At 41.7% G+C, this 72,089-nt stretch overlaps 1 pseudogene; it reads left to right on the top strand.

Moving 5' to 3' along the window:
• The first annotated feature begins 15,949 nt into the window (after positions 1-15,949).
• LOC143651471 (RNA polymerase II elongation factor ELL2-like) lies at positions 15,950-51,162 on the top strand (annotated as a pseudogene).
• The last annotated feature ends 20,927 nt before the right edge of the window (positions 51,163-72,089 follow it).

Below are 72,089 nucleotides of genomic sequence, written 5' to 3'. Positions count from 1 at the left end.
TGGATCTAACCACAGTGGGCCCACCTGATATGTGCAATAGCTTAGATTTTAACCTATAAGTCATCTATACCTCATTATAATAATAAGTCATGACCATCATCATATGAAGGCCGCCATTTTCATACATATGTTCGGTGCCTAAGCATGTAATCAATCTGCACATGCTCAATAATTAGATCAACTCTAATTATATCATCTGGGGCCACTGCACTCACTATCCCAAAGCCTGCCCATTTTTTAATACTATAAAACTATCAGAATCACTGCAGTTCGGGGAGACAGATTTTAGGGCTGCTAGGCCATCTGATCTCCTGTTTCCCACCTAGCAATAAACTTTTTCTCTCTTTGAAACCCCAGTGTCTCAGGAATTGGTCATTGAGCTCATCGGGCCAAAATTCATCACTTTTGTTCGGTAACAACTGCTGTAAAAACTTGAATAGACTTCTGGTTTCAAAACAGAGATTTGAATTCATGCATTTCAAGCTCATTAAAATGGCCAAGGAAATGTTAGCATAAGAAAAGCATCCATAGCAGCATTAAAAAGCAAGAAGGGAAAAACATCAAAGAACAAAAACATTTGAGGAACTTCTGGACAACATGAGACAGATGAGATTTTTTAAAAGAAATGCAGATCTATGATGTCCAGTACGGGATTCACAGCTAAAGTGTGTGTATTTTGCCTCAAGGAAGTGTCTCAAAGACCCCAGGCCAAAGACCCCAGAAAGGAAAGAACAAGCGTACCCACATGCTGAGGGCAATGACAGGTCAGATCATAGACAGGTGGCAGGGCCTGAAGGAGACCGTGATGAGCTATGTCAGAGTCACTGACACAAAGAGCAGCCCTGGCGATGCCACCTGCTCCTAAGATTTGGTTTGGATGGCTAAAGGGTTAAAGAAGAAAAGACAGGGCACCAACAAGTCTCACATTCTCCCACTGCATTCTAATCTATCTTACTTCTTATTAGAGCTCAGATAGCTCTAATCCTACCAGCAGAGGCTTGATGAAAGAGGCAACAGACAGAGTTGGGAGAACTTTGAGAACTTCCAGGAGCCCTGGAAGAGCTGCTGCTTGCCTCGGGCCCCACCCCTCCCTACTCTACTCCGTCTGCTCAGGGCACCAAGTAACGGAGGGCTGGGGGTGGTCAGAGAGAAAGGCGACTTGGCGCCCACACTACTGTGTAAGTGGAAGGATGGAAGTCACTGTGCTCCTTACCTCCTTTCTTACTGTTCTGGTTTGCTAGCTGCCAGAATGCAACACACCAGAGACGGATTGGCTTTTAATAAAAGGGGATTTATTTTGTTGGTTCTTCAGAGGAAAGGCAGCTAACTTTCTACTGAGGCTCTTTTCTTACGTGGAAGGCACAGGATGGTCTCTGCTGGTCTTCTCTCCAGGCCCCTGGGTTCCAACAACTTTCCCCGGGGTGACTTCTCCAAAGGCCTGGGCTGAGCTGCAAGTGCTGAGATGAGGAATGCCGAGCTGCTAGGCTGTGCTACGTTGCAATCTCTCATTTAAGCACCAGCCAATTAAGTCAAACGTCACTCATTGCAGCAGACACGCCTCCTAGCTGACTGCAGATGTAATTGGCAACAGATGAGGTTCACGAACCGTTGGCTTATGTCCACAGCAACAAGATTAGGTATGCTCACCTGGCCAAGTTGACAACTGAATCTAACTAACACACTTACCTTCCCCTCTAATCCCTATTTAGAAAGGCCTTTTGGCACAATGATGTCTCCAAAGATACACAATGGGTAGAGGGTCAATATAAGCAGAACAAATTTTGCTTGTCTCGTAGATTCTCCATCCCAATGATTCTGAAAGACCAGCATCTCTTCCCAGAGGATTTGAAGGGCTCTCTGCCCCACCAAGAAGGATCCACAATAAAAACAAAAGGAAAAGAGGGGCCCATGCCCCCAGGTACAACGACATTTTCTACAGGAGTCCTTCACAATTCCCTCCTAGAGTACAGTGCTGGCCAGACTTAGGCTGCCGTAAGTTCCCAAGGCTGTGGACAGAAGAAAGGGAGGGACCAGGCAGCAAGCGGCACAGCTCAAACTCATGAAGAACTCCCTGGCATTCTGGGGCAAGAGACGACTCAGCAAAGCTGTGATACCTGGTAGTTTTCATCCCTCATCTCACGACCCCAGGAATAGCTAAATCAAAACCAAACAAAAACTGGCAGAAACGAAAAATTTCCCAGTTTCTCTTTAGCAAGAAAGAAAGTATAACTAATGGGGTGTCAGTGGCTGGGAGAGTTCAAGTGGAATCAGGAGGTTACTCTGGAGGTCACTATTCTGCAAGCTTCAGTTGGGCATTGCTACCTATCATAACTTGCCAGGTCCAAGCCAAAGCCATTCCAACCAATCCTAAAGAGTACCAAGGGCAGTGTATAGGATTCTGAGGGTTCCATGCACTAGGGTAACTTTCCAGAGACCTGCAGCCTCCATTCAGATGGTCACTGGACCTGATGGGTCCTGAAACCTAGAGGGTCCAGCCTCTCCAGAGCATTGGCTGATTCCATCTCCCTACCCCATATTGTTGACAGTCCCTTCCAACATGAAAAAGTTGGACTGGCCATAACCCAAATACCCCTAAAGAGAGGGATAGAAAGATCAGGGGTGATGGTGGATTTATACAGAGAAGGTAGGGTTTAACAAATGAATATGATTGCTGAATCATTAAATTGTTATCTCCTGTAGTCTTTAGTATCTTAGAGCAGCTAGAAGTAAAAACCTAAAATTATGGAATTGTAACCTGTGCCAAGCTCTGAAGTCTGTTCTACAACTAATTGTTCTGCTATGCTTTGAAATTTATTGCTCTTATGTATATATGTTATTTTTCATAAAAATTTTAAAAGTCAATTGTGATGATAAAAGAATATTTATTTCTTCTAGCCTCCTATGTTCTGGAGTGGCTGGAAGGAAAGGTCTGGGAGGAGGGAATGGTAGCCCATGACAAGCTCTGGAATCTGTCTTGTGACTACTTGTTGAAGAGTGCTTTGAAAACTATTGCTTTTTTTTTTCTTTGCTTTGTATATATGTTATATTATACAATTTAAAAAGTTAAAACCAACCAACAACAAAAAAGTGTTGATGGGGATATAGAGAAATTGGAACCCTCATACATACTGATGGGAATGTAAAATGATGCAGTAGCTGTGTAAATCACTCTGGTAGTTTCTCAGAAGGTCAAACCTAGAGTTACCATATAACTCAATGTCATGGTCAGGTTCACGTGTCAACTTGGTGAGGTGGTGGTGCCCGGTCGTCCGGTTGGGCAAGCGCTGGACTGTCTGTTGCTATGAGGACATGTAATGGGCTTAAATCATGATTACATTGGCTGCATCCACAGCTGATTGTATTTGTATTCAGCTAAAGGAAGTGTCTTCTGCAATGAGTGACACTTAATCTAATCACTGGAAGGCTTTTAAGGAGGATTAAAAGAGACACTCTTTCTGCTTGAGCTAGCGAGCCTCTCCTATGGAGTTCATCCAGACCTTTCACTGGAGTCACCAGCTTCACAGCCTGCCCTATGGATTTTGGACACTTCCATTCCCACAGTTGTTCAGCCAGCTACTCCTGAGAGGTCATTGAGGACCTTCATTGGAGTTACTGGTTTGCAGCCTGCCCTACAGACCTTGGACTCTACATTCCCATGGTTACGTGAGATACTTTTATTAATTTTATATCTACAGACATATCCAGCAGATTCTGTTCCTCTAGAGAACCCTAGCTAATACACCCAGCAATCCCAATCCAATACCCAGGAGAAATGGAAATCTATGTCCACACAAACACATATTCACAGCAGCCAAATTGTGGAAGCAGCCCAAATGCCCGTCAACTGGTGAATAGATAACAAACGTGTAATACCCATACAATGGAACATTTTTCAACAATAAAAGAAAGTAAGTACTGATACATGCTACAACATGGAGGAACCTTGAAAACATCATAATGAAATGATCTAAGTTAAGTCTAAGTAAAAGAAACCAGTCACAAAAGACCACTTATTATATGACTCCATAAAGGTCCAGAACAGTGAAAGAAAGTGGACTAGTGGTTACAAAGGGCTGGAGGGGTTGGGGGGGAAATGGGTATGGAGTTTTAAGGGAGTGTTGAAAATACTTTAAAATTGATTGTGGGAAGATTGCATAACTCTGCAAATACACTAAAAATCATTGAATTCTGTACTTTAAATGGGTGAATTTTATGGTCTGTGAATTATCTCTCAATAAAGCTGTTATTAAAAAATTCTCGTGACCAAATAACATCTTAAGTTTTCAGCTCCCATCAAGTCCACAAAACACTAATCATAAGGGAAAAAAGGTAAAATTACTCTGGTGAATTTTTTTTTTTTTTTTAATTTCAAGCAGAAGGTAAAAGTGCAGGTAGAAAATCCAGACAACCTACAAAAGAAAAAAATTAGGCTGGTAGCCAGCTTCACTTTCTTAGCTCTAAATATCAGTAAAAGGGGCCATAAAAGTCAGGTTTCCAGGGTTTGGGACTATTGTGCACACGTGAGCATAGCAGAGAAACATCCCTGTGCAGGCAGACACTTAGTGCATCCATCCACACACTCCTGCTGAAAATGATAATTGCAAAATTTCTTCTGGCTACCAAATAAAACACTTAAAAAGTAATGATGCTAAGGCACAGGGAAATGTGGTATGAGAAAAGTCATAGAGCACTGAGCAATGGATTTGGACTTGGAAAGAAAAGCCAGGGCTGCATGAAGCCAAGCAGTGGAAAAAGAAGGAGTTTTTTTGTTTGTTTGTTTGTTTGATCGTTTATTAGAGAAGTTGTAGGTTTTAGAAAAATCATTCATAAAATACAGGGCTCCCATTTACCATCCTATTATTAACACCTTGCAATAGTGTAGTACATTTGTTACAGTTCATAAAAGAACATTTTTATTGTTGTACAGTAAATTCCAGTTCATCGTTGACATTCGGGTTCACTGTTTGGGTTGTGCAGGTCTGTAGTTTTTTGTGTTTTTTTGCATGGGAAGGCACCAGGAATCGAACCCGGGTCTCTGGCATGTGAGAACTCTGACTGCTGAGCCACTGTGGCCCGACCCCTATGTTATTTTTGACATTTTCATTCTAGTAACATATACACAACCAAAATTTCCCCTTTAAACCACATTCAAATACATAATTCAATGCTGTTAAATACATTCATAATGTGGTGGTACCATCACCACCCTTCATTACCAAAACTCTTCCATCAACCCAGATAGAACTTTGTACAATTTAAACATTAAATCCCCATTCTCTACTCCTACCCCAGTCCCTGGTAACCTATATTCTGGTTTCTGACTCTACGGATTTGCTTATTCTAATTATTCTATATCAGTGACATCATAACAATATTTGTCCTTTGTGTTTGGCTTATTTCATTCCACACGATGCCTTCAAAGTTCATCCATGTTGTCGCATGAATCAGGACTTCATTTCTTTTTACAGCTGAATAATGTTCCATCAAATGTATATACTTCATTTTGTTTATACATTCACCAGTTGATGGACACTTGGGTGGCTTCCGTGTTCGGCCATTATGAATAATGTTGCTATGAACATCCGTGTGCAAACATCTGTTCAAATTCCTGCTTTCAATTATTTGGGGTATATATTTAGAAGTAGGATTGACAGATCATATGATAAGTCTACACTTAACTTTCTCAGATATCACCAAACTGTTTTCCGCAGCAGCTGCACCATTTTACATTCCCATCAACAATGAATGAGTGTTCCTGTTTCTCCACATCCTCTCCACACTTGTGATTTTTCATTTTTTTGATAGTACCATTCTACTAGAAGTGAAATGGTATCTCATTGTGGTTTTTATCTCCATTGATGCTGAGCATCTTTTCATGTGGTTTTGGCCATTTGTACATCTTCCTTGATGAAATGTCTGTCGAAGTCTTTTGCCCATTTTTCAAATGGGTTGTCTTTTTCTTGTTGAGTTGTAGGATTTCTTTCTATATTCTGTAATATTATGTGATCTCCAAATATTTCCTCCCATTGTCTTTTTACTTTTATGATAAAGATCTTTGATGTGCAAAAGTTTTCAATTTTGATGCAGTCCCATCTATTTATTTATTTTTCTTTTGTTGCATTTGCTTTGGGTGTAAAGTTAAGAAACCATTCTCTAACGCAAGGTCCTGAAGATGCTTCCCTATCTTTCCTTCTAGGAGGTTTATAGTTTTGGTGCTTATATTTACATCTTTGATCAGTTTTGAGTTGATTCTTGCATTTGGTGTGAGGTATCATCTTTTGCATATGGTACCCAGTTTTTCCCACCCATTTGTTGAAGACACTATTGTTTCACAATTGAATGGACCTGGTACCTTTGTCAAAAATCAGGTGACCATAGACCTGAGGGTTTTTTCTGAACACTCAATTCAATTGCATTGGTCTATATGTCTGCCCTTGTGCTGGTACCATGGTGTTTTGACTGCTGTGGCTTTGTAATGAGTTTTAAGATCCAGAAGTGTGGGTATTCCAACTTTGTTCACCTTTTCAAGATGGTTTTGGTTATTCAAGATCACTTAACATTCTATGTACATTTGTTGACTAACTTCCATTTCTGCAAAGAAGGCCGTTGGAATTTTGATATGAATTGTATTTAATCTGTAAATTACCTTGAGTAGAATTGACATCTTAACAATATTTAGTCTTCCAACCCATGAACACAGAATGTCCTTCCATTTGTTTAGCCCTTCTTTGAATCCTTTTAGCAATGTTTTGTAGCATTCTGTGAACAAGTCCTTTAGATCCTTGGTTAGATTAATCTTAGATATTTGATTATTTTATTGGTATTATAAATGGAATTTTTTCCTGATTTCTTCTTCAGATTGCTTATTACTAATGTATAGAAACACTACTGATTTTTACATGTTGATTTTCTACCCTGCCACTTTGCTGAATTCATTTATTAGTTCCAGTAGTTTTGCTGTGGATTTTTCTGGATTTTCTGCATATGGGATCATATCACCTGCAAACAGGGAAGGTTTCAATTCTTCCTTTCCAGTTTGAATAACATTTATTTCTTTATGTTGCCTAATTGCTCTGGCTACAACTTCCAGTGCAATGTTGAACAGGAATGGTAACAGTGGGTATCTTTGGTGTCTTCTTGATCTTGGGGGAAAATTTTCAGGCTTTTATGATTATATTAGCTGTGGGTTTTCCATAGGTGCCTTTTATCATATTGAGGAAGTTTCCTTCTATTGATTTTTATCAAGAGGGGTGATGAATTTTATCAAATGACTTCTGCATCAATTGATATGATTATGAGATTTGTTTCCTTTGTTCTGTTAATGAAGTATATTACATTTACTGCTTTTCTTATGTTGAGCCCCCTTGCATACCTGGGATAAATCCCACTTTATTATGGTGTATGTTTCTTTTTTATGTGCTGTTGAATTTGGTTGGCTAGTGTTTTGCACCTTTATTTGTAAGGAATCATGATTTGTTGTTTTCTTCTCTTGTGATATCTTTATCTGGCTTTGGTATGACAGTGATGTTGGTCCCATAGAACGACTCAGGGAGTGTTCCCTCCTTTTAAAAATTTTTGGAAGAGTTTGAGCAGGTATTGGTGTTAATTCTTCTTGGAATGTTTGGTAAAATTCACTTGTGAAGCTGTCTGGGCTATTCTTTATTTGGAGCTTTTTGATTCAATCTTATTGAATTGTTGAGATCTTCTGTTTCTTCTTGCATCAGTGTAAGTAGCTTGTGTGTGTTTCTGGGAATTCATTGCTTTCGTCTAGGTTATCTAATTTGTTAATATCATCTAACAGAAGTCCTTATTTCTTTGGGTCAGTAGAAATGTTCCTCTTTTCATTTCTGATTTTAGTTATTTGGTCCTCTCTTTTGTTTTCTTTGTCAGATTAGCTAAAGGATTGTCCATTTTATTGATCATTTCAAGGAAGCAACTTTTGGGTTTTTAAATTTTGTCTCATTGGTTTTAATTCTCTATTTCATTTATCTCTACTATAATCTTCATTTCCTTCTTTCTGCTTCCTTTGGGTTTAGTTTGTTCTTCTTTTTCTAGATCCTCCAGTTTTGAGGTTAGGTCTCTGATTTCAGATCTTTCCTCTTTTTTTTTCCTTTCCTCTTTTTTAATGTAAGCATTTAGAGCTATAAGATTCCCTCTCAACACTGCACTTGTTGCATCCCATAAGTTTTTGTATGTTGTATTTTCATTTTCATTCACCTGAAGATATTTCCTAGTTTCCCTTTTGATTTCTTCTTTGATTCATTGCTTATTTAAGAGTACATTGTTAATTTCCACATATTTGTGAATTTTCCATTTCTTCCTTTGTAATTCAGCTCCATTCCACTGTTGGAGAAGATACATTGTATTGTTTCAATATCTTAAAATTTATTGATACTTGTTTTGTGACTTAAGAAATGGTCTGTCCTGATGTACTAGACTAGTGTACTTTACTTCTGTTGGATGAAGTATTCTATATATGTCTGTTAGGTCTAGCTGCTTTAGAGAATCATTCAAGTCTTCTATTTCCTTATTGACCCTCTGCTTAGATATTCTATCCATTTTTTAAAGTGTATATTGAAATCTCCTACTATTAATGTAGAACAGACTATTTCTCCCTTAAATCTGTCAATATTTGCCTCATACATTTTTGGGCTCTGTTGTTAAGGGCATATATATTTATATTTGCTATGTCTTCTTGTTGAATTGATCCCTTTAGCAGCATATAATGACACTATTTGTCCCTCATAACAGTTTTAGACAAAGTCTATTTTAATTGATACCAATATAGCAACCCAGCCCTCTTTTGGTTACTGTTTACATGGCATATTTTTTCCACCCCTTAAATTTCAATCTATTTACGTCTTGGAATTTTGAGTCTCTTGTACATGGCATATAGATGGATCATGCTTTTTTATCCACTTTGCTGATCTCTGCCTTTTCACTGGAGAGTTTAACACATTTATATCTAAAGTAATTACTGACAATGCAGTACTTTCTTTTGCCAATTTTCTATTTGCCTTTGAAGGTTTTATGCCCTTTTTGACTCTCAATTCTTAAATTAATGCCTACATCAATGTTTATTTAGATTTTTGTATTGTACCATTTTGAGAACTATCTCATCTCTTTCTGAATATATTTTTCATCTATTTTATTTGTAGTTACCATGGGGCTAAAATTTAACATCCTAAATCTATAACAATCATATTTGATTTGATACCAACTTCAATAGCATACATGTACTGTTCCTATAGCCTTCTACCCCCATCTTTCTTTTGTTCTTGTTACAACTTCTATCTTTATATATGTAGTATGTCCCAAATCATCAATTTCTCATTATTTTTTATGCACTTGCATTTTATCACCTGTAAGAAATAAAAAGTGGTGTTACATAACAAAAAAAAACAATTAAAACACTATTGGCATTTATAATTATCTGTATAGTTATCTATTGGAGCATTCTTTATGCTGCTTTGATCTCCTGTCTGAGGTCCTTTCCTTTCAGTGTGAAGAATTACTTTTAGCATTGCTTATAGGGCTAGTCTAGTGGTAATGAACATCTCTTTCTTCTTTGAAAGAAAATCTTACTGAATATAATATTGGTTGGCAATTATTTTCTTTAAATATTTAAATATTTTGTACCCCTGTCTTTTTGTCTTCATGGTTTCTAATGAGAAATCAGCACATAATCTTACTGTGATTCTCTTGTATTTAACTCATTGTTTTTCTCTTGCAACTTTCAAAACCCTCTCTTTATGTTTGTCATGGAACAATTTGATTTACCATGGACATGGTCCTCTTTGAGTTTATCCTGTTTGGGGTTCGTTGGGATTCTTGAATGTGCATGTTAATGTCTTTCATTAAATTTGGGAAGTTTATTGAAATTATTTCTTTGAATATTCCTTCTACCCCTTTTTTCCTTCTCCTTCCAGGACTCCCACAATGCATATGTTGACATGGTTGATGATGTCCCACTGGTCTCTTAGGCACTGTTTGTTCTTTTTTTCTTTCTGCTCCTAGCCTGAATCATTTCAGTTGCCTTTTCTTTGAGATCACTGGTTTTTTCTTCTGCACCCTCCAATCTGTTGTTGAAACTATCTAAGGAATTTTTCATTTCAGTTGCTGTACTCTTCAACTTCAGTATTTCTCTGAAGAGATTCCCATTTGTTCATTCATTGTTTTCTCTATATCCCTTAGTTCTTTCTCCATGTTTTCCTTTATCTCCTTGAACATACTGAGGATCATTATTTCTAAAGTTTCTTTCTGGTAGGTCCAAAGTCTGGTCCTCTTTGTTGATGGTTTCTGGGTTTTCATCCTGGTTCCTTTGGGTGGGCCATTATTTCTCATTTCTTTGTTTTGTATTATAATCTTCTGTTGTACACTGCACATTTTAATATCTTACAGTGTTAAGTCTGAAATTTAGTAACTGCGCTGTCAGTTCCTTAAATTTGCACACAGCTAGTGATTTGACAGAGATGTCCTTGAATACCAGGAACTAATCAAAACAAATAAACCAAAGCAAAAGGCACCTTTCACTGTCTGCAATTCGGCTGTTTGTCTGGTGGTCTCCTTCAGAGCTTAGCCCTCCTATCAAGAAGATCAGCTGGAGGCAAACGTGAATACAGGGTTCTCTCTGTTTTAGCAGAGGCTGTGTAGAACCAGAGCCAGGGGTCCTGCTTCTTTTTCTGGGTTTGTATTTGCCAAACGTCTTAGAAATTCCCCATTTACAGTTTACAGGAGTTCAAGTGAATGCCCCACGCTCTACTCCATTTGAAATAGATCACCTCCCCTTCCTGGATGCTCTCTAGAGTGACTTAATGCAGACAGTCCTTTGGCCTGGGATGCTTCCACTTATTTATGTCTCACACTGTCTCAACTGTCTACAAGCAGCTTCTCTGCCCTCAGGATAAACTCTGGAAGGGTGAACCAGAGACATGTTCCCAGCTCAGTGTCTCAGATGTCCACCTGACAGGCTGACACTGACATACAGTGTGCACAGGGACCCCGCTGCTCCCTCTGGAACAGGTCCAGGGACCCACAATGGTAGCAAACGCTGGCTCCACCTGCATCATGGAGGGGGTAGGGGAAAACCTGGCATGGGCACAAGGAACTTCTTCTATAGTTTTTGAAGCTATTTTATTGACCCACACTTGCCAGGTTTATGCAACCCTTTAACTGTTTAGGACAGTTTTGAGGAAGGTTACTATTCTAGTTTGCTAGTTGCCAGAATGTGATATACCAGAAATAGAATGACTTTTGAAAGGGGGAATTTATTAAGTTGCAAATTTACAGTTCTAAGGCTGTGAAAATGTCCCAATTAAAGCAAGTCTATAAAAATTTCCATATTAAGTCACCAGCAAGAGGTTGCCTTCAGTCAAGAAATGACGATGAAGTTCAGGGTTTCTCTCTCAACTGGAAAGTCCCATGGCGAACATGGCAATGTCTGCTAGCTTTCACTCCAGATTTCTTGTTTCATAAAGCTCGCCTGGGGGCATATTTCCTTCTTCATCTCCAAAGGTCTTTGGCTGTATGGGTTCTCCTGGTTCTCATGGCTCTGAAGCTTTTTACAAAACGTTTCCTCTTTTAAAGGATACTGGTAAACTAATAAAGACCCACCTGGAATGAATGGAGTCATATCTCCCTCTAATCAAATGTTAGTACCCACAATTGGATGTGCCACATCTCCATGGAGATATTTTAATCACATTTACAACCTACAATGTTGAATTTTGCCTCCACGAGATGGATCAGGATTAAAACACGGCTTTTCTAGGACACGTAATCCTTTCACACCAGCACAGTTACTGTCTTTAACATTCCTCTGCCTCTTTTGCCCAAGAGGAGTTGGAACAACAGCTGCCCTTGGAACCAGCCCCCAGTGATCTGAAGTAACTGATCAAAGGTAGAGATATGAAAGCAGACCACACACCTCCAGAGTTTGGGGATCTTCATGGTTCACCCTGGCACCAGCAAGCTGAGCGAAGATCCAGAGTCCGAGTTTCAAAGCTGCCAGTGAAGAGGCTGAGGAAGGAAAGGTGGTGCCACTGCAGGGAAGGTGACACTTACGAATGTTTATTGCAGTTTACAACCTCTTTCTCCCACTCCTCTCTGAATGCTGCATCATGTTCCACTAGACTCTGGAGCTTCAGAATGGTTGATTGAGACAGTTCCTGCCACTTCTAATAGCTGCTTTGGTGGAGGGATTGATTGCTGGAGCTTTCTACTCGGCCATCTTCCCACAACCTTCCACAAGGGGGTTCTAATGGTAGTGGGCAATCTGGTGCATAACACCCCCTGTTTAAGTATTACCTTTGGCATCTATCAGCTGTCTATTGTGGAACACTCAATGTGTGCAGGTGCTGCTCAAAGAGTTTTACCTTCCTCACCACATTTAATCCTCTCGACAATCTTATTGGGGAGGTGCTATTATTTCCATATTGCAAGGCTTAGAGCAGGGCTTCTCAATCCTTGAACTATTGACATTTGGGGCTGGGTAATTCTTTCTTGTAGGAGCCTGTCCTGTGCATTGCTGGCTGTTTCACAGCATCCCCAGCCTCTGCCCACTAGATGCCAACAGTATCTCTAGACATTGCCAAATGTCCCCTTGGGAGTCAGATCAACTCTTGTTGTAAACCAGTAGGTTAGAGTGATTAAGCAGTTTACCCAGTTCAAAGCTTGGGTAATTTGAAAGCTTGGGACCTGTCTGACTCCAAATATTGCTATTTGGGGTGAAAAATGGGTGGCAAATTTACAAACAAGGACCCATCCTAGAATTCCGGAATCCTGGGTCCTAATGGTCATCAGCTTTTTAACCTCAGCTGATGGCGCCATGTCCCATGGGTGAGACCTTCTTCAGTCACTGTTGTTCCACTGGGTAAGGAGGTGGCAACTGCTCTGGCGGCTGCCATGGGGCATCCACAGCCAAGCTATGCTGAGACGAAGCTGCTCTGAACACAACCTACTTCACCCACATCAAACAGGGCTCCTCTGAATCCTGCAGGATTCTTACATATGATTTCAATCTTTCATACAAAGAGACCCAAATCTTCTTTCCCAAATTATATGGGTTTGCCAGTTAAAGTGATAGATTTTCCCATAAGTCCTATTGTGTCTTTGTATTACTCAGTATTTCCACAAACCCCAAGAACAACTTAAAAACATGAATAACACAAATTATCCATGAAGAGTTTATCAGCGTCCCTTTTCCAGCACACTCCAGGAAGGTCAAATAATTTTAATATTTAACCAATGCCAAAGGAAATTCAGGATGATAAATTTGCTACTTCTGAAAATCCTATCATGCTTTCTAAGACAACAGAAAATCTTACTAATTCAGAGCAATTATAAAGAAGTTTCCTCAGAATTATAGATCACATTTCCAGAAAAACAGCTTTATGCTTGCCAGAGTATCATAATAGTATCTATGAACAACTACAGAGCAGTTTCAAGAGAAGATTCAACTAAAACTGCTTTAATAAATATGTGAGACTTTTGGAGAAAGCATATTTAAATTTTTCATAAATGTTCATAAAGAACATAAAGTTTTAGATAGCTGTGGTTGAAAGATCAGATAATTTAAATTGTTGAAGTCTGACTTCAACAGTTTTTATTTAAAATGATTTTTTCTTTGTGTTATATCAAATGGCTATTGTTTCAGTTTGTTAATGCTGTCAGAAATATACAAGACATGGGTTGACTTTTATAAAGGGAATTTATTAAGTTAACACATACAGTTCTAAGGCCATAAAATGTCCAAACTAAGGTATCTGAAGAAAGATACCTTGACTCAAGAATGGGTGATCTGGAAAGGCACAGGGCTAACAACTGCTGGTCCGTTGGCTTCTGGTTTCAAACAGCTTCCCCAGGGATGTTTTCTTTCTGCATCTCTATGTCTGTGTCAGCTCTGAAGCTTTTTCCTAAATCGTTCCCTCTTAAAAGCCTGCAGTAAGTGACCCACCTTGAATGTGTGGAGACATTCCCACAGAATTGGGTAGGTCACATCTCCATGCAAACAACTTAATCAAAAAGATCCCACCCTACATTATTAAATCAGGATTAAAGAACATGGCTTTTCTGCGGCACACAACAGTTTCAAACTGGTGTGGTTATTAAATGGACAACCCCCCTCTTTATTAGGGTAGGTAACTGGCAGTTAAATAGACACTTTTTTAATCAATTGGTGAATACACTCATTAGTTCCTAGTTTGTCTTATCACTCTTGATCTGCTTTAGCCATGAAACTGCCATCTATAATAAAATGACCTTTCCACTAGAAATGAAGAAATACAGTTAAACCAATACAATTAAATTGAGAGATTAATCCCAATTTAATCTCCTAGAGACAAAGGTGACACAAAATAACTAGGAATTAAGGTTCAACTTTTGAGACTTACAATAAAATTAGGATTTCAGTCATATCTTTTAATAGGCTAGCTAAAAACAAAAATACAAAATCAGGCACAGCTGGGTCTAATCACTGATTGTTAGACCACACACAATTCTCAAACTTTCCTGTTTAGGAGATCTCTTTAGCAGAAGAAAGACTAGGATTTATAACTGGATTGAATATTGCTTCCCACCCCCAAAAATGTGACCTTATTTGGAAATAAGATTTTGCATATGTAACTAGTTAAGATGAGGTGACATTGCAGCAGGATGGACTATATCCAATATGACTGGTGTCCTTAAAAGAAAAAGGAAGAAACACATAGAGGAGGCAGTCAGGTGAAGATGGATGCAGAGCTTGAGGTGAAGCAGCTTTAAACCAAGGATGCTGTGACGGTTTGAAAGGATGGATGTACCCTAGAAAAGCTATATGTTAATCCTAATCCCATTTTGTAAAGGCAGCTGTTTCTTCTAATCCCTATTCAGTACTACTGTATGTTTGAAACTTTAATTAGATTATCTCCCTGGAGATGTGGCTCAATCAAGAGTGGTTGTTAGACTGGATTAGGTGGAGACATGTCTCCACTCATTCCAGGTGGGTCTTGATTAGTTTTTCTGGAATCCTATAAAAGAGGAAATATTTTGGAGAAAGCAGGAGATTTGGAGAGAGCAGAACAATATAGCCACGAGAAGCAGAAAATCCACCAGCTAGCGACTTTTGGAAATGAAGAAGGAAAATACTTCCCAGGGAGTTTCATGAAACAGGAAGTCAGGAGAGGAAGCTAGCAGATGACGCCATGCTCGCCATGTGCCCTTCCAGATGAGAGAGAAACCCTGACCGTGTTCACCATGTGCCTTCTCACTTGAGAGAGAAACCCTGAACTTCATCAATCTTCGTGAACCAAGGTATCTTTCCCTGGATGCCTTAGATTGGACGTTTCTATAGACTTGTTTTAATTGGGTCATTTTCTCAGCCTTAGAACTAAAAACTAGCAACTTATTAAATTCCCTTGTTTAAAAGCCTTTCTGTTTCTGGCACATTGCATTCCAGCAGCCAGCAAACTAGAACAGATGCCAAGAATTGCTGGTAAACACTAGCAAACCAGAACAGGCAAGGAAAGAGTCTGCCCTTCAGATTTCAGAAGCAGAGCTTAGCCCTCCTGACACCTTGATTTTGAACTTCTAATCTCCAGAACCATGAGACAATGAATTTCTGTTGTTTAAGTCACCTAATCTGTGGTACTCTGTTATGGCAGCCCTGGGAAACTAAGTCAGCACTACAAAATCATTCATTCCTCCATTCACTAAATATTCTTTGAACACAAAGAATTCTGTATGGCAGGCACAGGTCGTGGCTCTGAAACAAAAAGGGCACAATTGCTAGACTGCCTCTGGGTTATGTTACATGGGCTTTTAAATCCCATATGTCTTTTTGTCCATTGATTCATGTTAGAGCCATGTTTTTTTTTCTCCCAATGGCTTTATCTTCTTCAGGAAAAATCCCTAAAATTTAAAGATCAAGTGGCTTATGACAAGGATCCTCAAATGCTTCCCCTGCTAAGGCACGATGGGGCAAGACGTGGTGTCTGCACGGTCCGTGTAGAGCACCAGATGCTCACCCTTCCACAGGCCTGCTGATCTCAGAGGGTGGAGGGACTTTCCTTCCACCAACCCCTCAGTCCTCAGCAAAGACCCAACTCTATGGTAGCATAATTTAGCAGATATAATAAGAAAACATGGTGTTCCTTTAATGAGAGGTTCTTAAGGAAATTTCAAAGGTTTGTTTAACATCATTGGTAAAATTATCTTTTATATCTAGTACATGTATTTTCAGACCCAGAGATCAGCCCACAGGACTTCTGGAAAGCTTCCATGAATCACCACTCATCTCAAACTCTACTTGAATTATCCTAGATATGAATTCTGATAGTCATGAAAAAAAAATTTCCCTCTTCACTTCACAATTTTCTATCACTTTCGTATCTAAAACCATGATATCCGGGGGCCAAAGCAATCAACTGTGATGAGTCATTTCCATGTGGCCTTGACTCCTTTGTGCCTCTGCTGTCCCTCCGCCACCTCTGCCGTCCCTCCCGCCACCTCTGCTGTCTACTCCTGGGCCTGCACCCAGTGCTGGAGTCATCCAGACAAATGATTTCATCACCAATCCATGCTTGAATCAATTAATTCTTTTATTCATTCAACTGAAATTTATTGAGTGCTCTGATGTGCCAATCACTATGCTAGGTCAGGGGTGCAAAGAGACTAAGGCCATTTCTCAATAAGTGTACAGTCAATCTGGGGAGAGAGACAAGTCAGGGATAAATACAGGACAAGGGGCTAAATGCAAGGCTAGATGATACCTTCTATCCTTGCAGGACACTTTTACTTTCCTAAATGTAAGGAAAGGTGCACAAAGATGGAACACCTGGTCCATCTTTGAGGGGTCATGGTAGACTTCCAACAAAGTCTATCCTGAATCCAAAGGATTCTAAAGGATAAGTTGGAAGTAAGCAGGCAGTGGGGCTTGAGGTGGGTGAGGAGCAAGTAACCTGTGCCTAGTCCTGGGAGTTCAGGTAATGGGAGGGAGCCTCTAATCATGGGTAGGGCATAAAGTTTGAGGTAGGGAATGGCAAGAGATAAAGCACAAGAGGCAGATCATGCAGGTCCTTGGATGGAAAGTTAGAGAATAAAAGAGGGCAATAGGCGGATTTTATGTAGATGACTGATGTGCCCAATTTGCATTTTAGTAGGGATTGTGGCATGAAGAAAAGATAGTAAGAATGTGACAAATTACTCCTGGCTGACTCCTCAGTATCCATTTTCTTCCTCTTCATTATTAACAGAGCCTCCTTTTATTAGGGATGGCAATATTTCCCATTTAAAAATTATATTTCCTAGGCTCCCTTGCAAATAGGGTGCTCAATGAGCTATATGTGAAAGTTGTTTCATGGGGCTTTTAGGAAAGCTCTTTAAAGGGGGATGGATAACTTGACAGGAACATTATTTCGCCCTTGCCATCCTCTTGGTTTTTTTTGTTTTTGTTTTTTTTTTTTTTTTGCTGCTACCTGGAATGCAGATGGGATGGCTGGAACAATAGTGCCCATCTTGTTATCATGAGGTAACCTTGAGGATAGAAGTCATATGCTGAAATGGCAAAGCAGAAATATGGAGGGAGACTCATGCCTTCTGTTTAAAATGCTACTATACCAGTCCTAGAACTCTATTTAGCCACAGATCTCCTTTATTTGAGAAAAATATGCCTTTATTTGTTTAAATAGCTGTGATTTATGTTTTTTATTATAGACAGCAGAAATTAATCATAACTGATAAGAAGAAAAAACAAAACTAGAAGCAAAAAGGAGGCTCCTGTAGTTTTCTGCATGAAGGTATAAAATTGTAGTTGCCCCAACTCAGTAGTAAAGGAGATGGAGGGAAATGAATTGAGTTGAGAAATATTACCAAGACATACCAAATAAGATTGGTGATTGACTAGAGGAAGGTGATGAGGAGAAATGTGAGTTCCAAGTTTCTGGCTTTTAGACAATGGGGACAATCAATCATCATCTGTTAACAACAAACTTTCAAAATGGTTAATATTGAAACTTAACCTGAAAAACCCAGAATCCCTCAAATCTGTGCTCAATTTTTGGCTGGGCCCGCCTTAGGAAAACATGTAATAAACTCAGTGATGCTCTAAGAAAACTTTTGAGTCAATCTTATCCAACCACATTCCCAAAACTTTTGAAATTTAAAAGTCTTTACTTTGAAAAATTATTTTAGCTATTTTCCTTTAAAATGGAGTGAGCCATGAAAATTCCATGGTGGAATTTCTTAGCAGAATTAGTAAACCCTTAAAGCTGGAGAAAAGGGAGAAGTTTAGACTTTACTAGTTTAATTCTTTCCCCCCTCTTCAGGGAGAAGCTATTCATTCTTCAACAGCTAAGACATCTTTCATGTACCTCTATAAATTATTATAGCATTAACAGTACTCCAGGGAAGAACATAAATTCAGGGAGATGCAGAGATATGATGTAGTTTTTAGATATTTCTTCTACACTGAAACTGTTCCCAAGTTGACATGGCTAAATTCTGCCTATCCTTTGAACCCAACTCAAATGCTATCTTTTATGAAGCCTGTTCTGATCACTAAACCTGGAAACAGTTCTGCTTCCTTTAAATTTGTATGCTTTTAAGAATTCATTGGATACCTTTGCCCAACAGTCAGTGAAACGTATTGATTAAATCAATTGGGAATACTGTGCATATTGTACTAAAAAAACAATCATCTCATGCCTGGGAAGAATCCACCCTAATGTAGGATTTTTCTCTTCTTCCATTTTTGCAAAACAGGCATTTTGCTTTTTGCATTACAGCCAACTCTTCATTGTGTTATTACCTAGAGAGGCACTAAATACGTTGAAACTTTCTTACAGTAAACTTTGCTTTTAGCGTCATGAAGAAGCTATCATACCCATTTGAATCATTTCATTTTGTAGTCTTATAGGAAATTGAAAGAAAACATTTAAGAACAAGGCACTTAGTCATCTCATTGCTTGAATCTGGAAAGATATCAAAACAGGAGGCATGGAGAGGCAATCTTACTTGAGTTACCACTTCAAAAAATCTGAAAAATGGGAGGAATTGCTGACTATTTTTAGCACTGCAGAAGGTTTTGAAAAGTTGGTTTACACTTTAATTCGACAATATTTGTTGAGAATCCTCTCTGTTGCATGCCGTGTGGCAGAAGTATGCTGGAAACGGTTCTACCAGCTGGCAAGAACCAATTCTTAAAATTTCAGGAATTTTTTGAGCCAGTTGTTAGACTATTGGTTGCATGAAATTGGCCATGGCTCAAGTGTATACACTACAGAATTAGCAAACATTGCAAATCAGGGCTTTTTTTACTTTTGAAGAGCCAGCTAACCAGCAACCAGTGGTAATGTAGCCATGGGTGAGATGCATTCTAAGTCTTTAGGAGTTGCTTCCTAGGTGGAGAGTAAAACAAGTCAAAAAATGGTCATAACCCAACAGTGCATATTTTTTTAGGCTATAACCCGCATGGCAAATTATGCTACACAAGGCTCAATTCCAGAGCAGCGCTGCATTAAAAATACAGTCACAAAAGAATGCTAACTGTGTGTGCCATAAAAGCATAATGCAGATCCAAGGACATGGTGTAAAACAACTCTTTGTAGAACACTGTTATAACTGACAATGTGGTAGACTAGAGATTCTGAAATTCTCTGATTGCAAATTAGGTAACAATTCTCATTTTATATATACGTGTACATAAATATTAATGTGGATAGATAGATAAACACACCACATATACACTTTTGAATGAATGGACAGTGCATCAAAAAAGAAAGAAATGCCTTGTGGCCGTGCTTGAAAAGGAAGTAGAGGTAAAGGAGGGAAGTGAGATGACCTTTGGGAATAATTGATTTGCTAAGTCTTGTTTCTAGATAAACAGTAAAAAAAAACAAAAGTCTCTTCTGAGGTTCTATGATTATAAATCAGCCTGTACTGAACCCATACAATCCATCTGTGACGGAAAACCTCTTAAGGAAAAGTTTGCTTAATAAGGACCTGAGTCTCGAGTGCCTCCAGGTCCCTGGAAGAAACAAACAAATACTGGAGAAATGCACCCTCATCCCGGTTTGTTGAAATATTACAGAAAGAGTCTGCAAAGTGTAAACTTCCAAACAAAAATCACGTAACATCAGAAGAAGAAAATCATCCTGAGCAAAAGAAAGCAGAAAAAACTATGACAGAAGCATACTATAAAGACTCCAAATATCAGAATTATCAGATAGAGTGGTATAAAAAGCCATTAACTGTTCTTAAAGAAGTAAAAGAGAGAATCAAGAGTAAAAAGTATGTCTATTAAAAATGAGCAAGGGGGTGCCCCACGGTGGCTCAGCAAGCAGAGTTCTCGCCTGGTATGCCAGAGACCCGGGTTCGTTTCCCAGTGCCTGCCAATGCAAAAAAAAAAAAAAAAAATGAGCACGCATATTTGAAAAAGAATTTCTGTAGATGGAAAAAAAATTGAGATTCTTAAAATCCTGTAGAGAGGTCAAAGAACATAATAAAATCAGGTGAGCAGAAATTTTTGAACTGAAAGATGAAATCACACTGATTCATATCAGAAAGTTTGAGTTGGAAAATATGAGATTATGAGGCATGAAAGATCGAGTTAGAGGGTCCAAAAAACATCCTATTAGAGTTCGGAAGAAGCTAAGAGACCGAAGGAAGAAGTGACCATATTTGAAGGGATAATGGTTTAGATTTTTCCAGAGTGGAACAAAGCTAAATTGTGAGATTTAGGAGACCCAGTGTAAGCAAAATTAATAAAAGAACTCAGCACCTAAATACAGCATAATTAAACTACCAAACACCCAAAAGAGGTATTCTTAAAAGTTAGCTAGACATTCTCAAAAGCAGAATCTTAACAATGGAAAAGAAAATAGAGTTATCTGTTTCAACAGCTACAATAAAAGCAAGAAAACATTGGAATAATATTTTCAAAGTGCCGGGAATAAATTACACTTTTCTAAAATTGCGAAAAAAACAAAATGTCTATAAAGAATGAGGTTGAACCTTAACCAAATGATCACACTTAGCATCTCTAACAGTGGGATGGCCCGATTTTGGGTAACTCCTGCTGTGATGCAATATAACTCTATTACCTGTAAATTTTTCTGCCAAAATATTTGACTAGAAACAATCAGCTCTCTAGAGCTAATGTTTCATTTACAGGAAACATATAGAATAAAGGACAAGTTTAAATAGCATCATGAGGAAGCCTTTAGATAAATAGAGCATATGGGAAGCATTTCAAAAAATCACTAGATTGAAAAATGTCAACCCCATTAAACAGTGAGAGGACAGCTTTAAAGTAAAAGAGACAAAAGAAATTTAACAACCAAATAGAGCATGTAAACCTGACCATAAGGCAATCAAGTTAGAAAAGCACATCTACTGAGTACGACGGCAGGGGGATGGCCATAGAGGCGGGGTGGCGCCCCCACCCTGGGAGTTTAAGTGGCAGTGGGCTGCGGGCCGTGGTGTGGATGACTGGGGGCTGGCGGGGGTGGGCCTCACGGAGGTCGCCGTGCCAGTCACAAGAACTGAATTCCTTTACGACCTTCAATTCCATTCCAAAGGCTCCAAGGACGTGTCAAAATTCCCCAAAACGGTCTTTCCAGGGAAGTGCATCACTTTAGCTTCCATTTGCCAGTGCAGGGTGAGGACCCACCTCAGGGCAGCGCTCACCACGGCTCCAGCAAATATTCTCCAGCTTTGGAGCCTCCCAGCTCGACCGCCTGGGATTTATACAAGATCACAGTACAGTTTGTGCAACAAACGACTTGTATGGGATGACACGAGAATGGCCCAGACAGAGGAGTCACCCCGCAGCCGTAGCACAGAAGTCACCAAGCCTGGCCTACCCTATGTTGGGAAAGCACCTCAAGCTGTTTCAGAGTCGGGGCCTGCGAGGAAAAGGCCAGCTCCGTGAATCCTGCAGGCGCGATTGGGAAGACACTGGGCGGCAGCAGAGCTTTCCCAGCAGCCATGCAGGGACGGAGGGATTCACCCAGTGGCACTGAAGGCTGCAAGAAACTGGAGCCCCCTGCTCATCTGCAGGAAGATGACGTCGACCAAAAAGACAGGTCCTCCCTCCGAGCGATTCTGCAACAGGTGCCCAAAGGACCTCATATATACCTAACGGGATTAGGTTCTTCAAGACCTTCAAGGAGAATGGCCTGGACACAGACTAACAGACCTTCACTGGACTCAGTGCTTTCTAGAAAACTGAATCCATCTCAGAATCTCCCCTTTGTTCCAGTAGAGACGCTGCATCTTCTCCTTCTCTGAAACGCCTTTTGAGTTCAGATGTCACTGAACTTTTAACGACTAAAAAAGCTTGAATATCTCACCTGACAAATAGAGTACCTCCGACGTTAAATAGTCATTTGAACCCCACCAGTGACAAGTCTGCTGCAGGTCTGCCACTGCCCCTCGCAGCTGCTGCCTCCACCCACCCACCACCAGATCCTCTTCCACAGACTCCGGTTCCCCTTGCACTCCAGAAGGCGGAGGACTCAGCACCCACCTGGTGACCGTCTTAATGAAAGCAGTTGTAGCTATGAGGCCCAGCAGGACGGGGCACCCCTAGGGCTTCTCGGGAAGTCTCACCCCTAGTTCAGTTCTACGGTGTCCATCGCCTGTGGGAGGACACCACTCAATATCTCACAAAAAGTCCAAAAGTAAATCTAAAAAAGCACAAGGAAAAGGACCAAATGGAAAAGCATGACATGTTGCGGTGTGCTTTGAAATTCACTGCTTTTTTGTCTATAGGTTATTTTTCACAATTAAAAAAAAATACCATAAAAAAAGAAAAGAAAGGTGAAGGGGGTGATGGTGGCGTGATGTCAGAAACTGGGGGGGACGCAGAGGGAAACCTTAGCCCCTCAACCAAAGCAGAAGTGAATAGAAAAATAGGAAGTTTCCTGAAAAGCCTGTTATATATTTATATATATGTACGTTTATGTTTATTGACCATTTATTTGTCTTTTCAGCTTCTGTGAATTGTTAGTGCATATTTATAGTCCATTTTTCAATTAAACTATTTTTTTCAAAAATTTTTTAAAAATTTAATTTAACGACATTGTCAAGCTAAATAAAAATAAATAAATAAAATAAAATATAAAAAATAAAAATAAATTTTAAAAAGCTAAAAATTTTAATTTAATGACATCACCAAGCTAAATAACACCAGTCCAAATTCCAGTGAAGGAATTTAAAGGGAGTTGTGCTGCCTTCATGGCGCCTTCTTCAACCATTGGAACCCGGACTATTTGATGAAATATCTCGCTGCTGACTCCTGTGAGCAATGCCAGGACAACAGTGACGTCAAGGGCGAGTGGGATGGGCACAGACCTTCAGGCCAGCACAGAGGCTGTAGCTGGACCCTTTACCAGGCTGGATGCACAACGAAAGGGACTTTCTCCAGGCTCAGGAGAGGATCAGATGTTCATGAGCAAGTCTTAACAAGAATATCAGAAGATCAAGCGGCTGACTCCCAATTACCATGAAGAAAAGCCCAGATGCGAGCATCTGCATAATAAGATGGCTCACAGCTAAAGCATAAAAGGTGAATTGACCAACAGGAATGGAGTCTGGCACTAGAACTCAGCTGGGACCAGAAGATGTAAATAAACTTAAGCTTATTTATTTAAAATTTCAAACGAGTTGCCCTACAATTCTATTGAAATGAAACTTTGCCTGCTAAAAGTTTCATTACTAGTAAACTCGAATTTTTTCCCCCTACTTTTCTTTGCTTCCTTGCATGTTTTGAAGCTGCTTTTTCTGGCTCTTTTTTCCCCTTAAGACCCATGTTGTGTCAATAAGAAATGATTTTTTAGATAGTTATTGGTGATCCAGTATCTATACTTCAAGTAATTTTGTTTCTCTCAAAAACTTGTGCTTGTCATTAGAAATGATGATTTTAGATATTGGGGGTCTAGTGTTCACACTTCAAGGTTGGGTGCTTAAAAAAACAAACATTAATTTAGAAAGTGAAATGCTTTTAGATAAACATAAATTTTCTGACGTTCCTTAATGCGAACTCTTTGCTTTAAAGGGTAGAAGATTTAGAAATTTGCACAAATTTCAAAAAAAAAATTAAAACATTATATTGGGGGGTTAGGAAACAGAAAAGTTGGGGGTGCAAGGGTAGCTCAGTGGTAGAATTCTTGTCTGCCATGCAGGAGACCCAGGTTCGATTCCCAGTCCATGCACTTCCCAAAAACAAACAAAACTTCAACGAATGGTGCCGCAATAATGGGATACTCACATGGAAAAATAATGAAATGTGACCCCACCATGCAGCTAATACCAAAAAAAAAAAAAAAAAAAAAAAATAGGAAAGTGTATATGTCGGCACATAGATAGCCATACACCTATGTACATAGAGGCTGACTTGACCTAGAATAATCAATCTGCCCTGCATGTTAACTGCCCCCCACTCCCTGCATTGCAATGGTTGGCTTAAGGTGTGTTCTAGTTTACTAGCTGCCAGAATGCAATATACCAGGAATGGAATGGCTTTTTAAAAGGGGAATTTAATGAGTTGTTAGTTTACAGTTCTAAGGCCAAGAAAACGTCCCAATTAAAACAAGTCTACAGAAATGTCCAATCAAAGGCATCCAGATAAAGATACCTTGGTTCAAGAAGGTCGATGAAGTTCAGGGTTTCTCTCTCAAGTGAGAAGGCACATGGCGAACACAGTCAGGGCTTCTCTCTCTCTCAGCTGAAAGGACACATGGCAAACACAGCATCACCTGCTAGCTTTCTCTCCTGGCTTCCTGTTTCATGAAGCTCCCCAGGAGGCGTTTTCCTGCATCCCCAAAGGTCACTGCCTAGAGGACTCTCTGTTTCGTGGTGCTGCAGCATTCTCTGCTCTCACAGATTCTCTTGCATTCTCCAAAATTTGTCCTCTTTTATAGGAGTCCAGTAAAATAATCAAGACCCACCCAAATGGGTGGAGACACATCTTCACCTAATCCAGCTTAACAACTACTCTTAATTGAATTTCATCTCCAGGGAGATGACCTAATTATAGATTCAAACATACAGTACTGAAAAGGGATTAGAAGAAATGGCTGCCTTTACAAAATGGGATTAAGATTGAAACATGGCTTTTCTAGTGAACATGCATCCTTTTAAACCAGCACAAGGTGTTTGCTAGTTGTATGCATTGTGTGGTCAGTCATTCGCTCCACTGTTCCCAGCTTGATTAGGACAGTGAGCTGCTCACTGTGGCTTACCAGCCTCTGAAGCTTGTGCCCACACTGTGTGTGTGCAGTGGTTGTGCGGATGTGACGCTGCTACTATTAGGGCAAACACTCAGGTTAAACAACTGACGAGTGTTACTGTTGGTTGTTTGTTTCTATCAAATTGCTTCCTCTATTGTGGAAGACAAAAGCATTTCCATTTCAATAGTTTGTCAGCTTTATAAATGTTGGGCAAAATCGATGTTATGAAAATGAAACAGATCTATAGTTCTTTCGGTTTGCTAAAACTGACAAAATACAATATACCAGAAAATGGGTTGGCTTTTATAGTGGGGATTTATTAACTTACAATTTACAGCTCTTAGGCAGCTCAAGGCCTCAACTAGACGGCACCTGGCCTCTGTACACAGGCTGCCGGCATCCGGGGCTCCTCTGTCCTGTGGGAAGGCACGTGGTAGTGTCTGCTGGTCCCTATCTCCCGGGGTTTGCTGCTTTCAGCTTCCGGCTTCTCCATCTGTGGTTTCCTTTTTCAGCTTCTGCATCTTTTTCTTTCTGAACTCCCCTGGGACTTTTTTTGGGTTTTATCCTCTTATAAAGGACTCCAGTGAAAGGATTAAGACCCACCCTCAGGCACTCCTCAACTGAAACAACTTATCAAAGCGTCCCACCCATGAAAGGTCTGCGCCCACTGGAATGGATTAGAAGACCATGATCTTTTGGGGGCACATAACAGCTTCACCAGTGCTATAGTTTTGGGGAGAAATTATAAAATTCACCGTGTAGGTAATCTATTTAAACACTGCTCTAAAGTATTTTTTGAAGAGAGATATGCAAAGAAGCTATTACCTACATGAAATGTATATTTAAAGATTTTTTTTTCATCCTGGGTGCCAGGAATATAAAAAAGAGCAGATATATTTAACCATACCATACTGTGAATCATGCAACAGCACAAACTTTCATTTCACAGAGTTTATCTGTTGACTTTGATTTAAACTGTCACTGTTTTTATCATGTGGGAACATAAAAGTTATGGGGTCAAAAATGTAAGGATTTTGAGCTAATGTTAAGTCAAGTTGTTTGTCGTATTATATTTTTTCAAAGTGCTGCCTGTTGAAAAGGGAAACATTATGTTTACAAGTCTGTTTTGAAATATTTGCCAAATTTTGGTGGTGTCCTTAATAAAGATGTTTGTCTCCGGTATCCAAAAGAAAATTTCTTTCAATAAATAGAACAAAAAAAAACTCTTAAGGTATTTTAGGAGCAGTTGGGAAATTTTGCATATGGACCAGATATGAGATAACTTTGTGGAAGTATTGTTAATTTTTCTTTAGTGTGATATTGGTATTATAGTTATATAGGAGAATGTTAATATTTTTAGGAGACACATGCTGAGATTTTTAGGAGTGAAATGTCGTGATGTTTGCAACGTATTTCCAGAAAGTTCAGCAAAAAATTATGAGTATACACATATGCACACAGTTTTTTCCTTTATTCTATTCTTATAACTCTTCAGTATTTTTAACACTTTCATAATAAAAGTTGTACACATAAAGAATGAGGATAAAATAAGGGTGTTTTCAGATGAAGACAAAATGAATATGTTGGCTGAAATCTTCATTAAAAGAACTTCTAAAGAATTATCTCCAAGAAGGTACAAGAAGGAATGGAGAAAAAAGAAAATAATTAACAAGGATAAATCTGAACAAGCTGGATAAAAGGATAACAATAATTTCTAATTTATGGAGTTAAAATGCTAGCATGATGAAACTAAAAACCTGGACAAAAATAGCACCTAAGCTAAACTGGGAGGGGAAGGCTGATGTTAAATTAATTCAAGATTCTTGTAAGGAGAAGAGAAGGGTAAACATACTGATTAACTTAGACTTAATTGTAGATGCTAAAATTTTAAGGGTAACCTCTAAGAGAATAAAATTGAAAATGCCTCTTCCAAACCAGTACAAAGGGAAAAACAGAATGAGCAAAGGATCTAATAAGAATAAAAATAAGGCAAAGACACAGAGGGAAACAGAAAAGGTCTGACAAAAGGTAAACACAAAATAAAATGGTCTAAATAAAGCCGAATATTTCATCAAAATGGAATTTGAAGTGAAATCTTCTCATTTTTTTTTTTAATGGCAGGTCCAGAACAGTCTGTAGTCTGGGCTAATTTGACTTTCCTACTAAGGCAATATCCTTTTTCAGACTCTACCATATGCCTCATGTATTAGGAAGTCTTTCCACTCTGGCTGATGGAAATAAAAGCTATTCTTGGCTCTGTGTGAGCTACTCCTTTTAGGTGGTGTTACCTACTCCTTTTAGGTGGCACTTTCCTCAACCTCAGGTGTCTCCTCACATGTACGGGCAGAAGACTCAAGGGGATCACTTCACACATCTTTGTAATCCTCCCTCTTTTCAGTTGCCTCCTTTCTAGTATGTTGCCCCATAAATTCCAGCCACCTCATCCCTTCTGAACTCTGAACTGAGCTAACCATGGAGCTGGGTATGGTAGTTAGGTTCAGGTGTGAACTTGGCCAGGTGAAGGTGCCTAGTTCTGTTGCTATGGCCATGAGCCCATGGCAGGTGAACCTCATCTGTTGCTGATTACATCTGCAGTCAGCTAGGAGGCGTGCCTGCTGCAATGAATGATGTTTGATCTAATTGGCTGGATGCTTAAATGAGAGAGCTCAAGGTAGCACAGCCCAAGCAGCTCAGTATACCTTATCTCAGCACTCGCAGATCAGCCCAGACCTTTAGAGATGCAGAAAGGAATCACCCTGGGGGAAGTTGTTGGAACGCAGAGGCCTGGAGAGAGGGCCAGCAGAGATCACCCTGAGCCTTTCCATGTAAGAAAGAAACTCAATTGAAAGTTAGCTGCCTTTTCTCTGAAGAACTACACATTTAACTAAATAAATCCCCTTTTATTAAAAGTCGATCCATCTCTGCTATGTTGCATTCCGGCAGCTAGCAAACTAGAACACTGGGTTTGGGTCTGCCCCTCCCCCACCCCACGCTGTGACCTGAAATTGCTCTTAAAGCAGTGAACAGTGGACTCACCTCTTGGTTTTCCCCTTGCTCTCAGGAACCACTGTACCATGCTGTTATCCAATATTCCAAAAATCATTATTATATTCATTATGCCCCATTTCCTGGTATTAAAATGGGAGAGTAAATCTAGACCCTGTTGTTCCATCATTCCTGGAAGCGTAAGCCCTCCGATATGCCACATTTTGAATGTGTGCTTTCAAAGTACACATTCAAAAGAACAAGAATAACCAAAATGCCTTGAAGAAGAAAAAGCAAGTAGGTATTTTGCCTACTAATTACCAAGACTGATTATAAATTAACAGCAATTAAGGCAGTCTGCTTTTGGTGGAGGGATGGAAAATAGACAAGTTAAAAATCCAGAAACAGACCCACAGGCATATAGAGATTTGACATATGACAGTGCATGCATTGCATATTAATAAAATGTTAGGATTTATCATCCATTTTGGGAAAAAGTCTGAATTCCCCCTGACTTCATAGTGTATGCAAAAATCAGGTCCAAGTATGGTAATGACTCTTACATGTTTGCCCAGGTAGAAATGTCCAAAACTAGTAGTAGCAGTAAGTATTGTTTGTAATAGTCAAGTGGAAAGAACCCAGCAATAAGAGAGTGGACCGAAAAATGTGCTAGAGTCACAGAAGGAAGTACTAGCCAGTGACACAATACATGAATTACAGCTACACTCATGAACACAAATGGAGCTTTGAAGTACGGTTTGAGTGAAAACAGGAAGTTATGGAATACAAACAGTACAATGCCATTTTTTACAAAGAACAAAACAAGGAAAAATGAGGTAAATGATCCTTTAAAGGCACATATTTATATAACACTAATGAAAAAAATGGAACGGTAAAAATGTCAGCATACTGGTTTTTCCAGTTGGTAGGAGAAGGGGTGGGGCTGATGGAGACTGCTGGGGCAGGTGGGAATAGGGCACTGGAGAGGACCACAAAGAGAGTTTGAACCGTTTTTGCAATGCTTAGTATCTTAAGCTGAGAGGCAGGGGCATGAGTGCCCATTTTATTATTATGCTTCATAATTTACAAGATTTGTGCTGGTGTGAGCCTATTATGTACCTAGAGAAGCCATGTACTTCTAATCCAATCTTGTGGGGGCAGACCCAATTGTGGGTGGGACATTTTGGTTAAATTGTTTTAATGGAGATGTGATCCACTCAATTCAGGTGGGTCTTAATCCTTTAATGGAGCCCCATATGAAGGGAAGAAAAGGCAGAAACCATAGAGGGAGCAGAGAGATGAAACCAGGCCACAGACGTTTAAGGATGCAAAGGGGGAGCACTCCAGGAGATGCCAGAAGCTGGAAGAGAAGGGCCAGCAGACATCGCCTTGTACCTTCCCGTGTAACAGAAACCCCAGGTGCAATTGGCCTCTCTTGAGTGAAGGTATCCTCTTGTTGATGCCTTAATTTGGACATTTTTATAGCCTAAGAATTGTAACTTGTAACTTAATAAATCCCCTTTGTAAAAGCCAGTCCATTTCTGGTATATTGCATTCTGGAAACATTCGCAAACTGCAACAATAGCGTCTATGTAATTTTTGCATATCAAATTCTCCATAAAAACCTGAAAACTGGGCGGGCCACAGAGGCTCAGCAGGCGAGAATGCTAGCCTGCCATGCCAGAGGACCCGGGTTCGATTCCCGGTGCCTGCCCATGTTAAAAAAAAAAAAAACTGAAAACAAAGATAAACTCTCTGGTCCCATATTCCTAAGTGCTCCCACCTGACTCCTTCCCCCCACCCCCACAATAGAAAGTATCTCCTCTTCAGTTCGACTGCTTTCCTTTCCCAAATCTGACCTTTCTTTCCTCAGAGGGGTCCATGGGGGTGGAGAGCAGCTAACTCGGCACAGCCTGAATGCTGTTTGGGGGTGGGGGGGCTATGGAAAGGCTATAGGCTCCAAGATAGAATTAGGGAACCGAGAGTCTGGGTGAGAAACAAGGAGATGGGATGGGGTTTCTGACCAGGGCTAAGGGAAGGTACTCAAGCAGTATCAGAACTAGGCCTTGGAACGTGAATAGAAGTTTGATAGATGAGAGACTGAATATTCCAGGCAGAGGGAAAGTATAAGCAAAGTCATGGAGTCATGGCAGCGGGAACTTAGCAGGGCTTTTGGAATGTGGAGTCTTTTTATTTGAGTCACACATAGAAGAAAGAAGTGTGTGACAAAAATCAGAATGAGGTCATATCATGGGAGGGTCTCGTTTGGCATGTTGAGGATTTGGATCTTTATTTTTCAGAGCATGAGAAGCCACTGAGGGTTTTTGAGTCAATACTGGCATGACCAGAACTCTCTATGAAGCTTTAAATAACTGCCCTTGCATACTTACCACGGCCAGGCACTGCACGTGCTCAGGCTGTGTATGGGCTGGTGTGGGATGCAGTAAAGGAGGGCGGGGGGAAGACCCTAAAACACGATCCCTGCCCACATAGCTCATAATCTAGTTGGAATTAAAGAACATAAACAAGGCGGCAGGGTAAAGAAACAGAACTGTTTTCCAGCGTCCCTGAAACAGGTCTTCAGAACATGGTTTCCTTATTTTGTTGGAATCAGTGTGAATAAACAAAAGAGCAGTGCTCAAATTAAAGTACAAAGGCAAATAAATTTCTGCCTTGCCCAAGAGGCTGCTGTTAAGTTGAACTGGGTGATAATTCGGTGGTAAAATGTTAGGGGAGAGCTTGTTACCAATTCTCAGGGAATGCCCAGTCCCTCCCACAGAAATAACAGCAGATCTGTGTCAAGGAATCCCAAGGGCCCTACTTTAAAGTACAGACCACGAGGACTTGCACGGCCACATGAGGTGTGGATGGGACTGATGCCTGTGAGAGGATGGACTTGCCTTCCTGGGCAGAAAGTGTCGAGGAGGGAAGAGAACAGCCTCTCTCCCAGACAAGCACAGCCTTATGGATGCTGGATGTGCCAGGAAATTCACAACTCACAATTCCTCTTATGCATCTCTTCAGCTTGGTCTTCAGATTGCCTGTATTGTGGACTCCCTCATTTATCAGTCTGGATAAACGTGCGCCAACCTGCCCCGGGGTGGGGAGGGGGGCGAGGTGAGCTACTTATGTTTATCACTGGATATTGACTGAGATCTTGACTGCGCGAGCAAGTGGGACTCTTCCTCTCCACTTATCCATCATTCCCCCCAAGCGCCAATACACCCGATTGCAAAAAGAAGAGGCTGCCAAGACTTATGCTAAAATTATGTTGTATTTCATCTTACTTTGGAAGTAATGAGATCGTTTAACATGAAATGTAATTTAAAAATGCAATGGGGCTTTTTTTCTTTTCCCCGCCTTGGTGCTTGCTTCAGTCTCTGCCGGCAGCTGACTGACACATCAGTAACAGACACAGAATGAAATCTATTCCTTTCAGAAAATGAGTGTCTGCCAAGAGAGCGGGACAGAAAACAGCGATGATGCAGGTCTTTGAAGGCGTGGGCTGTGCCCCAAGCTCATCTCCCAACAGGTTCCAGCTACAATCCTCTGGGCGCTGCACAAAGCCAGCTCCACGGCCGCCTGAGAGGAGCCTTCAAACAGGCATATTGAGGCACTCGGCTGTGCTAACTCAGAAATGAGATGCTAAGAAGCAGCTCAAACTCATGTCTTTGCCTTCTCCTCCTCCCCATCCCCTCCTTTTAAAAAGGATATGATTTACTTCCAGGAAGGAGAATACAGCAGCTGATTCTGATCAAAAGATACCTAAGACATTAACAGTTTCAAGTGCGTTTATGACTCCTGGAGGGATGTAACATGAGGAATTGACAATATCAGGCAAGGCTGGAAATGAAATCTTCTGGAAAAATTTCACTTTCAAGATGAAGTCACACCTCATAACGCCGCTAATAGTTTTAGATTCACATATTGAAGAAGAAAGGGGTAATTGTATGATAAAATATTAGCAGAGCTCATAAAATAGAGCTAGAGATCCAAATGCTCTAAGTAAGTTAAATAAGAGAACAGAAGGTGATTGCCCTAGTAGATTGTATTTTGGTTTGCTTCATTATCATTATTACTTTTGAGTTGTTTTAGATTTATTCAACACTCAAAATCCGTGTATTAGAAGGTAGGGTGTATAGAGGTAAAGAGTCAGCCACCTGTATATTTAACTTCTGCAAAAACTAGCTGTGCAACGTTGGGTAAGTCAATTTACTTCTCTGGACCTCTTTTTTCTCATCTAGAAAAGATAATTATTATTAGCACATAACTTATAAGCTACCTATGTAAAACATCTGGTATTATTAAAAATGACATTCTGTGGTGTTTTCCAACGTTTAAGAAAATGCCCAGTGGAAACTTACTATTCAAAGTGTGGCCCAAAAACCAACATCATCTGAATCACCTGAGTGTTTATTAGAAATGCAAAAATCTCAAGCCTCACTCCAAACCTCCCTGTTGAGAAGGTGCATTTTAACAAGATGCAGGTAATTCATAATGCTCTTAGAATGCAGATTCTGATTCCACACGTCTACAGTTCTGCATTTTTAACAAGCTCCCAGGTACTGCAGATGCTCCTAGTCTAAGGACCACACTTTGAGTAGCAAGGGCTTAGAGAGTGCCAGCACACTGGAGGCGCCCAGCATGGCAGCCTACGGCAGTGGTTTTCAAACTCGGTATGCCCAAATCACCCGGAGGACGTCTTGAAACACAGATGGCTGGGTCTCACCCCCAGAGTCTCTGATTTGATCCATCTGGGGCAGCACCACGGTTTGCATTTCTAACAAGTTGCCCAGTGATTTTGGAAATGCTGGTCAGAGACCACACTTGGAGACATACTCATCTACAGCTTGGAGCCTGGAGACAATAAACGAAGAGAATCACAGGATAAGAAAAAGCAGGATAATAAATAATTACCGTATGATTATTAGTTTCAAATAGTTTACATGTATTTCAATCTCTAGAAGGAAATGCTACTAGGATTATGGGTGAATTTCAGGATATTTTCTTTTTGTTCAAATTTAACAAATTTAACTGCCAGTAAAAGATGTCTCCTATCAAATTACTCCTTCCTTCCTAGGCTGCAGTTCCAAAAGGAGCAGCTCTCTTGGCCTCCTGACCATCCCCAGTTATACAAAGAGGCTATTGGCTTTAGCAATTAACAGGTAGATTCTAATTGAAAAAAAGAAGGCAATTAAGACTCACAGAAGAGGCAATGCTTAGCTGTGTAGACATAGTACTAAATGCCAATGAATTGGACACATTCAAAAGATTAAAATCGTAAACGTTATGCTCCGTGTATTTTACCACAATTTTTTTATTAAATGAAAGATAAAAAATATAGAGCGACATAAATATTTCAATGGGTGAGCATATTGAAGTCTGGGCCCACTCACAGATGCAGCAGAGTGGATGTTTCCATAGAACCGTCTTGGCATATATATCTCATTATGTTCTAAAAGGTTCTAAATGTTTCAAAAATGCATTCTGGCTTCATTACCTGAGAGGTAATGAATTTTCTTTTTTTTTTTTTTCACATGGGCAGGCACCGGGAATTGAACCTGGGTCCTCTGGCATGGCAGGCAAACATTCTTGCTTGCTGAGCCACCGTGGCCCGCCTGGTAATGAATTTTTGAATGTAAGGTGTCCACGGTGCAGGATGTGCAGTACCTAGAGTCCCCATCATTGCCCTTTGTAGATCCATGAGTCAGGTGCTGTCCTTTGCTGAGAGGCAGCTGTCTCCACGCGACACACATGAGCCCTGGCTCAGTCCCTTCCCTCCAGCCCCAGCACTTTAATGCAAACTTCTCGCTAGACGAAAGAAAGCCCTAACAGTGGCTGTCTTAGTGAACCCAGTACATGTGCCATGAGGCATGTTGGACATCAATGGGCAGCTACTCCAGGCCCTGTAGAAGGACCTACTTCCTCATATTTGGTGGCTCCAACAGAAGCAAATGATAATCATAGTTATCATAATAAAAACACATACAATATATTGAATGTGTCCTAAGAAAATAAGAAAGTGGGAGAGCTAGTCATTGTAGTTTTTCTTAGAAAAGTGGCAGATTGTCAACAATTTAATACCCTGCAATAAGTCAACAGAAAGCCATTTAAAATTGTTTGTAAGGACCGAGTGATAATTATGGTATTATGAAAACAAGCATTTTCTAAGTTAAGTGGGAAAAAAGTAAACAACCATAGGATACAAAATTGTATCTAGAGCTTAATGATAGCTGTATTTTAAAAATCCCTGTGCCCAAGAAGCACCTGAAAGAAATAATTGCAAAATGTAGGTGTCATTTGTGTTTGTATGGTAGCACTCCTTCAAATTTTGCTCTTTTTTTCCTCCCCAATCTTTGTCTAATGAGCATGCATTAAATGTATAATGAAAAACTGAACCATTTACAAAAATTATGTTTTTTAAGATGATGTTATCTTAATGCTGATAAAATTAAGAGTAAAAAGGGGGATATGAAATTATCACTCTGTAATTACAGTTATGCTAAAATAGCTCCATGGTAAAAAAAAAATAGAAGTAAAACGCGTTAATGGTGATTGCTTTGTAATTTGGGGACTTAGATTTTCTATTTACCAGATTTATTCAGTGTGCTTTTAGAATGAAGTAAATGCAAAATACAATGGAGAAATTGCATGTCTGTGTGATTAAGTAGACTTGCAGTTCATGAATGAAGTAAATGCAAAATACAATGGAGAAATTGCATGTCTGTGTGATTAAGTAGACTTGCAGTTCATACGCACAGGGTCTTTCTCAAAAACGCATCTAAAATTTAGGGGGGAGGGGTTAATATTTATTAAAAATAAAATATGAGCACCTGCTTTCTCTGGAGCTCATTGCTCCCTTTAAGGAGTTCACCAGGCACATTTGGCCTCTCTCCACCACCCTCGGCCACCCCCACGTTGGAGCCCTGTGCCCCCACAGGAGGACAGCAGGGACAGAGGGCTCATTGCTTTTCTCATTTGTCCAGTCCGGGGAAGGAGCGCCCCTCCCTCCTCAGAGCTACAGGAGTAGTCACAATGCCCATGGAGTGGAGTCCTGTCCACCCTCTCCGAGGCCAGGCTGGCTCCCGAGCAGCTCACCCCCACCCCCACCTGCCCATCGGCCTCGGGCCCATCAGCTGTGTCACATACCATCTTCACGGGACCAGGAGTGACCACATCACTGGGCTCGGGATACATGCAGAGAGCAAAAACATTGCTGAATTTTTCACCAACTGTTCCAAGTGAGGGCCTCATGCCTTTCGCAGCCACGATTGCATCTGGTGGCTTTTTCTGGGAACTGACTCAAGAAAGAAAGGTTGCCAGTCCCCAAATGACCTCTCTAATTGTGCCTGCTGCCCCAAAACAACCCATTCGCTATAAACATGTATGAAGACCCAGGAATTTGTTCATTCATTCATTCATCCATTCAACAAATATCCCTTGAGTGCCTTCTATGTGCAGTTAGCCTTCACGTACTTGGGACAAAGGGGTGAACTAAGACAGTCACTGCTCTTAAGGAGAGCAACATCTAGATTCAGAGACAGAAATAAAAGACAGTGTCACTGGAGGATGACAAGTATCTCAGTGGGGTGAGCCTAAGGAGTGAGGGCTGCCCCGAGGGCCTGGTGATCAGAGGGCTTGCTGGAGGAAGTGACGTCTGAGCTGAGAGAGGAGCACAAGTAGAAGTTAACCTCCCCTGGGAAAGGAGAGGAGAAGGGGACAGGAGGGGAATAACTTTCTAGGAAGAAGAGTGACAGGGTCAAAGGCCTCAAAGAAAGAGAACTTGATGTTAAATTAAATTAATTAATTTTAATTAGTAGAGCAGAAAAGAGATTGAGAACAAAGCATGAAGAGATGGGACATAATCAGAGAGGTTGAGAAATCATAAAAGGCTCTGCAAGGCATGCTGTCTTGGTTGTACACTTCAGAGGTGCCTGCTGCCCCCATCTACCAAACCCTGGGGAGGAAGAGGAGAGCTGATTGGAGTCAAGGCCTAGGACAAAAACAGGCTGGCATAACCAGTGTGGAACTTTTACCGTAAGTGCAACAAACTTGACAGTTTTCAGCTTGTTGGCACATTCCCTTTGGATTGACTCTGCATTCCTTTCATTGGCTTCTTCTATGGTATCTGCTCTATTCTCTTGGATCCCTTTTTGCAGAGCATCTGATGTCTAAGAGGTTTCTGGAGCTGCCTCTTGTTCTGGAGAGACCCCATCCTGTGGAGGCCAAGGGGAGCTGGGGTGGCACCCATGATAAAGGAGGCAGCCCGCAGGTTCTTAGACATACCTGCTCAAGGGCCTTTGACTGGAGACAATGACATCACATGATGGCTACGAATATCTATCAGGTGATGTATAAAATTGGACACATGAAAGACAGCTAAGGATATCAAAATGTACAAAAGCACAGGTTGCATGGAATTTGATTGCACAACAGTTGGTTGATTGCCTAGACTTTTCTTGAAGAGTGGTTGTGACAATGAGATAATATCAGGATCTGGCTCTAAGTAGGTGCTCAGTCAATGCATGCAACCTGCCTGCCTTTCTCTCCTTTTCTTTTTGTCTCTTTGAGCTTTAAAGTTCATTAATTGCCTGATCAAATTCATAAGTCAACTGTGGACATTAGCTACAATCTATAAGAGGAACTGTAACAGGCATGAAATATTTTAAGGGGAAAAGCAAAACATCATATCCTAAACACATATTTGAGGGCCTGTGCTTTTGTTAGGCACGGCAAAAGGGCTAGTAAACCAGAAGAGAACTTTGACCTTGGAAAGCTGTCAGTCCTGTGAAGAGAGAGACGTCCAAAAGAGACATGGTGGGTATCTTGGAATACATGCACATAAAGAACCAAGAGATGGAATAATCTGAAGAAGCACTGCCTTCCTGCCAGCTGGGAAATCTTGGGAGGGCTTGGACCGAAAAATACCTTCACTTCCCCTTAGCTTAACAGAACTTTAGACAGGCTTCTTCTGACTCCAGACCCCTGGCCTCCCTCTCATCGCACCCTTACCCTACCCAGGCGCTGGACAGGTGCCTTTCTAAAGAGATCCTTATCTCCCTCTTCCTCATACCTGGTGTGCCAGTTTCAACCTGTTGTATACCCCAGAAAAGCCATGTCCTTCAAACGTCATTCAACACTGCTGGGTGGAACCCTTTTTGCTGTTCCATGGCAATATGGCCCACCCAATTGTGAGTGGTACCTTTTGATTAGATGATTTCCCTGGAGATGTGTCTCTACCCAGTCAAGGTGGAGTTGCTTATTGGAGACCTTTAAGAGGGAACCATTTTGGGAAAAGCTTCTGAACCAACAGACCCCATGGAGCCAGAGACCTTTGGAGCAGAAGGAAAATGCCTCAGGGGAGCCTCATGAAATGAAAAGAGATAGCTAGCAGATGTCGCCATGTGCCTTCCCAGCTGAGAGAGAAACCCTGAACATTATCAGTCTGCTTAAACCAAGGCATCTTTCCCTGGATGCCTTAATTTGGACATTTTCCAGCCTTAGAACTGTGAACTTGCAACATACAAAATTCCTTTTTTTAAAAGCCATTCCAGTTCTAGTATATCACATTCCAGCAGCTGGCAAGCTAAAACACCTGGCATTATGAGCTCTAGGTGACCCAGTCACAGCAAAGGAAAACATTCTGAGCAAAAGTGTCTTAACTGCAACCTCAGTAAGTCACTCACCCATCCCAGGGACCAAACCCCGTGACATCTTCCAGTGCTTTCCCCTAGCCCACTCCAGCCCTTAGAAACCCTTGCTGCCCTTTCTTTCAGCAGAATTGAGATAAGATTTGGTTTTTCTTCTCTCTCACCTACTATACGAGGCCTTGAATGAAGTCATCCTTGCCTAGCTAACATTTTCTGCTGCATACTTCTCTTTGACTTCACGGAGAAGGGGGCATTGGAAGGAGAGTTAGGATTTGAATTCTAGAGCACAGGGTCAATGGGAGGGCTTTCAAGGCAAAGGGAATGGGAGGAACCAGGGCAAAGAAAAACGAAAAAAAAAAATAGGAACGAGAAAGTCAGTTCAGTATGACTGGAGCATGAGAAGCATCCAATGCACCAGTAGGAACGCAGGATGGGAGGCCCATGGGATTGGGCCATAGCAGGCCAAAGTAGAGGGCCAGTCCTTCATGCCTCCTCCAGCAACACCATCCTGTCCTGGCTGGAGTGCCCTGAAGATGTTGTGGCAGGACTGGACTGGCTAATAAAAAGTTGTGACTAAAACAGCAACATGGTTGACAGTAAGCACTCGTGACCACAGACTGTGCACAAGCCACTCTTTGGTGCTCTGCAATGGAGGAGTGCTAGGAGGCCTCCCAATAACTGTATTTAAGGATCAGTTGCACCTTTCTCACCCCGATACTCTCTACACTCCCCAGGGTAGACCCATCCCAGGCAATGTGGTCAAAGTGCACAACCAAGATCTGGACCCAAAAATGCATGAAGTCTGAAGAGAGCCTTGGGAAGATTTCTTATGAACAGCAGTGGCACCCCTGACCTCCACTTGGCCAAATCAGGGTAACAGCTGCAGCAAAGAAGCCCTTGCTTCATTTCTTGATCTCAGTGCCCCCAACACAGCCTTCTGTAGAGAAGGGAGCAAAGCATACAATGTACGTCTTCTGGTAACAAGAGGTGTTCCATAAATGGTTTTTCCAAGAACTTTCACTGCAGCATGTTTTCATGTCTGAATTTTTCCTGCTTGCACTGGTTTGAAAGTATTGTATACGCCAGACAACCCAGGTTCTTTATTCCTCAACCAATATTGTTGGGTGGGATCTCTTTGATTACATTGTTTCCATGGAGATGTAACCCACCCAATTGTGGGTAGTGACTTTTGATTTGTTTCTAGGGAGATGTGTCTCCACCCATTCAAGGTGAGGTTGCTTACTAGAGTTCTTTAAGAGGGAATCATTTTGGAAAAAGCTTCAGAGCTGACATAGACAAGAGACCTTTGGAGATGCAGAAAGAAAATGCCCCCGGAGAAGCCATTTGAAGAAGCTGGTAGAGAAAGCTAGCAGATGTCACCATGTGGCTTCCCAGCCAACAGAGAAACCATAAGCATCATCAGCCTTTTTTGAGTCAAGGCATCTTTCCCTGGATGCTTTAGTTTGGATGTTTTAATAGACTTAGATGGTTAACTTGTAACTTGATAAACTCCCTTTTTAGAAGTCATTTCATTTCTGGTATATTGCATTCCGGCAGCTTTGGCAAACTAAAATACTGCTCTTACATCCTAACTAGTCTGTGGCCAACAGCTGTTGTATCCATCCACTTGTATAACACTCAGGAGCATCCACCCCTCCTTTCCCAGCCTGGCACAGTCCTGATTGATGGTGATTATATTTGCTCTCTGTCAATCCTCTTTACCTCTCTATTCCATACAGTAAAACAAAGGCCCTCCCACCAGGGCAGTAAATGACAATTAAAATTATGAAATCTGTTTCCAACTGAATGCCTTGCTAAGCACATATAATAAACCCAAATAAAATGACACATTGCTGATAAAGAACCAATGGCCCCAAGAGATTATCCCAGGAAGAAAAACAGTTTCTTGACCAAATCTACAACATCAGCAATAAGGATACACCGACTTAATTTCAAAATTAGTTAATGAAATCTAACAGCACGTGAGGTGTCGAAGAAATTCAGTGTTGCTGTTAACTGGCAGATTTGAATTGTGCCCACAAAAGTCTCAAAGATGATATTAAAAGCCTTAATCTCAGGCAAGGGTTTTATTTAAAAGGCACTGTGTAAGTAATCAGAGCACTTTTTCCCATAGAAACAATGATGGTTAAGTCCCAGAATAGGAAATAAAATCCTATTAACCCATAATGACACTGAAGAACAGCACTGAAATCTGAACCACTCACTCTTCTCCTGCACTCTCTGCTTCCCCACCTCCTCTGAGTGTCCTTTGCTTATGTTCACTTGTGAAATCCTACCTAATTTCTAAGACGTGCAACAAGTACCTCTTCCTCCATCAAGCCTTCCTTGTAGCCTTAGCTCTCCCCCTTTTATGCTCCTGGAGTCCTTTTCTTCACCATTCCCTTAGAGCAGTTTCATGTTGTGCTTTATAATATATGTATCTTATTTGCTCTGTTTGGTTGTGAGTTCCTTGTAAGGAGAAAGCATCTCTTTAATCATCTTGAGCACTCACCTTGTACCCCGGAATACAATGTCTCCTGAAAAGTATGCCATTCGTAAATGTTTCTTTTTTAATTGAAAAACAAATGCTTGATGTTAAACCAAACAGAATAATAAAGAATAAATGGAATATTGAAAAAGTGTCTGATCATGCCTGTTCTTTAGTTAGCTATACAGAAAAAGCAAATAAAACCTGAACTTGAAAAACAAAGAAATGTATTTTTTTTCTTTACTTGACATCCCATGGTACGGCTATACCACGCTTTAATCAACATCTAAATATTGATGGACATTTCCAGTATTTTGTTATTAGTAAACAACCTTGCACTAAACATAATTATACTATCAAGGTTGTGGGTTTGATTATTTCTCTAGAATAAATTATTAGAAGACAATTTGTCCCATAAATAGACTTTGGAATATTTAAAGGTTTATAAAATTGATACTTTTAAGTAGGAACTCTTCTAATGGTTCACAAAAAAATATGAATTTTGCTCTCGTTTTCTGGCAGGTATACTTATTCAACTTAGGAAATTCTCCTTTTATGCATGGCTAATGGTTTTGCTCTTGAACGTGTGCTTAGTATTTACCTGTTGCATTGCCCACACCTGTGCTGGATGCTCTCTACGGGTCCTTCCTGTCCACCCTCCACCTTTCCCAGCCTGCCCTGCATGCAAAGGCAGCTCCCTCGACCTTTGGCTGTTGCTTGGGTTCAGCCAAGAACCTGGACCTTTAGGATATACAAAGGCACGCAGGAGAGGGGAACAAGGAGAGAGAAGCTCAGAGTTACATTTCTCGGCCTCCTTCCGACCAGCTGCCGCTTCTCAGTAGCTGAATTTCTCCACCAAAGACCACAGTTTGGTTAGACAGTCCCTTCCAGTTTTAGGTTTTATAGGTTTTAGAAACCACTCCTTCCCCATGGGGCTATGAGGGGGCAGCAGATGTGCAGATCGCATCTTTCTACTCTTACTGATTATGGAGTGCTTCACCATTCCCTGTCAGATTTATGAGCCTGTTCCTTAAACTCTATTCTCTCACCCTTATGGATGTTCCATCTGTCCCTGCCTGGCTGAGACTGACACAGTAATGAGTACCAGGAGTAGCTCCAGGAAACAAATGGGTTCTGCATTTAGGTAGGGGCTGGGGTTAAGGGCTGATGTCCCTTAACTATCAGTAACAGCATGAATACAATTTTTAAAATTAGCAACAGAGGGTTTTTTGAACATTGTAGTGTTTTGACCTCCAGGATCTGTGAAAAGTCAAACTGAATTGCAGAGTTCCTACAAATAAAATAGATAGGCAGCTTACTCAGGTGTGCTTAACTCATATAGAAGGGAACATTCTGGTTCTAGTGGGCAGATTCCTAATATAAATCACTGTTATGGGATTGCTGGCTTCTTATCCACTTCCCAGACAAAAGCCAGTTCACAGACCTGGTAAGGCTGGGCCTTTTTGAGGATGACCCTGTTTTAGATTCTCAGTTGCTAAAACAAGTACCATATAATGGGTTGGATTAAACAAAAATAATTTATTGGCTCATGGTTTTGAAATCCAAAGTCTGGCATCAGCAACGCAATGCTGTCTCCCTGAAAACTGGCCTTCTGGGGTTGGCTGCTTGTCATCCTTAGCCCTTGGCTTTTCCAACACGTAGCAGTACAAACGGTGGCTCCTTCTCCTTTCTCTTCTGGGTTCCCTTGATTTCCAGCTTCTCGGTGCCCCCCCTGGCTTCTCTCTCCATCTGACTTTTACTCTGCTTATGAAGGATGCCAGTAATCTGGATTAAAGCCCAATCTGATTCAGTGGGGCCACACCTTAACTCAAGTAGCATCTTGAGAACTCTTATTTGCAATGGGTCCACGCCCACCAGAGTGTGGACCAAAACCGAGAGCCTGTCCAAACTGGGGTCCCCAATTCAGTCCAGCACAGGCCCCAAGTAGCAGCCAAAGGCATGTGAACCTTCTCCTAGGCTTTCCCCAGAGGGACCCACACCCATTTATAGAGTGAATGCACATTAGGGAAGGAAATATCCAGGGTTTATAAGAGCCTGCCTCTGAGCTAATGTCACTTTCTGGAGTCTGAATTGTTACCATGTCCGACCAGTCAAAGTAGGGAATTATGGGGGTTGAATTATGGATGAAGTTTGGGATGGACTCCATCTCTCAGTGGTCTACTGGGGCTCCTCATCAGAGGCTCTTTATCCAGTCCCAGAATGCAGACGGCCACCATCGGAGGCTTGAAACTTGCAAGGACGGTGGTTGCTACCACAGCCCCATTTACTAGCTTATTTGGCCAGCATCAAAACCACATGAGTCAGAGAATAATTGTGCGTTATTGCAAGCCTAATCAGGTGGTGATGCCAAATGCAGCTTTGAGTCCAGACGTAATATTTCTACTGAACATTAGTCAGTCACTGGCCACTGATATGCAGTTATTGACTTAGAAAAATGCCATTTCTCTCATTTCTATTGGTAAAAGTAATCCGAAGTGGCTACTCCTTACATGTGATAACAAACAGCCAGGCTGACTCTCCCAATCTCTGCCATAATATAATCTGGAAGGATCCTGATCATTTTGATATCCCACCGAATGTTCTGCTGGGTCATTATATCGATGACAGTGTGCTAATTGTACCTGGTGAGACAAAGTGCCTTTCATGAACTGGGTGTTTTCGGATTCACCAAATCATAAGGTTGGACATGGTATTCATTGTTAAATGGAAATTATTTAGATGATGCTGGGCTTAAACATGTCCCAAAAGCACATAAACTCTGCTCTGAAACAGTGGGACTCCTCTCTGTTCCCCAAGGACACCAACCTTGAAGTTTCCAATGCCCCCCAACTGTAGTTCCCTCCTCCCCTTTCTCTTTCCTCTCCTTCAAGGCCAAGTTGAAGAACATTTTACCTCAAGAAGCACTACAGGTTACTCCACCCCACCATGCTCTCTCTCATCTCTGAATTCAGATGTCACTCTGAGTCACACAATTTCCCACTTATTATTTGATACTGTCCTACAATGCCACCTATGGTTTATTCCCCAAGAAAGCTGTACTCTTTTCAAAATCAAAGATGGAAACTTCTATGTTGTCATATGCTCCACAGTACCAGGCAAAGTCATGGACACATGGTAGATATTAAAAGAACAGTCGGATTGTTCAGAAGTTAAAAATTAGTACATAGAGTAGAAAGGCTCAACCAAATAAACTGCCCTCACCAAGATTTTCTTAATCACATGTAGATCTAAAACTTTAGCAGGACAAATAATGTAGGTATCCAGCCATTTGGAAGCCACTGGAGGATGAAAATTCTTTCAGTCATGGCCTCAAATTGCAAAGACAATGAAGATACAGGAAGAAGTGAGGGAGGGAAGGTGGCCTAGGAGGCCAAATTGACCTTTGCATTTCATTTGAAAGACACTGAAAGCTAAGGATGATAGCAGACAGCAAGCTGGGTGCTGGCTTATCATGTGAAAGGATGACAAGAAAAACAAGCACTAATTTGGGGGGAAGGAGTAGATGAAAAGGCATGACGTGAAGGGCTGGGAGGCAAGAGCTCCATGCACAGGGCCATGAGAACTACATTCCGTTCTGACAACCTTCACAGCCCAAAGATGTAAACCAAGTAGAAGATGTATAAAGGTGAATAAAAACATCTAAATGATTGGGAAAGTCAACAAGGCATATAAGGATTCATAGAAGAATCCGGTTATAACATCTCTCATGACCCACATTTTGATCACTCTCTGAATCAAACTATGCTCTCTTTTCTAGAACTACACACAGGAAGTATTTTTCGCCCCTACAGTATGCCTGGCCCTTGACCCACACCACATCTAAGCTGTACAACCTAATAATATTGGCAGTGTCACTCTCATTTTACAGATAAGGACACTGAAGTCTCAGAGAATTAAAGTCACTTGTTTGTTCATCCACTCAACAGATATACATTGTTGGCTTACTTTGTGCCAACACAGCAAAGTGCCTGCTCTCACGGAGCTTATATTCTAAAGCTTGTGACTGTATAGCTAGAGAATCTGGCTAAGAGTTGAACCCTGTCTCATTCTAAATTTACCATGTATAGCTTCTTTTTCTCTTATACTCCACCAAGAAATGCTTACAAATGGCTTTCTTTCTGGACCTGTGGTAACAACATAATAACATGGTTATAGAAATTTCTGTTTCAGAAATGCTTAAATTGAAAAGATTGTTTAAACTACCACAGGGAATATGAAATATGTGGAAACAATGAAGAAAGGCTTTTCTTACCTTTCATTTAAATTACTAAAGCAATGCAGGAAGTCTTCTAGGAATGCGGTGGATTGAGTTGACACACCGACCTCCTTTCCCACGACAAAAATAAATTCTGGGAAAGGGTTATCAAAAAAAATCAGAAAATTCAGCTTGAAAAAAAAAAAGGAGAACCTGAGTTTCCAGAAATGAAAAGGGAACTCAAAGCCACATCACTGCTGTAAGCAGTAATACATTGACTATGCCTCCCATGGGTAATTACCCCAAGCATAAATCCTAGGGGTTAGGGTTTTGACACCTATGTGAAGCGCCAAATCTAGGAGTTAGAGAGAGAGATATAAAGCCCCGGCATAAAGCTTGGAACCATAAATAGCTATCCCATCCTCCAAACAGAGTCTACAAAATTTTGCTCATAGGCTTGGGAAAAGAACAAGGAAAGTTTGTTCTCCTGTGGCTAGGGATGAAAAAATATGTAATCAAACTCCATTAATAAGAAAAGGAAATTCAGCAACTATGGATGTATAGTCCAAAATTATGCTACCAATGTGATGAAGAATCGCTAAACTGAGAAAGTAATAGACAACTAGTCTTGACAATGAAACTCCTAGAACCTTTGCAAAACAAACACAAATCCTATTACAGGAACACTTCCACAATTCACCATATATGAAACAACCTCTACTGAGGGAAATTCACAATTAAAAAGTTGTAATTCCCATGAAGAAGTGAAATACATGAGGGTGAGTTTATAAATGCAGCAAATAGAGAAATGAAGCTAATAAAATAATTTAAGGAGATAGAAGTAGCAATGGAAACTATAGTGAAAGAATAAGTCTGAATTTTTAAATATCCCTATTTTAGAGAATTAAGTAGAACTTTTAGAAATGAAAAACTTAGTCACAGAAGTTGAAAAGCCAATGCATATTTAGTAAGAAGATAAGATATAGCTGTTGAGGAAATAAATAAACCAGAAGAAAGCACTAAAGAAACTTTCTAAATACTATAGGGAAGAATAAAGAGACTGAAATTATAAAAAAGCTGTTAAAAGACAAGGAGATTGATTGTATACTTTGGATATGTGAATAAATCTCAATAAAATTTGCAATTAACAGAAAGGACATGGAGAATAGCATGAAACATCAAACATGTATCTGATTCCAGTTCTTGAAGTAGACATTAACAAATGGGGGAGAAGTGTTATTTTTTTAAAAGGTTATATTAGTTTGCTAGTTGTTAAAACAAATGTTATACAAAGGGTTGGCTCAAACTATGGGGATTTACTGTCTCACAGTTTTGAGTCTGGGAGAAGTCCAAAACCAAGGCATCAGCAATGACATCTGTGCTATTTTGGATGTGGCTGCCAGCAATCCTTGCTCCTTGGCTTTTCTGCCACATGGCAATGCTTGTGGCACAGTCCTCCCATTTCTCTTCCATGTTCTGTTGACATCCAGCTTTTGGCTCCTCTCTGTGGCTTCACTCTCTGTGATCTTCACCATAAGGCCTCCAGTAATAAGATTAAGAGCCATCCTGACTCAACTGGGCCACACCTTAACTGAAGTGACCCCATCAAAAGGTAGTATTTACTACAGGTTCACACCTACAGGAATGAATTAAATTAAGAATGGGTTTTTCTGGGATATATAACTCTAAGAGACCACAATGCTTCCTTATCTTGAACAGCACACTGAACACTGAATCATCAGTAGAATACAAATAATTAAATTCCAACAACATAAGGTGAAAGAGCAAAACACTGAAAACAAAATAAAAATCTTAAAAGCAATAAAAATGGGAAAACACAAAATTTACCTATGAAGGAATGACAATCACACTGACATCAGGTTTCATATCAGCAACAATCGATGCCAGAATTGTATATCCAAAGGACTGGAGGGAATCTATCATCCTAGAATTTTACACCTAGATATTCTATCACTCTGTTGCTCAATATGCAATATATGCTGGCCTCTAGTTACATATGGCTATGGAGAACTTGAAATTTGGCCAATCAAATTGAGGAGTACTGTAGGTATAAAATGCACACTGGATTTCAAAGACTTTCTATGAAACCAAAAACATAAAATAACTTGTTAGTAATTTTTTTATTGATTACATGTTGAAGTGATATTTTGGATATATTTTAAGTTAAATAAAATATATTACTAACATGACATTCACCTATTTCTTTTTACGTTTTTGATCAGCCCTGCTGATCTCCTGTCAGTGACCAAAACTGACCACTTTGCCCCAGCTCAGCCTATATGCACTTGAAAATAATCTCTTATTTTCTCTGTGGCCACCTTGTACCTTTCTTTGCAGGACTTGCTTCATTTGAAATTATGCATGCTGTTTTAGCCATGTCTATATACCACTAGAATAAATTTAAACTCCATAAAGATAGAGACCATATCTTTTATTTACCCCTGTATATTCAGTCTTTAGCACAATATGGATCAGGGAGCCCTGGCCTGGGTGTGTTCTAGACTGCAGGCATGATTCTGATTTGCCACAATCAGGCAGTGTCTATCTGACCTTGAGGCAAGTCATCAACTTTACTGAGCTTTGACTTCTTTAGTTTTAAAGAATCTATTTCTCTGTTCTCCAAAGTTTTTGTGAAATGATGAATGAAAGAGGTCATGGGTAACTTTTCACTCTGATGTCTTTGAGCTCCACTGTCTTTTAAAAGAGTAACAACTTCCAAGTAAGAGCTTCTCTCTCACTTCTGACACAATTCTGCTTTTTAAGGCATCTTTCATGCCTTGCACTAAAACCAACTTACCTACTTATCAATTAACCAACAAGCTAAGTCTGAAATTCTTCCAGAATGCTGGTCTTGCCTGGAGCACTCCCTGGCTTAGCCTTTCACCAGTGTCCAAAGTACTCTAGGAGAAATTACTGTAAACTATTCTCTACTCTACAGGTTCAACGAAATGCTATTAGGCATACCTCAAAAAAAAGTGATTTTCCCCCATTCTGAGTTACAGAAACCACTCAAAGCGGCTAAGCAGAAAAAGAGACTGTATTATAAGGGCACAGAAATATTCCAGAGAACCAATGGACCACTGGGCCTAAGGAATGAAAAGGAATAAGATATGCCCTGAAATTCTCTCTCATCTCTGTTCCTCTTTGCTCATCTGCTTTGTTCTTCTTGCTTTCTCTACAGACTAATATTTTTTGCTTCTTCAGTCCACATTGGGAGTCAAAGAGGCAACACTGTACAAATCAATCTCTGATTGGCCCATTGTGTGAGGTGCCTATCTCTAGTCTAATCAACTGTTACTAGCATATAAGTCACATTATCCAAAATAGCTGCTAAAGGCGCTCTGCTGTTAGAGAGGAAGAGTTTGGTCTGAGCAGACAATGATGATCACCATGGCTGAACAACCTGAAAGATGCTGATCGAAATGCTGGCCAAGCAAAGTTAAGTAGGACTTCTCAGAGAACAATACAAGTGTGCACTATAGATTTTTAAGAGGGCAATATAATATACATGTTAAGCAAATCTATTCCACCCTAAACATCTTTTTACCAAAGATTTATTCAATGTTATGAAACTGGTGTCTTGCAGTGTACAATTGCCAAAGGGCAGAGATTAGGACATATTTTCAAATTTCCCAAGCATTTTTCCCATGTGGCAGAGGGTTCAAAATGATTTGATATTCTGACATTTTATCTGTATATATTATGTAATAGTTGGACAGGTGAGGCATTGAAGGTTAAAGATTATTTCACATGAACAGACAGAAGAAAGTGGGAACTCTGAAGTCCCTGTCTAAAATATAATTATCAACGTTTGAAATAGACCACCCCCCAATCCAATCATCTCCTCTTCCAAGGTCCAGTAAAGCTGAGTAACTGGCATAATACCTCTTAGCGATTTAGCAGCTAAATTGAAATCAGGACCGTAGTATAATAAGTAGAATAATTAACAGCAGACCAACCTTGGACACATTCAAAGCAGGGATTTGATTTTTCAAATATTTGCCAAGCCTGCTTTGAGCTCATTGGTACTGGAGAAGCTCCTGGATTTTACGAGAAGGGGAGCAAGGATTTCACATTACAAGTTGAGGGATGGAATTGTGTTTGCCAATCTAAGAGACTCAGATCACACCCTTCGCTGCCACCCTGACAGCCAAGGAAGTCGCTGTACTCAGAGTGCTCTCACCCTGGGAGTCTCTCTGAGTGCTTAATCCTTAATTTAAATCCTAATGATTATGCAGACCGTTTGAGAGTTTAACTCAGTCATCAAAGGTTAAACTGCCTCCAGCGTCTGCATTCAACAAGGCAGGAAATTAGCTCCTTAACCCGAAATCCAAGTGGAGGTTCAGATGGGAAGGTGAGAAACTGACTACTTGTTCAAAGGTCCCCACCCAGAGTCCTGCAGAGAGGGGAGAGATGTTAGGGGGGTGCAAACATCCAGCAGCCCCAAAGCAAACCCCACAGAGAGCAAGCCCTTCCAAGAGAGGACAAGAGGAGCTCAACAACTGGCCGAGACCCCCTGTCTTTTGCCCTGGCCCCACCTCAGCACCCATCTCCACACCAAGTGCAGAAAAGGGAATGAAGCCAGACCCTCGCTGGCCATGCTGCAGCAAACAGCTTCCAGCATGTAGATTTTTCTCAGCCTAAAGCTTGTGCCATGGACTGTTTCTAAAGTAGACCCAACTTTGATGCCTTCTAACACCCAGTGGGAATAGATGCTTTAATGGAACATGCCCGTCAAAACGATGAAACCGAGAATTGCTTTTTACCAAGTGCCAGACTCCCAGACAGTTAAGTAGTTTGTATTACATGTGCACTGAGGGATGGAAACTGTGTTGTAAGCGGAAGGGGGCGGGAGTTGAAAGCCACAGTAGGAAGACACCCCCCTCCCCACCTTAGAATACTAAGTTGATGTTTCTCCTAGAAAACCCATGTTCTTGAATAAGTGTGGGAGGTCCTGACCTCCATCACCATGTCTTGCCCACTGAGCTCTGCATCATCCTGCCCGGCCACGCCATCCCAGCCACTCTGCTGGTTGCTGGATTAGGGTAGATTGCACGGCACACTGAGTCCACACTCAATGAATGTTTGCCGATTTCCTTATTCATTATAAGAACATACTAGGTGCCTTTGGAATTGATGAGGAAGCTTCTCATGGCCCAAGCAGATGCCCCACTCTGCACCCAGCCACTTCTGAGACAAGTCCATGGGGTCGACCTCTGCAATCCATCCTTATTTTGCATTTCAGATTATTCCTTCCTTGGCCCTGTATGAGACTTCTAAATCTGTCTGCCTGTGTTGCACATTTATTTGCTTTCCTAATAAGCGTTGCCTCTGGGCCCTCCTGCGACCATCTCGTGTGCGGTGCTACAGCTCTAACCCAGTAGCCACGTCACATGAGCATAACAATATTTCTGCCCTTGTCACTCTGCCAGGTGGATGAGGACTCCAGATGCACGACGGCCTTTATTTGGGTCTGCATAATTTTATTTTTCTATAATTAAAGGAATAGTTTCTCATTAGAAAGTACTGGAAAGACACAGAAAACTGGAAAAAAAATCCTCCCCTAAATCAATTATAACTCCAACAAAATAAAAGAATTATTGAATAACCCTTCCTTTAGTTGTTTTACTATACACATTTACATGTGTATACTAGAGCAAATAGGCCTATTGCAAAAGGTTTATTCAGTTATTTACAGAACAAATAGCTGCGATTCAAAGCAATTTATATAGTTTAAAGAGTATGACAGCCATCACTGTCAAGAGATACCAAGTATATTACCCTGCAAAGAGTAAAACCGTCAGCATTTAAAGCAATTTAAAACTCTAACAGCATTTCACCCCAAACTTGCACAGAAAATTAAAACTTCTACTTAGCATGAACTATTTTTTAGCAATTTTTAATGGAGTTTTATTGAGATAGATTCACACACCACAAAAACCATCTGAGATGTACAATCACTGGCTCATGGTATCATCCCATAGTTGTGCATACAACCCCAAGATCAATTTTAGAACATTTTCATTACTCCAGAACAGAAATAAGAATCAAAAATAAAGCTCCAGTCCTCCCATACCTCTTATTTCCCCCTATTATTGACCCATAGTATTGGTGTAGTACATGTGTCATTGTTGAGGAAAGGAGTATTAAAATATTACGGTTAACTATACCCCACAGTTTGCAATACGTACACTTTCCCACACAAGCCCCTCTATTATTAATTCCTTTGGACAAATTATTTTAAAAACTTTTTTTTTAAGTGTATTAAAGTAGTATACACCATTAGAAAAAAGCATGAAGAGTCTGACATCTATAATCCCATTTCCAGCCTGGAGATGGTCAATTTTAATAGACAATAAAGAATATTTATACCTCAATAGAGAGAGAGATTTCACTGGTGGGTAAATGGATAATACTGTGCGATGCATTTTGTTTGCCTTCCGAGTTAATCTTGCAGATACAAAGCTCCTAAAGGGTCTTCATCCTTCCACTGAAATGCTCTCCAGGAAGGGCTGGACCAAGGAATGTTCCCTGCAGCTGAGTGGAAGGGTGCCGCCAACAGCCAAAAAGCAGGAGATCCACTGCAGGGCTGATTAGGGGCTGACATTTAGAGGTTTTCTCTCTTTCTAGGAAGACCCAGAGCTCCAAGAGAGGACAATTCCCTGGTGGGCAGCTCGGTGTTTGTGCTTCTATTAAACCAAATACCCATCACCTCTCCGCTGACTTGGAGAAGGTGACAGATTTTGAGAAAACAAAACTTTGACTAGGGCAGGACAGCTCACGGAGGGGCGGCAGGAAGCCAGCTCTGCTGTCGGTGCTTGTCACACCAGTCAGACGGAGTATGCCGCAGCTGGGGGTATTTTTAGAAGGCTCATCCAGCTGGGAGAGGGCGGAGGGTAATCCAGTTTTGTACTCAGGCTTGGTGACAGGCAGTTTAACCTACTGAAATCATCTTTTGACCTGGGCTTTGGGGACGGGACCTGGCGTGGATCACTGGACACTCCTTCCCCGCTGGAGCGCCTGTCAGGGCTCTGGAAAAACTGCCACCCAGGCTGATCCAGAGCCTCTGCTCACTGTTCTCAAGCGGCCATCCTCATTTCAGATTGGGAGAGGTAGAGGCTTACTAATTAATCCGTAATTAAGAGACTGTACTTGCTTCTCACTGCTCGACATGGGTGTGTAAGAGAAAGCAGGCAGCAGCAGGAGTGGCTGGCAAGGACCAGGACAAAATAAACTCTTCAACTCTAAAAGAGCAGTAACCACCAGATGTGTCCTTTAGGGTTTGTCAGGATTGGTTCAGTTCCCACATAGACTCAACCCAGTCCAAGATTCCTAGGAAGTTAGAGCTGGAAGAGATTTTAGAAATAATGTGGGTCAGAAATCACAAACCAATGCCCTCCAGGCCAAACATAATTCATAGAGATAGCTTTAAGAAATCTGAATTTGTTGCCAAAATTTTAAACATATGAGATTTCATATAAGAGTCCAGATTTCTGGTTTATTTTGAAAAATCGGGACTACTTCCAGCACTGGGCTCCTATTCTTGTAGGACAACATTGAGCGACCCCATTAGGAAATGCACGTGGTCTCCAGGTTGCCACAGTCTTCCTGCACACCCTATTTTCCTTGCCCCTGATCCCCTTATTTATATTACCTATTAATCTCTGCAGACATTTGCATTTGAGGCCAGTTATCATCCAGCAAGACCCAAGTTTCCTATTCCCATCCGTTTTGCAGATAAGCAAATTGACCTCTGGGGATTTGAGCTACTTGTCCAAGGTCAGGCAACTTGTTCGTGTCCTTGCCTCACTCTCTTGCCCACAGCTACATACTCTGGACATGGTCTCTGCAAAAGTCTTCGGTAAACCACTAGGCTTTTATTCTTTCCTCTAAAAGCCTAGGTTGATCTCTCTTCGTTTCTGATTTGAAGACCTTCCTCCATTAGGAAGGCAAAGCAGATAGGGAGGAGCTGGGAAAAGATGAGTTCTTCAATAGAAGATCCTTTTTCAATTGCTTTCCATGCTTCCATCTCATGATCTCTCCAACCACAGCTGCACTTTAGAACCAGATGCCCAGACCCCATCCCAGATGAATTAAATCAGAATTTCTGGGTGCAGGGTCAGTATTTTTAAAATGGTTCCCTTGTGCAGATAGGCTACAGAACAACTCCTATGGTCACCGGTCCAAAATTGTGGATCCAGCTTCCCTTCTTATTACTCATGAGCCCTTCTAGGGTAATTTACTTTACTCTCAGGTTCTCACTTTCCTCATGGGAAAAAAATGAGGGAACTGAAGTAGATCAATGATTGGGATCCTTGGTTCCTTGGCAACCACAAAGGAAATGATAAGATCATTGAGCTATTTCCAATACTGCAAAGTGTGCAGTCGAAGTTCCACACTCACCCTGTTGAGGCTGCCCATGTGAATGAAGGTGTTCAGCTCTTTGCTTTTGCCTGGAATTCCATTTGCTTCCTATGGTAATTCTGGTTATTTCATGCCAGTCAGAATCTTTGAGCTCAACAACCATATGCATGATTAGCAAAAATGGAGGAATTGAATTATTACTCATGCAATGTAGTTTTCAAATATGGAGTTTGTGAAGGAAGGGGAAAATATCCTAGGTGACGAGAAATGGAAAGAAGGAGAAAGAGAGAGAGAAGAAAATCGGGGCACTGTCAAAATGATTTCAAAGGTTCCTTCCAGTGCCAGCATTCTGTGGTTTGATGGGAACACATTGGGCAGAGACAATGGACTTCTCAGAAAGTGTATACACTTTGAACACACCCTTCTAAAATAATTATATTCTAACACAATAGCTATTACAATGGGACTCGCATCCTAATCTCTCTTTGTGGACCAGTCTAATACCTGCAAACCAACACTCCTAAAAGTAATTGGTCCTGAGCTCAGGGAACCAGGAACATGGTGAACTTTTATGAGATTCAGCAGTTTGACAGCCAGAACTGGCAAGAGGAAATAAGTAAGTACGATGTTGTCAGAGTTTATATCCGTGGACAGTGAAAAAAAAAATTGTGACATGATGGTTGTGTTCACTGACAATCTGTCTGCTTTCATCTCTTTAAGGTCTTTCTCCAGCTCTACTCTCACCCAGATGTTAAATTATTCCAACCTATGCGACCATTTCACCAGCAAACATTTTCTTCTCCTGGAACTAGGAGGAATTTCATCAAGAAAGCAAAGGCTATGTTCATTAGGCTGGCTTTTCTCTTTGCTACATCTCCAAGGCACATGTTCCTATGAGTTTCCCTCCTGGATTGCATATGCAGGCAGCTCTGGTGGTCATTGCTAGGCAACATGCCATCATAAATGTCTCATTGGTGAAAGAAAGTCTATCTCTGAGAAGCCATCTTCCATCTACTCTAGTGTTCAGCTCTCCTTGTTAAAAAGAACAGATAAAAGAATAGAGATCCACCATCTCTGTTCCCTGACACCCATGATGAAGAATCAATGAAAAAAAAAAATCAAATGAAATAGTCTTAAAATCTGGCATCAATAATAAATAAATTAGAAAATATGGCAACAAAAATTTCATTCATAATATTAGCCAAAATTTTCAAATGGGTTTATCAAAAATTTTCAACACATTTGCACATCGTGATGAGGAGAATAAACAGTGATTTAATGCAACAATTACAACTATTTTTTTTTAAAGAAGTGCCTAAATGCGGGTGAGACAAATATGTAGAAGATAAAGAAAATATCAAGGGTGGTTTTCCTAAGGATTAGAACTTGGGGGTGATAAAAGCAAAATCCTAAAATGACCCTTCAGTGTTTTCCCTGTGCAATTCCTTCCCCTGGAGTGTGGGAGTAACTCTAAATAGGATGCGATGTTACTAGACCTGATTAGGTTATTTAGTGAGTTGAATGCTGTGTCTTTCCCAACAACAACAAAAAATTTATGTCTACCAAAACCTCAGACCTTATTTCGAAATACGGTCTTTGCAGCTATGATAATCCAATTGCTGGTGTCCTTTCAAGAAGAGGACAGACACGCTGACCTACTTAGAAGAAGGAAGTTCCCGTAAAAATGGAGGCAGAGACTGTAGCAGTGCAGCTATAAACCAAGGCAGCAAGGATTGCTGGCCACAACCAGGAGCTGAGAGAGAGGCATGGAATAGAGTTCCCCTCAGCACCTCCAGCAGGGGCCAACCCTGATGACACCTTGATTTCAGACACCAGGCCTCCTGCACCTTGAGAGAATAAATTTCTGAGTTATAAGCCAAGTTTGTGCTACTTTGTTATGGCAACCCTAAGAAATAGATACGGTTGCTTGATATGTTATGTGATATGTCAAAGGGATTTTTGAAGGTATAATTAAGATTCCACTCAGCTGAGTTAGTTAATCAAAAGAAGCTGATCTCGGGTGGACCTGACTTAATCAGGTGGCATCTTAAAAGGGAGTCCAGAGGTCAGAGATGGAGGAAGTTAGAGAGCTCCTGCTAGCCTGAAAGGAAACAAACATTCATGTCATGTGGCAAGGAACCATGAACAGCTTCTAGGAGCTGAGCATCATCCCTAACTGACAGCTAGGAAATGAATTGGGACCTCAACGGCAAAGAACTGAATTGTGACAACAATCTGAATGAAGTTGGAAGAGGATCCCAAGCTCCACATGAGAACCAGAGCATGGCTGATACCTTGATTACAGCCCTGTGAGACACTGAGCAGAGGACAGCTAAAGCTGTGCCTGGGCTCCTGACTTACAGAAACTGTGAGATAACAAATGTGTTTTTTTGTCAACAGCTAAGTTTGTGGGAATCTGTTACAGAGCAATAGAAAACTGATACACCACATGACATCTTCCATTCATTTTTTTAAAATTGTATGTTACCAGTATTACAAACAGACAAGCTGGGAATAAAGTTGGAGACTTCATATGGAACATAGGATTTTTTTTTTAAGGTCATCATTACTGGCATCTCAAGGCAAAGCAAGTTTCCCCCAATTTCCTGCACTGACCCTTTCTGACCCTCCCAAAGTGAGATAGTTTTATCATGACACTAACTCAAAACCCTCTTTAAAAGAATTATGCCTTGAAAAAAAAAAGAATTGTGCCTCGTAACTAGGGCATCCTCTGGAAATAAACAGAGATCAAACTTCCTTGCCCTAAGGAAATAACTAGAACAAACAGCACATGGAGATGAAAATAAATAGATGTAAAATCACCATCTTGCTATAAATAAAATTCAGAAAATTCTAAGGGTTTAGTAATAGGAGATGGATTAACTAAATTAAGGTCCAGTCATTCAATGGAATACTATGCACCAGTTTAAAACTATTATTTAGTTTCTATTTCTATTAATGTAGTACGATGTTTATGATATAGTGTCATGTATTAAAAATCACTTTACAAGAACTGATATTAGCAGGATCTCAATTTGTTTAAAAAAAGATAAGTGGGGATATTTATACTGATACATGTCTAGAGATGAAGATAGAAGACTTCTGTAAGGATGCACACAAAAGCAATGAGTAGTCAACTCTGGATGATTGCATTACGGTAATTTCCTTCTTGCTCATTTGAATTTTCTTTTTTTATTTCATGCAGATAGACTAATTATGCAATTTTTTAAATGCAAACAAATAAATGAACTATGCAATAAATTATAGACATGAAGGTACATGAGGCAACTCCTCAAAAGGTTTCAGTTTCTATTTAATAGTCATTTGCCTTTTGACTTTCCTTGAGTTTTGTTAACTGGTGGAAATATTCTTGTTTGTCCTCATAGCAATGGTTTTATCTATTGATCCATCCTAAGAGAGGGCATGTCTCCCAGAACATTTAGTCCAATATGTACTTTTTAGCATCAATGGCATATTTTCCAGATGTACATCGAGGGGGCCAGTACTAGCTAATTGCTGTTGTTATGAAACATGTAAAAGCACTACAAATGGCATGTCCATGATACTTGATGCATCCATTATAAGTCTCCTAGCTGAAGACTGTCCTACTGAGAAAAGGAAGCTTTTAGTCGTCTTCCCTTCAACTTAAATGGATGCATAAATAATGGTCCTCACTCTTCCTTCTATATTCTTGCTGAAGTCATCAGAGCAAAATGTATTTCAAGTCACAGCAAACTCATTGGATATGTTGGCCAGGAAGAAATTTCCCAGTGAGGTAAACCCTTGCTGGGAAAAGCACATTCCTGTACATGATTCTAGAGGGTAGAAAGCCCCTTACTATGTGGAGAGTGCAAGGGAGAGCTTTGTACCGACCGCATAGCCTAGGCCACCAGTTCTTAGCTGGGGGTGATTTTGCCCCACCGGGAACACTTGGTCATGTCTGGAGAGGTTTATGGTTGTCGCAGCTAGTGGGGGGGGGGGGGGGAGCAGGGTTACTGGCATCTAATGGGTAGAGCCCAAGGACGCTGCTAAACATCTGTAATGCACAGGTCATCCCCTAAAATAAAGAATTTTCCAGCCAAAAACATCAGTAGTGTCAAACTGGAGAAACTTACTAGAGGGATACAGAAAGAGGAGAGTAGTGACTGTCTGGGGGAGAAGGTACAGTTAGAGGTCTGTGCTTTAGTTATTTATTATTGTTATTAATAATAGGCAATTTTATACAGCAAAAGAATTATTGAATATTTATTATGTGCCAAGAGCCATTGAGAACTTAGGAATGAAATAGAAATTTAAAAACAAATGAACCCTCCTCTCTTGAAGGTATCATTTATTGACCATTGAAATGTTTCCTCTCTTTTTATCTTCATGACAGCTCTGTGAAGCAGCTACCATTATCACCCACTCCAGTACCTTCCATTCATGTTCTCTGACTCCCCACTCCTCTCTGCATTCATTCCCCATAACTTGTGTCTGTGAAGTTCCTCCCACTAGAGAGGAAGATGGAGTATATTTCCTTGCCCCTTCCCTTTTTGTATGGCTGTGTGATTTGCTCTGGCCAAGGGAACTTAGCAGATGCGACTGACCAGAGACTTGGAAAATGCCTTTACATTTGGGTTCACTTTATCATTCATCTGCCATCACCAGGAAGAGGACAAGAGACAAGTTGGACAGACCCATCCCAGCTAACCCACAGATCTGCAGTGAGAAGCAGGGTCACTCAACCAAGTCCAGTCTAGATTGGCTTAACCTAACAAATGTGCACAGTTTATGGCTGCAGATATTTTGTGCTTGTTTGTTAGGCAGCATCCCTGACTAATGCATCCTGTCATATGAAGAGGCTGAGGTTTAGCCTCTTCACATCTACCTCAACTCCAGAGCCAGCAGTTTCACACATTACTGCTTCCCAAAAGCCTCTCTCCTGATATTTGCCCTAAGGCAATAGCTTCCCCCCAAAAGATTATAGGCACATATCCATATATTAAATTACATGTATAACAGGAAAAAAATAGAAAATGCCCTAAAGTCCCCCAAAGTGAGAAAAGCAGCTAAACAAACTATAATATACCATCTGGAAGGAATAGCTTATGCTTATTAAAATGACAATGATGAAGAATACATAACATAGAGGTTATAGTCTAATGTTAGTATGCAAAGCCAGAATATATTTTGCAGGTCAACTGAAAGTAAAATCATAGGCGTGTATAGGTGTGCATATATTATGTGTGTGTTCGCACACATGTGCAAAGAGACAAGGGCAGTAAAGCAGCTTATGAAATGAAACCCATTTCATAGAGTTGTGGGACTAGGAGCGATGTATCTTAGTCTTTAAAAGTTCCATCCGAGTTGTTATAATAAAATCAGTGATTAAACCAACACACACACTGCTCTGGTGTCACATCTAATCCATTCGAAGAACTTACACAGCACCCAAAGCCTCATTCACACCAAGCTTCTGGAGCCTTCAGGAAGCCAAGCAGCCACTGAAAGCGTTCTCAACAACCTTGTCAGCAGAGCGTCTCACAGCTTCTTCACCCTCACAAGTCCCAACCAGGAGCTGCCAAGGTTTCCATGTGGCCTTTGGAAGAAGACAAAAGGTCCTCGATCCCAGAAGACTTTGCATATGGCAGCAAGGACAGTTTTTTTTCCAATCAATGAGTTCTTTCAAATAGAAGCTGGAGCCAAAGTTGTAAACCCGTTTAGAGAGTAAGGAGGGGATCAGAATTTGGGGGCATTTAGCTCTTCCCCTGGACCTTTTCAGTATCCGCAGCTAAACTGAATTGAGCATTGCTCTCTGTGCTGGGTGCTTCACTAACGTTATTCCATTTAACCTCGGAGGAATTCAGGATTTCATTTTCTAAATTCAGAACCAGGTCTTGGAGAAATTGAGGTATCTGCCCCATCACATGGCCATGGGCGGGAATATTGGATTGGTGGAGCCAACAATTGGTTCTGAAGTTGTCTTCCTCCTGGGCAATGAAATGCCAACCTCCCAGTGGACCCGGCGGTGATGTCTTCAGATGCCTGCAGCTGGGCTGCAGAAAATGTATTTGGAGGCGTGTGAACGGGGCGTCCTCTTAGGTCCAGGCCAATATAGCTCTTCCCTGAGCCGGGGCCAGGCAGGGTGTCTGCCGTCTCCACCCCACCTCCCTCAAATCCACCCTCCGCTCAGCAGCCAGAGTGCTTTCCTTAAAACCATATCCATCTCGTGGTGGATGATGACCACAACTAACTTCACAAATATAAACAAGTTCTTTCAGGTACTAGAACAAATGTACCACACTATTACAGGGAGTCAACAATAGACGGGTATATGGGGAAAGTGTACCTATTACAAGCTATAGACAGTAGTTAACAGTCACACCTTAATAGTCTTTCATCAACGAAAGTACCACACCATACTAACGGTCTATAACAGGGGAGGGGAGAAGGCATATGGGATAGTTTGGGTTTTCTTATTTTATTTTCTGGAGTGATGAAAATGTTCCAAAATTGATCTTGGTGATGAATGCACAACTATGTGATAATGCTGCGAGCTATTGGTTGTACACCTTGGATGGATTGTATGGTATGTGAACATATCCCATAAAAATGCCTTAAAACAAATCACATCCAGTCGCAACATTCTCCCCATCACCTCAAACTTCTTGGGGCGAGGAGTCTAAGTTTTATCTCGGCCTGTCTCTTTTTTTTTTTTTTAGAGCATTTTTATTGTGAAATATAACATGTATACAAAAAAGCAATAAATTTCAAAATACATTGTTACAACAATGGTTCTAGAATGGATTTCAAAGTTTGGTATGGGGTACAGTTCCACCATTTTAGGTTTTTCCTTCCGAGACACTGGAGACTAAAAGAAATACCAATATAATGATTCTGAGTCATGCTCATTTGTTAAATCCCATGTTCTCTGTTATAACTCCTTCTCCTCTGATCCTTCTCCCAGTCTTCGGGTGTGTTTGGGCTCTTCAGCCCGTCTCTTTAACTTCATGCTTCTTAAAGTTTAAATCTCCAGTCATCATAGGCTTCTTACAGATACCCCAGTTTTCTGACTCCTCTATCTGCCTGAACATCATTTCTCCGTCTACCTGGGAATCTTGAATCTCGCAAATGGCACATCTTGATTATTCAGAGAGAGAGAGAGAATTATCTCTCTGTGGGGAATCTCTTCATACTGTTAAACAACGATCGTTGCTTTTTTCTGGCTGCCATAATTATGTATACATGTATGGTTTCCCTCCTGGATTGTGCACTTCTTGAAGACAAGTCCTTTTCTCAGCAGATCCATCTTTGTTTTTCTAGAAACTGGCACACACGCAGCACAGAGTAGGTACTCAGTTAATGCTTGTCAAATGGAACTCAATTTAATTAGAGCCCCCGTTCAGAGTGCCGAAGGGAAACTAACCCTTGAGTGCCCACTAAACGCCAGGCAACTGGGTCAGGTACAATTCCCATGTGACATCTGTTAACTCACAATAACCCAGTGGGGTGGATAGGATCAGCCCCACCTGTAGATGGTGAGGACCAAGGCTCAATGTGCCCACGGTCACCGAGTTAGTAGGCAGCGGAGTCGGGGTCTACCCGATGTCTGTTGGGACCTGAGAATCGGGAGGGCAGGCTCTGTGGGACCGACCACAAGGCTCAGGGCCCAGGCTGCCCTTCCAGGAGCACAGTGGATCTGTGAGGTGGGAAATGCCTGCACCCCTGAAAGCACAGGTGCAATCTCCTTGAGGGATCCGCAGCTCCCAAATGCAAACCCAGGGAAGGGCAATCATGCAATTTTAGGATTTTTCTATAATGTTTCTCACAGTTCTTCCAGCCTCTGCCCATAACCCAGCTCCAAAGCCACTTTCACATTTTTAGGTATTTGTTACAACAGCAGCTGCCTTCCCTTTACCAAAAGCTGTATTAGTCTTCCTAGGGTTGTTGTGACAAATCACCACAAACTTAGTGGCTAAAAAATAAATTTTTTTTTAAATTCATACTCTCGCAATTCAGGAAGCCAAAAACCTGAAATTAGAGTGTCAGCAGGGCCACACTTCCTCCAAAAGCTCTGGGGAAGTGTCTTTCCTTGCCTCTTCCAGCCACTGGTAACTCCAGGCCTTGCTTGCTTGGGGCAGCGTAATTCCAATCTCCACATCCATTTTCACGTGGTCTCTTCCCCTGCGTCCCTCTGTGTCTCAAAGCTCTCTCCTTCCTTTTACAAGGACAGAGCTAGGGCCCACCCTAAATCCAGGATAATCTCATCCCAAGATCCTTAATGACATCTGCAAAGACCCTATTCCCAAATAAAGTCACATTCACAGTCCCTGGGAGTTAAGATATAGACATAACATTTGAGGGACGCTACTCAAACCCTACAGTGCCCTTTTGTGTTTTTTAATTTTTCAGAAATAAAAAGATACAAAATGCAGCACTAACAACTGTCTTCTAGCATCTTAAAATATTTTTTGGTCTTCTTAATGGTTTGCATTGCCTGGGTGGAATGGCTGCAGCAGACTAGCAATGACTTATAAAATCATCTTGCCCATTGCAAGAGGAAGAACAAGTACTGAGGTTAGACTCAGACATAGACACAAATGCCTGTCAGCCAAAGAGTCAAATGCATTTAAAAATGAATACAGAGCTACTCATTTGGATGGAGAATCTTATTTCTTTTTACTGCCTTTTACCCACAATTACGTAGCTGATAGATCTGGAGTCAAACAAATTCAAGTTCAGATCTTGACACCCTCTTAGCTCAGTGACTTTCAACAAGTTGTTTAGTGCCTGCAAGCCTAGAGCCTCATTCATAAAATGAAGATGAAAACTATAGCAAAACATGTCCTTCCAGCTTCCCAGAGTTGCAAGGATAAAGCTATATATGAGCAGGCACTATGCAAATATTCATGGCTATTTTAAGAGATTCTTGCAAGAGTCTTGGTTACCAAATTGAGTCTGTCATGGCAGAGTAATAACTGTTTGCACAGTGGAAGTTCAAATGTGGGAAGAACTCAAATCCAAGTGGTGGCCTTTTCCTAAGACCTGGTAAAATGAGCTGTCATGTTAGGCATTCGTGATGGAGAAAGAATTTCAGAGAATCAGCTAGCTGCCTACCATCTTGTCTTTCCTAATCCCTTTTTAAGACACTGTAAGTTGTCAGAGAATCCTCCCTTTAGAATTCTAGCAGTACATGCACACTCTGTTTAAAATGCTTGACAACTCATAGCAAACCTATACTTCCTATAACATTGCTTCCTATTTTTACCATACAAATGTGTTTTTATTCTCTACAAAGTCTCCTTCCTTCTTTTTCAACAGTAGAGTTTTGAACAGTAGTGTTTTTAGTAGTCACTCAACAAACATTTGCTGATCACCCACACTGGGCCCAGTCTTGTACTAGTGCTGGTGTTATCCATCATAGAAGGTAGGGACTTGGACTTTGGAAAGATCATGATCTAATAAGGGAGAGAGATCTGAATGATAAAGTAAACTACGAGATGGGCCACCACTGAAGCAAATAAAAGCATCCGTGGGTGGGGGTAAGGATAGCCTTGGCAGAGAGAACAGCAGGAACACAGGTTGCCAGGGGTCGGAATGCAGTGGCTTGTTAGGGGAACAGGTCATGTGCTGGAGCTTCAGGGCAGTAGAACATGAAAGGAGAAAAGAAGCAAGAGATCAGGCTTCAAAGAGTTGCCACGGCCCAACTTAAGGGCTTTTCATGTCAAAGGAAAGGGTTAGACTTTTATCCCTTAGCTAAAGGGGATCCAGAGGATTCCAAGCAGGGCGATGGCCACGGCAGACATGCCTCAGTCCTCTGGGGCACGCAGCAAGGGCTTTCCCAAGGAAATGTGGCAGGACAACGCCCCAAGGTAGGAACGCCTACTTTCCCCTCCAGGGTGGAGAGCGTGGGATCCCTGCCAAAGGGCTAGCACCCATATGATCCCTGCGGCAAGGTCTCCATCACGCTCAAGAAAGGGACCTCCGCCCGCCTTCGGGCTCCTTAAAAACTCCTGTTCGAAAGACCGCCTTGGAGAGCAAGAGAACTGAAGAGAGGGGCCTTCCACAAAGGCCACAAAGGAGCAAGATGAAGAGAGCGAGAGATGGGTAAGGATAGTGGAAAATAAGGGGAGACAACTTCAAAAGATGGCAGGGTTCTCCATGGGTGCTCCAGGTTTCAGTGGGACCTCCAGTCACCCACTTCCTGAGTGAACAGGCCATAACTCTCCCAAATTCCTGCAAGTCAAGATAAGACACAGCACATTCCAGAACCACACAAGAACTTCTGCCAGCGAGCATTCTGTTGTAAAGGTTACTTGAGCAACCAACCACCAGGTGAACTGAGATGAGGTGGATTGTATCCTCAATTTGTCTCTGTTCCTCAGGGGGGTTTGAACTCCTGGAGTGGGACGGATGGATCTCCTTCAGTGCTATGAGAGGAGAGGCCGGGGGTGGTGACCACATACAGTGTGCTACTCCTACATATCGAAAAGCTGCAGACACAAAATTAAAATCCAGACAAGAAGAATTTTTATGTCCAAAGCTGCTTTTTATAATTTGGTTTTTTTCTCAGGAAAAATTGGAGACCACCTACTAATCCAACAAACAACTTCTAAAAGATAGTTACAAAGACTGTTAGTGTAAAAAGCTCTCATAATGCATTGCTAAGTGATAAGTAGTAAAAAAAAACAGACTGTCGCCTTTTGAACATGTATTAAGACTTTATGTAATAATAAAAATCTTACACATTAAAAACATCTATAAAAATTTTCTTGATATGCTTGTTAATTCTCTCATTTCCTTGGCTAAGTGGTATCAACCGGAAGCCAATGGGGATATTTCTGTGAGCAGTCAGAGGGTTTAGAGCTAATTGCTGACCCACTTGTCTAGGCTTCATCTTGCTTTCAGAGTCCAACCCCTCAGATCAATTTGGGAAAAGCCAGCTACAGAGATACGTATGCCCTTAGTCAAAGCAATGTCAAACTCTCTTTTTCTTTCTAGGGCCAATAATGGATGCAGCCACTTGAACTTCTACCGGAATTAACCTGGAGGTGCAGTTTCTTCACTCCTGTCTTGTGGGGGTGGGGACAGTGCTTAAAGAGAAGATAGCAGTGAAGTCGTGGAAAGGGCGTCCCAAGACCAGGGCTTGTTCATCTCCTTGTCCCTGTGAGTATCTAGTCCAAAGTAGATCCTCAGCAAATGCTTATTACTACGAGTCAGAAGTATAAATAAATTGTCCGTCTAACAGGCTTCTGGTAGAAGCCAGATAAATGCCTCAGGGAAGCCAGAGTTCATTCCAAGGACCAGTGAGGATTAAAATTCTCTGTTGGGCTTGGTGGTGTCTCTCAGGGAGGAAAGAGTTGTCACTTTTGAAAATGAAGTGAACCTTAGCCTAACTCCTGCACCATATGCTCTGTCTGGCATCGGGAGCCTAAAAAGAGCATTTTCCTTTCTGGAGAAGAAGCAATGTCGCACTCTGTGAGGGGGAGTGGGAAAGGGGAGCAAAGACAAATGCGTAGAGTGACATCAGCCCTTGGGGGCTGCCAGAAAATGTGGCAGGTCCAACCCAGGCATCTGGGGTGTGGTGATAAACTGCTTTGTCCCAAGGGGAGGGACTGAAGGTGAGAAGAATCAAAGCTCCCCATGGAATTGGCTAGAACTATGGAGAGCCCCTGACCTCCATGATTTTCTGCAAGGCCTCTGCTGCAAGAGCCTGCTTGCAACCTGCTGCTGAAACAAAAAAGCCCTCTGGGTGCGTCAACAATATCTACTACCAGGCTGCCTCTGCCTGTGCTGGTGAGGAGGTGGGAAGGGCATGTTTGGAGGAGGAGGGCATGGTGGGGGGAAGTAAAAGGAGGAAGGAGAACAATCTGCTCTCAAGAAGCTGCCACGTGAGAAAGGCTTCTTGGGCCTCCTAGACTGAGGTCAAGTCCCAACTTGACCCTGAACCAACCATATGGCTATAGGCAAGTTGCAACCCCCCTCTGGCCTCTGGACTTATCTGTAAAGTGGGATCCCTTCCTCCTCTGAACTGCTGTTGGGATCAATTAGCAGAGAGCATTGACCACCTGAAAACTCCCTCAGGTGTTTCTAAGGACCAGCTTAGAGAAACAGCTACCCCACCTCCAGAGCCCATCAAGAAAAGTGAAGCCATCAGAGTAGGGGATTCCAGGGACTGCACGTTGGCCTGGAGGAATTTCACCAAAGGTTGAGCACCAACCCGACCCCGGAAGGTCCTGGTTGGTGACTTATCCCTCTTCTGAATATTCCCACAGGAGCTTTCTATTTGCATATGAAGCTGGTATGACTCGAGTTCTTAAAACTCAGGTATGCGAGGACTGTCTTTGACTACAACTCAACTTAAATTCTATTCGAAACCCCATTCTGCTGGAAAGGCAGAAAATGTGATCTTAGTCAATTCTGGGTAAGCTCAGGATTTCGGTTAAAACTCAGAACGGCCCAGTATTGCCCATCCCTTCCCTTCTCCTGAAACGGAGTTGTAGGTTCAGAGAGCCTCATGTGGCATCTGGAACTGGTCCTGGGCAGGCGAGAGGAAAGGGTTCACCTTCCCTGGCCCTGATGTCCAGGCCCCTTTTCTCCTCCCTTCTTGACTTCTCTAAGAGAAGAACCTAGGTCTGCCCTCTCAGCGCTCCCCTCTCTTTTTGTCACAGAAAGTGCCCATTCGGCTCTGTCCCTCCTGCAGCGACCTGTGCAGTCCATGAATGAGGGAGTCACCCTGGGGGGCAGGGGGAGTGGACCCATCGTTTCCTCCCAAGCCAACGACCTCCTCCAATCCAACCTTCCTCATCCACAAAGATGATGCCTGGGTTTATAACAGTCCTACCTCTGGGTCTGTCTCCCTATTATTTCTCAACTTGGATGATGAACAGGGTGTCATTTACGAGCCTCCTCGAAACTTCACGGTCAGCATCTGCCCAGGCACAGCTTCTCTGATCACCAGGGGTCCCAGCGAACATCAGCCAGTGCAGGTCCCCATGCCTGTTCTCGCAGCTACCTCCCTTCCTCAGACCCCTGGAACATTCTAATTCCCTCCCACACCCCTCCAAGCCCCTTCTGGCTCTCCCTGGCCCTGGGAGCCCACCCTTCCACACCGTTCTCATGCCGGCAAGATGGAAGGAAGCTACCCCCAGGCTTCTCTTTCCTGATGGACCTTAAACTCCTCGGAGAATCTGCTGCTTCAGGGCAACGCCCCCTTCCTGGGGGAAATCCTGGGCTGGCATCCCTTGTCCGTCTCACTTCATTTCCACCTCTTCTTTCTCCCACAACCCAAAGATCATTTTTAATACTTCTCAGAGGAGAAAAAACACTACCTTTGGGAGCCATTCTACCCAGTCTTCTTCCCTTAAGTCTGAACTGCAGTTTCTCATTTGTTTGTTTTATTTAAAAGGAAAGGAGCTTGGTGCCTTAGTTTTCTAGCTTCCAGGATTCCCATTTCTTGAGGATGTTCCCTGCCTAGTGGCAGGAGTGGGGAGAGGGCAGTAAGGAAGTGGACGTGGAGGGAGCCATGTTTTTCTCAATATCATCCCAATACATAGGTTTCTTTCAGAATATTTTCCAAGTCTTTCTTGACTGTCACCATTTTTTAAGCCACTTGCCACCACTGGGATCTTTTGGTTCTGAAAATTCCCATGGAGAGAGAAGATAAAAGATTAGGGGGAAGCCACCTTCACAAAGCCTGCAATCCTTTCTAAAGCCTTTTCAGAGCTCCTGGTGGGAAAGCCAGACTCAGTATGGCTCTGCCTGCAAGCCCAGTGGGTGCCCACCTACTCGTGTGGCTGGAAGGAAGAGAGGAAACACCCTGACTTAAGATTGCCGCCGATGGAGCCTGAGAGCCTGTCTCAGAGGTTTACTTGAGGGCCTTGGGCCTGTGTCTCCTAGAGTCTTTCTTTAAAGGGTATTTCACCAATGGGAGCGCAGAAGTCATTTATCCCTTATCAGCCATGCAAAATTTAATGATAGTTTTATCAGCACTTTTCAGTATTTTAAAATGCAATCCCCCTTTTGATAAACATAGAAATCTCATGGCCTTCTTTCGAGCTATTTGAAACTTCAAGGTAAAGAGAAAAGCGTGATGAAAAACGAATCAAAGCAATAATTGTTTTTTGATTGTGCCGCTTCCAACGTGGCCTCCGTCCAGGACATCTTGGGGTGCTAGTCTCCCCCTCGCCACTAGGGGGCGGAGTGACCTCTCAGGTGATTAAAGTCCTACTGGTTGGTCCCTTTGGATTCAGAAAGCAAGGTCGGGAGAGAATGGGTCCAGGAAGGATATGTTTGGGGAGCTCGGAAATGGGGGCATTGGTGGGCTGGACAGGAGAGGAGGTCTTACCGTGTTAGAGCAGACCTTGCAAAGCACCACAGCAGGGATATGGGGCAGTACGAAAATACTCCGGGGCTTAAGGAAGCCTTGGGGCAGGAGTGGGGCAGAGTCACAAGGGAGATGACCAAATGGGCAGAAGTATCCTGTTCAAGCACTGCATGTGCATCTTGCACGTCACGTGGCTGAGGTCAAATCCTGTGATAAAACTGAACCTCAGAGCTGTCCCATGTAGTGCGAGGCTGACCAGTCAGAATTCATGTGAGGATTAGGGAAATTAATTGTTAAGTTTCTCAACCAATGCTAATTTCCTGCGCACCTCCCTTCTGATTAGCAATCAACTCTCTGGTGGCAAGGGGAAGCCTGGCTGAATCCAGTTTAGAAATAGCCTGGTTTGCATGGGATTTCAGCCCTAACCTCTTCTGCAGACACAGCCCACTGACTCTGAGGCATTTTGTCCCCAAACCATTGCCCCCATCAAAAGCTTGCGGGCTTCAGGAGTCCCTGTTCAAGCACCCTTGCCTGGTGCACAGAATGAAACAGATTTGGAAGACAAGGGCCATTCTGGGCTGAAGTGGTGGGGGCTTTGCCAGCAAATGCCAGCCTGAATCCCCACGGCGGAATGCTCCCTCGCTTTGGAGGTGCAGTTGGTACTGGGAGATATTCTAAGTGCTCCACCCAGACAATGACAGATTGCTGCCTGCATATATTTTTTTCTCCTTTCAGCAAAGTAGGTGAAGTAGGCTCACTCAAAAGGAGATAGAAGGATGTTCCCCTGGGATGCTCATTACGGATTGAGCTCTGGGGCCAAGGAAGGAGTGAAGCCTGCTGTTAACCTTTAAAAGCAGGAAAAATATAGATGGGAAATAAGGTCGAGGTCTCCAGTTAGTGGTTTTTAAAAAACTGTCAGATTTAATTAAATCATCACAAGTGCCTTTTAAAGGGCCGGGTGCAGCTGCCCTGCGTGGTGGAGGAACTTGATCCAAGAGGTAAGCGGGGCTTTGGTAGCATGCCAACTTCAGTCCTTTCCCAGGCAAAAGACACGAGTCAGCCCAGTGGCACACCTCATTATGTGGGCCCAGAAGGTCATCAGAGGCAGAGCTGGCCTCGGGTCCTGAGGCTCAGCCCCGGCTGGGGACTTGACCAGAAAGTACAATGTTGGTTTCTTTCTCCTATGAAAATCGTCTAGTCTTTGTCTGCAGCACTGTCTGCCTTGTGTTTACTGAGTTCCTAAGCATCAGCCCTCATTTCCTTTTCATTTTCCACAGCATCAAGGGCATAATAAACGGGGCTTCAATTCCATTCTTTCATTCAAGGGACATCTATTAAATGAGAGGACACGATAGGTAAAAAGGATGATCAGATCTAACACTTACGTAGCACTTGCTTTTGAGCTAGGCTCTGCTCTAGGCAGTTCACCTGTCTCCACAGTACACAACAAAACAAAAAGTTAAGGGCAAAGCTGTGGGTGTGGGAGTCATTAGTGCTAGTCACTGGGAAATCCTGGTTCTCCCCCTTCAGAGAACATGGTTGGCTTGGACTTCCGGGTTTCGGCGGGTCATGTGACTGCTTCTGACCAATGAGGTTTGCACAGAAGTCCTTCCAGGCTGGAGTATTTAAATGCAGATACAGGAGGCGCTCCAGATCTCTCTTTCCCTCTAGCATGGTGGCTGGAAACTTTCTAGATCAAAGGCCGCCACCAATGGGTACTGGACAAAAATGAGAAATAAATCTCATTTTTTTTTCCATTTGTAAGCTGCCTATATTTGTTAAGGTGACCTATCCTAGTCTACATGATTATATTTACATAGTTACAGGATATTTCTGAGACGATACACAAAAAATTTGCAACAGAATGAGAACTAGAGGAATTTTATCCTTTCATTTTTTTAGTTCTGTTTGTTTCGCTTTTAATGTCCATGTATGAATTCCTGCCTCTCCCCCAAAATTTCAAGGAAAGGAAAGAATGAATGAAGCATACTGGGTAGGCACTATGTGCAAGGCTAGTTATGTGTTAGGTCATCTTGAGCCAAAGTCTAAAGCCATTCTATTCTTTTTGTCAAAGCTCTTCTAAACAGATCCTCCTGGTTTTCTCTGGTTATCCATACATTGGTTAAATGGACCCTCCCCACACCATGAATTGCTCCTCTGATATTCATAGCTAGAGAGGCAAAAGGAACAAAGCCAGAATCTTTCTGGCCAGGTCAGAGAGGTCTGATCTGGCCTCTCAATTATTGTCACTGATAGCTAGTTTGGGGTGAGCTTGAGAAAGGCTGTGGTGATGCTTGAAGACTCTTGGCTCACTGTGCATATCAAGCAGCATGGCAGCATTCACTGGGTCAGTTGAGACACCACTCCCTGGCCATTGGCACAAGACTGAAGAAGCCTGTGCCCTAAAAAAAGCTTCTGTTATTAGTGACCCCATGTGACAATCTTCCTTGTAAGGGGGTTAGAGACCAGGGGACCAGTTAGAGTTCATCATTCAACTGCAGAAACCCAACTAATGTGGCTTAACCACTATTTGAACAAGTCATTAGATGACTCCTGTTTGAACCTTGGGTCTATTGCTTACAAGCCCTTACAAGTTCCCTTCCCCATCCCTAGAACAAAAACCCCCAGAGAAGCAGGGCGGAAGTGGCACAACTGCTGTATGGTGTCATCACTATCTCAAGTTCCATCAGACTTAAAGTGTGGCATTTATTCTTGGCCCTTGTCACCTCATGGCCATAAAATGTTGACCCATCTCTACCTTCCTGGCCAGAAGGAAAGACAAAGAAGAAGCAGGAAGGGGTTAAAACTCTATCAGGAGAACACAAACTTTCTGAGAAATCCAAACTGTATTGGCCAGAACCAGCCAAGTATATCCATTAAGATCACTGCCTCTAAAAACATGACTGGGTGGTTTGTATCCCAACTCCACCATTTAATAGTTGTATATTTGGGGACCAATTTTCTCATCAGCAAAACAGGAATAATTATAAAACCTACCACATAAAGATGGTATGAAGACTAAATTGCAAAATGCTTAGACAGGGCTCTGTCCAGTATCCCATAGTAAATGCAGCTTAAATGTTTGCCAAACAAGCACTTGATCACCCCTCCTACAAAGGAATCTTGGAAGATGTTACTTTAGCTGGGTATATTACTGTCCTGAACAAGATCGGGTTTCCATTAGTAAGTAAGAAAGGAAGAGTCGGAATTGTGCAGGCACCCAGCAGTGTCTGCCACAGTCAGCCAGGTGGGCAGGGGCTATGGTTGATTCTCAGGGGTGAGTGACCAGAAGAGGAAAGAACCAGAAGGGATTTCTGGGCCCAAATCCTTTCAATCTCTCACTATTGAATATGATGTTCACTGTGGGTTTTCATGTATGCCCTTTATCATGTATAGGAAGTTTCCTTTGAGTCCTACTTTTTGAAATATTCTTATCATGAAAGGATGCTGAATTTTGTCAAATGCCTTTCTGCATCAATTGAGATGATCATGTGGTTTTTCCTTTTTGACTTGTTCATATGGTATATTACACTAATTGTTTTTCTTGTTTGAACCACCCTTACATACCTGGGATAAAACCCACTTGGTCATGGTGTCTAGCTCCTTTAATATGCTGTTGAATTCAATTTGCAAGTGTTTTATTCCTCGGTAAAACACATCTATATTAATTAGAGACATTGGTCTGAAATTTTCTTTTCTTGTAGTATCTTTATCCAGCTTTGGTAACAGGGTAATGTTGACATCATAGAATAAGTTAGGTAGTGTTCTCTTTTATTCTATTTTTGAAAGAGTTTGAGCAGGAATGGTATTAATTCTTCTTGGAATGTTTGACAAAACTTGCCTGTGAAGCCGTCTGGTCCTGGGCTTTATTTTGTTGGTAGGTTTTTGATGACTGATCCAATCTCTTTATTTGTGATGGGTTTGTTGAGGTCTTCTGTTTCTTCTTGAGTCAGTGTAGGTGGATCAAAATCCTTACTCTGCATAGGGGGTAGAGCTGGGAAAGGAAGACCAGCTCCCAGTCTAGAAGCTCAGCTCTGAATGGGGCCTGAGACACACAGGCTTAGCAGCTACAGGGAGAAAAAAAAAACATAATACAATAAATCATAAGGGTTCCCATTTATTGACTAGCTTTAACCTGTCGAGCACTTTATGTGTGATCTCATTTCATATCCAGCTCAATCTGGGGAGGATGGCATAATTTCCCCCATTTCACAGATGATGACCTGAGGTTCTGACAAGTTCAGTAAACTGCCCATAATTGGTGGAGGTAGTGCAGGAGGTGGTCCTCGGCCACCAGAGCCTGGACCTTAACCCTTTGCTGAAACACACTGCAGGTTTAACCAACTGCCTTGAGTGAAGGGTCTCCCACTGAGGGAGGATCTGCAAATACCTGAGATGATCCTATGTGACCCACATTTGTCCTCACCCAGATGTGCTCAGATGCTGGGCTGGGCTGGGATTTCAGCAGCCACCACATGATGGTGTCGAGCAAGACCTGGAAAGGAAGAACCATCTGTGAGAGGGTGACTAGGAGCCTGAAGGCCAGGCCCCAGAAGCTGGCAAGGGAAGGTTGGCTCTGAGGCAATCCTAACCATGCCCAGCTGAACCTGTGACAACACCGTAGGAGGTGTCTCTGGGCAGAGGTGCTCAGAGAAGGGTGGCCAGTTAAATTCAAAGCCAGATCCCAGTCAGCAGTGGGGGATTTGGAATGAGAGGTGGGAGGCTTTGGCAGAGCTCAGGCCCTAGGAAGGAAGGAGAGGTAAGGGAGGGTTGGCAAGGGTCAGGGCTTAGCTTCAGAGATGGCTCCCATCCAGCTATAGGAACTATAGAGCAATGGACAAAGCTGTTAGGAAGG

The sequence above is a fragment of the Tamandua tetradactyla genome, chromosome 12, assembly GCF_023851605.1.
Source record: "Tamandua tetradactyla isolate mTamTet1 chromosome 12, mTamTet1.pri, whole genome shotgun sequence".
Classification (NCBI taxonomy): domain Eukaryota; kingdom Metazoa; phylum Chordata; class Mammalia; order Pilosa; family Myrmecophagidae; genus Tamandua; species Tamandua tetradactyla.
Note: the sequence above shows the minus strand (reverse complement) of the source record. Positions and strands in the feature narration are given on the sequence as shown.